At 40.2% G+C, this 72089-nt stretch overlaps 1 protein-coding gene across 1 annotated transcript; it reads right to left on the bottom strand.

The window, feature by feature from the left end:
* Window positions 1-51003: 51003 nt before the first annotated feature.
* Window positions 51004-56778, bottom strand: LOC138926923 (uncharacterized). Its single transcript, XM_070282538.1, has 8 exons — window positions 56560-56778; window positions 54788-55094; window positions 54369-54559; window positions 53655-54146; window positions 53387-53600; window positions 51452-52820; window positions 51271-51356; window positions 51004-51197 (listed from the first exon to the last, which is right to left on the bottom strand). Exons 1-8 carry the CDS (start codon window positions 56776-56778, stop codon window positions 51004-51006), a joined length of 3072 nt encoding a protein of 1023 aa, XP_070138639.1.
* Between the last annotated feature and the right edge of the window lie 15311 nt (window positions 56779-72089).

The raw sequence follows: 72089 nt of genomic DNA, 5'->3' as shown, positions 1-72089 counted from the left end.
ATTGAAATAAGAAGTCGGGGACGTCTTGTCGTAAATTCAAAAGTAACGCGTTCAGCTTTATTGGGCTGCTTACAGAGGATTAACTTAAGTAGTACAAAAAAAAGGACGATCGACGACAACCAACGAGCGAAAGAGAGTGCACAGAGGGGCGAGTGCGGATGCGCTTTTCAGCACGGATGCGCTCTTTAGCGCAAATGCGCTCTTCAGCGCGGATGCGCTCTTATCCACAGCTGAGGGGCACCACGGCCCCTCACCTAAATATTCCGCCCCCCTTGCAATCGCTAGGGTTGCAATAGCTCCCTCGTTGTTATGGCTGGTGACAGGCTCCGGACACGACCCATCCAAAAACTGTGGATGGTTCCGGGTCGAAGCTCCGGGTCCCGGTGTCTATGCGCACTAGTGCAGTCGGCAGCACGTTGACGCTGTTCCGCTGCAGCAGCGACGAGAGGGTGGGCGCAGCGACCGCGTCCTGCGGGGGCCCTCGACGAGAGGCGGAACATTGCCTAGGTGTGGATGACGCGGGCGGATGAGTGGTGGACGGCAACCGATGAGTGGCGGAAGAATGCCTAGGAGTTATCAACGAGTGCCGGGAAGTTGGTGGCCGTGGATCGGGTTGGGAATGACGGAAAGTGGCGGACGCAGGCCGACGAGCACCCGAACCGCGCCGGGAGTTGGCGGATGACGGCGAGGAGCACCCGAACCGCGCCGGGAGTTGGCGGATGACGGCCGGGCGCCAGACGAGACACCACGTCTTACAGCCGTCACCACGCCGACAGGATCCGTCGGAGTGCTCGTGGGCCAGGCAGCTCGAGCAATACCGGTTCAGCAATACCGCTCGGAGCCGCTTCTCGGCACTATGGCGTAGGAAGCGGCGACACTTCTTCAAGGCGTGGATTCCATTGCAGACTCGGCAACGGTACGATTGAATACCTCGAGTACATCTGCTCTCCAGCGATTGGGTGTTGCGTGGGCGTGGCGACATCGTGGTGACTATGGCTGGCGGAAATATGGTGAAGGAACAAATAACATTATCAGAATCGGTGTGAATGAAGGTTCGGAACTACGAGCAGAGCTACGAGACAGCACAATGGACAGGAACATTGGAGCGGAAGAAATGTTAATTATTGTGGGTAGGCGGACGCTTCCAACGGAAGAAGCACGACCTTAGCAACGGGCCGCTTAACGAGCCCTCGCGCGGTGCGGATGTCGATCACGCGGACATGGCCATCGGATCCTGGATACACCGCGTCAACCCTGCCTAAACGCCACTCATTGGACGGAAGGTTGTCCTCCTAGATGACGACCATATCCCCAACGCGGAGATCCCCCGTAGGGGCTCGCCACTTATTCCTCTTATGGAGCTCCTTGAGGTACTCTTCCTTCCATCGCAGCCGAAATTGCTGCTGAAGAGCCTTGAAGTGTTGCCAGCGATTAATGATGGAAGTGGTATCCCCATTTTTTTTTTTTGGGCTGGAGAAAATCGCGGGATAGTAGAGCAGCTGCCCCCACAAAGGTCTTCCCGTTGTCCGTGGCATCCTCTCTGGGACACGAAACGTGCGAAAGCCGCCAAAAATTTCTCGGTCGTAAGATCCGACGTAGGCTCTAAATGGATGGCTTTAGTGGAGAAGCACACAAACACCAACACATAACACTTTATGATGTGACAGGCCCTCCCCGTATAGTTTTTTATCTCGAAAGGACCGGCATAATCCACACCGGTGTACGTGAATGGGCGCGAGAAGGACGTCCGTTGCTTGGGTAGCTCTCCCATGAGTTGCGTCTGCAACTTCTTCTTGTGGATGACACATACCTTGCAAGAATAGACGACGGACTTGACCAAATTCTTCACCCTTGGAATCCAGATTTTGGCCCGGATAAGTCGGATCATCAGCTGATTGCCACCGTGCAGCGTGATGCGATGTGTAAATTGAACCAGGAGTCGAAACAGATGGCAGTTGTACGGAAGGAAGCTCAGAAGACGTGTCCCGGCCGCAGGCTCTCATAAGGCCTTGCGAATCCACGAAGAGGTTCAGATTTTGAATCGGACTGGATCGGGGGTTCCTTCGCGACATGGACCTTGACTGCTCGATTCTCGAGTTCAGTCGCGGGGGCATCATTGCCTTGAGTGAGCCAGTCGCTGCGAGGCCTTTGCAGCCAGTCAGGACCGTACCACCACAACTGGTTATCTGCAAGATCTTGGAGAGCTACGCCCGGCTAGCGAGATCCGCAGATCCGATGTCGTAGGCGGACTTGGAGCGGTGGCGAACGGATTGCCCCGGTGCAGGAGGGTGTGGTGTCGGCTGTGACATGTGAAGCAGGTATGGGCGCTCGTGCAGTCTCGCTGCTGGTGCCCTCGGGCAAAACAGTTTAGAAATAACTGCTTCCTCTTAATATAGTCAGAGCGCCCATTTCATCCATCTCGAGGAAAAGCGGACATAAGCGAATGGGGTGGTTCTCCCTTGAACAGAGATCGTAGCCTCTTTGGCCCGGAACCACTCGAGTCTCGTATGAATTGAGCCTCCGAGCAGGGGCAGTAGGAAGTCTCGACCCTGGCGGAAATTGCTTGGAGCCACTAGGCCTGACGTCGTCGATTGCCATAAATACCAGGAGGCAGTCCCAAGCCTCAACATTGATGGCGGACATTGCTAGGGCTGTCAGACAACTCTGAATGGTGGCTTGCAGCTCCTTCAGCGCGACCCCGGACTCTTGTAAAATAGCCTGGATTTTGAAAAGGATTTTCAACTGGCTATTGACCAATAGCCGCCGGTTCTCAAAGCGCTCTGTGAGGCTTTGCAAAGCGACGACATACCCCTCATGGGTAAGCGGAGCCTTAGAAACAATGGCGTGGGCGTCACCACTTGTTTTGGACAGTAAGTGGAACAACCTCTCTACCGGGGTGAGCCGCGAGTTTTGGATGTAAATGGCCGTAAACAAGTCTCTGATGGTGGGCCACAGAAGATAGGCACCCGCGAAGACCTCGGTATCCACCGGAGGTAAGCGACAGCCTGTAGGCGCAGGCGTGTGTAAATTGACGGAAGTCTGAGTGGATTGGGAAGCAATTTTCTCCCGAAACTGCGCAATGCATCTCGAATAGACGGAGTAACAGTAGCTGTACTTCGATTCCAGCACTGTCGAGGTGGCCGCATTGTCGTCTGACCCAGCTAGTAAATCGGAGCAGCTCTCATAGTGCCCGAATTTGGTCCCGATGGACTTCGCACATATATTGGGAGCCTACTTCCGTTTCTCTGGCGCGCGAAGTATTTATGTTAGCCTCAAATTGGCTAATTCGATCTGTTGTGGCTTTTCAGCGCCACGTCGATCGCACTTTGAGCCATTATTGACGGATTCTTTCTCTGTGCCCTTGGAATGGCACTGTGCGCCTTAGGCTTTAAAAGAGGCGTCCGCGGAGAAGCGGATTGAGATTTGTCCAAACGGATGGTTGGGATCGGACGTGGCTTTTGTTCGTCTCCTGTGGGCATTCTCAGAAACCAATTCGCTAGTCAGCGCTTGTCGACTAACTTGCGCAATAGTTGCCTCGTACGAAGGGGTGGCCGGTCACACTAATGTGATGAGACCGGTGAGATCGCGGATGAAATGCGATTACAAGGCACAAGTGGGAATTAGTAGCGCCGATGTCCAAAGGAACGTCGGATGAGCCACAATTCGAATGTGGAAGAAACTTCAGGAAGCCAAAAAAACCAGACGAGGTTTGTTGAGATTCTAGGCGGATGTTGCCTGATGCGGAGTAGAAGCAGCGTTGGGAAAATGACGGAACGGAAAATGGACAAGTACCGGAAAATTGGTGCTCGTTCGGAAAAAAATTAGATGACTGTCTATATATGTATATTTCGGCCAGTATGGCTCGAACGTAAATATTAAATTCCTAACTATTTTCGAATTTTCGGAGCCGGAAAGGTGGACTTGACCTTGGCTTGGATTTAACACAAAAAAAAAAAATAATTAATTTTTGGCTAATCGTCGGATTTAATTATTATGGAGCCAGAAGGGTGGAGTTGAAAAACTCAATTTTTAATAAATTGAGGTTAATTATTAATTGAGGTTTTTTAAATTTATTTGGAAATATATGGACATGCATGCAGGTACGGATATATGTAAGGGCATTTGGGCATATGTTAACACAGTGGAGCGTCGATAATATGTAACTGGGGGAACGAAAAAGTTTTGTGGTGTAACAAAATTGGGAAAGAAAAACAAATATTGCGACAGCGGCGGACTATTTGGTGAATTTGGAAATTACCGGAACCACTTCACACCGGCTGGCCAATATTAATTATGCCCTTTTTTTTCACCACACACTTTCTTTGTTCACTTGCGAATTTTTTTTGGTGCGCATTAATGGCACCAAAAACAATTTATGTGTGTATGCATGTATGCCTCGACCGTTGGCGAATGGATAATGGAGAGGCCAAAAACGGCGAGGAATATGGCGAGGCACACAAATTGGAGATGGATGGAAAATTTTTTAGGGGTTTTTTTTTTTGTGAACGAAATTTAATGTTCGAACCACTGCTGGAGACCGGCAGAGAGACGGAGACGGAAAAAATTTCGAAGACCATAGTCCAGTTTCAAGAGGAGCAACGTCACTATGGGAATTTGTATGCTCTGTGGTTGGTCTGTAGGGATGTCGGAAATATATCAAAATATCGATATATTTTCTCTTAAAAAAATATTATTATCGTGATATTTTTTGGGCAAAAATAGTCGATAATAATATTTTTGAGTTGGTGTTCTCCGATATTTGTTGCGAAAGAAAGGAAATGCAGGTTTACTTGAGTATGCCTTTTTGTAGTTGGGAGACAAATCCGTTGGAATTCTGGAACTCACAAATTTCAACGATGCCGATGCTAGCGAAGGTTGCTTTAAGTTTTCTTATCACGCCTGGAAGTTCGGTTCCATCTGAACGGTTGGCTTCTGCCATTAAATGTATTGTCTGTGACTCCCGTAGTCGAATGACAGACCAGCATATAACCGAAAGAGTTTTTTTTAAATCATTGAAGAAAGATTTATTTTGTAATTAAGAGCATTAAATAAGAGAATTAAGTAATTAGAATTATTAAGTACATATTCCATGAATTCCATGAAACTTTTTTTTTTGTATTAAGTTTTTTTTATAAATAAATTTGAATACAATGTCCTTAATAATTTTGTTATTTTTTATTTCAAAGAACTTAAATAAAAGTTGCTTGAGAGTGAGTATAAATATTTGTTGTTTTTTCAATTCACTTTTTAAATAAAAAAATATGTCTTATTTGCAGTTCATGGCGGATAAAAACACATATTAAAACCTTTTTTTAAATTTAAAAATAACCTTTTTTCAAATTTAGCTGTCTATAAAAAATATCGAAAATACTCGATACATCGATTTTTTTGGGTGATATTTCTGAATATTATCGATTGATATTTTTTTCACAGCAAATATCATCAATACGATATTTTTTCAAAAACCAACAACCCTATTGGTCTGCAAACTGACCACTAATCAAATTTTAACAAAAAGTGCTCCGGATTCAATTATTTATACAATTGGAGAGGCGCTTATTGAATGTATGGAAAGAAATTAACATCTAATGTTGGATTCGAAGCTTGTTTGTACTTAGTCATCGTCTACTAGCTCAATTGCTTCAGAGGACAGCAATAGAAAAAGTAATTTTTATATTTTGGATGACTTTTTAAGTGTAAGCGTTGTGCCAAATGAGTCAACCGATTTACATGCAAAGATTAAAACATTAAAATTACCGTATATGAAATCCAGTACAAAAGTTTTACATTTTTGGAAAGAGAGGATATCATGCGATGCAGAGCTCTACGAACCGCCAACCCAAGTAAGAACTATTATTTAATTCGAAACAAAATTTAAATTTCCAAACATTTATAGGTAACAATAGAGCGGGCATTTTCTTCATTAAAACTGATGCTGTCGGACAACAGAAATCGTTTAAGCCACGACACATTAGAAAATATACTCCTTGTTCGCCTAAACTCAACACACTTAGATAATGCGATCGACAACTTGAGTTTATTTGAAGACGACGATTAATTATTTACTAAATACATTTTTTAATAGAATAACAGAATTTTTAAATTTTGATTGAATTAGGAGTTATAAATAATTATTTTATTGTTTCTAAATGAAATAAATATTAAATATTATTACCTAAATATCCTTCTTACAAGGGTAAAGAAAGTGGGTAAGGAAGAAAGGAGGTAAAGAAAGTGGTCATACAGTGACGGTGCATAAAAATCAGATGAGAGAAAACAAAAACAAAACTTCGATAGAGCAGTAGCACATACAAAAATATTTTTTGCTCTGCTCTGCTCTCGCTCTCGCTCTTTTGGCTACCGCTACGGCTACGAGGAGCACAAAATATTTTTTTCTGCTATTGCTATAGCTCCAAGCTATAGCTTTGAACTTTTCGTAGCTCGGAGCAGAGCAGAGCAGCCAATTTTAATTTTTCTGCTACGGCTCTGCTCCCGCTCTGGAAAAAAGTGAGAGCTGTAGCAATTCCTTGTTCATAGCACCAATTACTACTTTTGAGTGAGGGTAATACTCAATATCAGGCTCATACTGGAATGCTAGACGCAGGAATGAATCAGATATAAATGCTCGATGTACCTGTTGTCGTTGTTGGTCATTGGTTCTGCGTCTATTGTCTGTGAAACGGCGTGATTGTCGTTGTTCTAATCTTTTGACTTCGTTTTTATTGTACAAAACACTCTTAAATACAATTCATGTATTTACTTAATGATAAAGGATCTTTGCCCCAGCTTAAATTGAGTTAAGGATGTAGTCTCATGTGTGAGGTTGAAAGAATCAATTTTTTTTTTTTAATATTTTGATAGTATTGTTTATTATGAATGTACTGTTAAAGTTTCAAATAAAAATATCAAATAATGACAGAGATACAGCCCATAATCTCGACAATATTCGAGATTATTGTGAATAATCGCCCATTTTTGTGTGCGGCGCAGGTGATTCACAAAATTCTATGGTACCGATCTAGCTGAAATTTGGATATGTTGTTCTAAAAAGTAACACCTCTGTCCCGTACTAGAATCATTTATTTTTAATGATTAGTTTTTTATCATTAATTTAAAATAAATTTTTTTAATTTTTTTTAATTTTTTGTTTTGTGAGTTCGCCATTTTGTTGTTTATTGATGAAAATATTTCATTCTAGTACGGGACAGAGCCATTAGCTTACAAAACAATAATCTATTCTAATTTTTTGTTTCGGATGACTCTAGCAGTCGAAATCACCTGCGCCAGGAACCTATCTTTTTTTTTTATATGCATACTTTGGCATGCTATAAAGTGTATTAAAGTACACAAGAATAAATTAAACAAAATATTTTCAAATAGTTTATGATGCTTATAAAAACATATTTGAAAATTGAAACCATCGCATTATTTTTTATTACAAAAAAATTTTTTGAAATAACCTCTAAAAAGTAGGCCGGCACATGAGACTACATCCTATGGTAGCGTGAGTTTGTCAGTGTGATGAGGTAGTAACTCACTTTATATGCGATTTTTCGTATGTCGAACAGGATTTAAGAGGATGAAAAATATATGGCGGATCCTCAGACCTGCTCAATACGCTCACAAAATTTCATGAGAATCGGTATAGCCATTACGGAGTAGTATGATAAAAAAAACTGTGACACGAAACTTTTATATATATAGAAAAAAAAGTCGTGTTATGTTAGACCACTTATAAATCAAGAACGGCAGAACATATTTGAGAAGAACGAATTTGAAAATTGGTAGGAAGGTAGCTTAGAGCTAAGAGACGGACATAGGATACTTTTTATCCCGTTCGACAGCGCGAATTATGCTCCACCGAAATGGCTGCACTTATAGTAATGGATAACAGTAAGCGTAACGTAACTGTGAGCGTAACGTATCATACATTTATGTACGATATTATGTGTTTATACATTTATCTACAGTCAGCAACGCCGCGAGCAAGACGATCGAATCTTTCCCGACAAAGCCTTAATGCAAGAAGAATACGAAGTACTCGCCTTCGTGCCACATGAGAAGAGAACGACAGAAATCAACAAATATATATTTTGCTACGCAGAACATGATATTTATCAAGTGCTGATTTGAATCGAGTACATGATATACGCAGAACATGATATTTATCAAGTGCTGATTTGAATCAAGTAGCGTTTCAAGACAGCAAGGATTACCGCTTGCATCCTAGCGTTTGCAGTGGGCAAATGGACGTTGTTTGTAAGTTTTGTGGTGCATGGTATGCTGCCTTAATGGTAAAGTAAAATTGCCGTTGTTGATTCCGCCACATGAGCCATTGTATTCATTGTTATGCGGTTCCTGACTAATTCAGATGTGCGTTCTACAGAAGCTCTTGGGCGTATGTATACAGTTCATCTAAAAAATTAAGAATTTGCGGTTATTGCTGGTAAATGTGCGTAGACCAACATTACAATTTTGAGACAATTTGAGACACTACAAACTGTTAATGGTGTACTATTCCCAACATAGCGTGGTGCTTGAAGAATTTAACTTATTAGAAAACGATACTGACGCCATTATCTTTGCATCTTCAAGTCAGATACGCACATTATTCGCTATCATAATTTCGACATGTTTTCCATCAAACACATGTAACTTGTGGCACAAATACAAGGATAATATGTCAGAGGATACTTTACATCAAATTCGGGTCAGTTCCAGAAATCACGATATTCAGAAGAATGAAGAAATAATCGTGCTTTACTCTAGATCGAAAATATGTGTTACATCACGAGCATCACGAGAATGAGCATTAGATTTTATTAGTTCAAACGAATTTCTATTGACTGCGTCACAAATGAAGATAAAGACCATCAAAAAATAACAAGGCATATCCTTAAAAGTTTGTGGTTTAAATCTAGAACATTCATGTTTTTCCCATTGTCAATTATACGTGGCATGTTCACATCTGCGTTGTTTGTTTTGCGCCTGATATTTAAAAAAAAAATGTTGTCTATCACAACGTACTTAGGTGAATAGCAATACATTCACCAATACATCACCAAAAATCACCAATACATTTACACCATTTTTTTCATGTCGATGCACTGAAAAATAAAATTATAGTAATTTTTACAAGGATTCAAATAAATATCATTATAATAAACAAATTTTTTTTTATTTGCATTTTTTTGTAGCAAATATGAATAGGCCTTATATTTTTTACAACAGCTAATTATTATACTATGCCACTTAAAGCCGAAACAAAAACAAATCTGATTTTTTTGCGGTGAAAAATTTTTGCCAATCCAACTAAAAAATGCATTCGGATAAGCAAGATTGAGGAGAATAAGGAAAACACGTAAAATTGTTTTGGTGTTTGGGCTTTGCCTATGCTGGGAGCAACACACGTATATGACATTTCATTTCCCATATGAAAGAGCAATTCCAACAACAAAGGAGCATCGAGAGCAATGGGCCTGGGGACCCCTGATGTAAATAAAAGGGATACAATTTGTATACAAGAAACTGACATTTTGCCATTTTGTTCGTGTTTTTCGGACTTTGACGCCTTGTTTTTTGTCGAACTGTGTAATGAATAAAGTAATAGAAAAAACAAGAAAGGAAAGCTAACTTCGGGCACCAAAGTTGTTATACCCTTGCAGTTAAAAACGGTAAAAAGCGGATGTAGTGGGCCGATCATTATGAGACTATCATAATATAACCTATTTGGATATAGTCAGCCGATCAGCAAAGGAAAGAATGGTGTGTGCAAAGTTTCAGGAGGTGATCCTGATCAAGAATATATCGACGCATTTCCGCGAAAGTATCGTATGTTGAAAAATCCAATTTTACAGGAGAAGCTTTTTTTTTATTTAATCTCTTAAAAACAATAAGAAAAATCATAAGATGTGTAAGCAATTATAAACATTTGTTATTGAATTTCTTTATTTTTGTGCGTTTGAAGTATTTCTATGCAAAAAATTTGTATGAACGTACGATAATTTCGCGCGCACATTGAAAAGCACTGTAACATTTATCGGAATTTTTATCGGAACTATAGGGTTTTTAGTTATAATATTTCACAGGGTAGTGAAACATTAGGTGCCTAACAATTTTGCATTCAAACTTCAATTTCGAAAAGAAGCGACTTACGATACTTTCGCGGAAATGCGTCGATATGTAGAGAAAGGCTTCCGTTGACTTCATTAAATTATTAAACACGTTTTATTCTTCGATGAATACAGTTTAGTTACTTAGTTAGTTTACAGTTTACTTAGTTTATCATTTTAAATATACTGGAGATACACACGACCTTCCTCTGCTGATGTTCCATCTGTACTCCTTCCCATTTTCCACGCTTCCACGACGACCACAACTTCATATATTCGGCGACAGTATATTACGGGTCACGGCGTACGGCCCTAAGTACTTTTCTTCAACTTCAACCCTGCACCAAACTGCGTTCTTTTAATAGCTACTAAATCTCCGAGTTGGTACTCAGACTCTGGCTTTCTTGATTTTTTGAATGACTTGCGATTCTCGTCCTGAATCTTTGCAATGTTCTCTTTAGCTTCCTCTCGAATCATCATCCTTCTCTTCCTGTAACTCATTTAGGAAATCTTCCTCTAACATCTTTTCTAACTTTTTATCGTACTTGGTCTTCATATTGATCCCAGTAAGAATCTTGAATGTAGCTATCTTGGTACTTCTAGGTGGGGAGGAATTAATAAACTGTTGAATCTTGCCTACATGTTTATACCAAGCTTTCGGATCTTCCGCACAAAGTTTTGTCAATATAGTGATGACAATCCTATTGATACGCTCTACTTGACCGTTGCCACGTGGCACTCCTGTGGCTACCAACAAATGCTGAATATTGTAATCCTTACAGTATTTCTGAAAAACATTGGCTGTGAATGCCATTCTATCCACTACTTCGTCAGCGCCAGTACTCTTAGTAGGGTAAAGCCACACAAATTTAGAGAAAGCGTCGACTACTACTAAAACATGATTGTATTGTTTTTTTGTCATGTCCATAGGGCCAATGTGGTCAATATGATAGGTCTGTAACGGCTCGTCTGCCTTGTTTATTGCGATTACGAATCCCTCTTTTTTCCCATACTTAGCCTCGCCAACTATGCACTCTACAAAGGACTTCACTATACTTTGAGCCTTCTTCTCTAAGTCTGGGATGTAATAATCGCGCTGCACCAAGTCAATTGTCTTTTTTTACGAAAAAGTGTCCTTGTCGGTGAGCTGTGTTGATTATTTCGTTCTCTATGACTGATGGGATCACTATGAGCTCTTTTATAGAATCCTTGTGGAGAACTTCGTGCTTCAGATAGAAGTCATCGTAGGTATTTGTTTTCAGAACCTTACAAATGGCTTTTATCTATTCATCCTGACGTTGAGCCTGCTGAATCCGATGTCTGACTGAATCTTGAAGCAACAAGGTATGTACTCGGTTTAAGGCGTCGGCATGTTTCATCCTTGTGCCTGAACGATGCTCTATTATGTATTCAAAGTTTTGTAAAAATATGGCCCAACGAGATACTTTTACTGGGACATCATTCTTCCGCATGGTCATAGCAAACGCATTTCAGTCAGTGACGATCTTAATTTTTCACCCCAGCAAGTAGATTCTCCACTTCTTTAGAGCTTGTACTATGGCGAGTACTTCTAGCTCATAAGAAGGATATTTCTCCTCGACATCTGTTGTCTTGCGGCTCATGTACTCTACCGGGTGGAATTATTGATCAGCTGAATCCTTTTGAAAAAGGACTGCTCCATATCCGTACATGCTTGCATCACAATGGACTTTTGTTGCACTTTTTTGATCGAATAACTTCAGTACAGGCGAACTTGTCAGGGATACTTTTAATTGCTTAAACGATGCTAACTCTTCCTCACCCATCTTAAAGGAAGTGCCCTTTCTAAGCAAGTTTGACAATGGTCTGGCAATAATAGCGAAGTCTTTCACAAACCTTCGGATGTTATAGAATGTTAATCCAAGATATCGTTGAACTCCTTTTTTGTCTCGCGGGACTGGGAATTTTTTGACTGCACCAGTCTTATCGGCCGATGGTTAGATAGTTGCGTTTTCGACTACATAGCCCAGGAATAGGACCCTCTTCTTTAAAACCTGACACTTTTTCCTCATTAATACGCAGACCTGAACGCATTGCGATATCTAAAACTGTCTTTAATTTCTCCAAACCTTCTTGTTCGTCTTTTGCTGGAATAATCAAATCATCCATGTACAGGATTAGGGTACCGTCTTCAATCAATGGCCTGAGCACTGCAAAAATGTATCGCATAAACACCGCATGGGAATTGGAAATTCCGAATGGTACGAAAAGAATTCGTATTGACCGCTTTGGGTGACGAATGCGGTGTATTTGCGAGAGATTTCCTGCACGGGAACATAGACAAATCTGTTTTATAAGTCTAACGTTGTAAATATATTTCCCTTCCCTTGATCGTCAATCAAGGCTATAGGGAAATTATCACGAATAATCTTCTGATTCAATTTGCGGTAGTCGCAACAGAGTATTTTGGTGCCATTCTTTTTTGCAACCAAACTATGGGTGAAGCGTGACAAATGATTTCTTCCTTCAGCCCATCGGTACGGTACGGTAAGCGCCTAGGTCTCTGATAGACTGGGATTTCATCTGTGAGGAGCAATTTCATTTCTACTGGGCTTGACTCTGGCTTTAATGGCTTGTAATTTTGAACTAATCCAACCACTGCTGATCTTATGTTGGTGCTCAAGTGAAGCAGATCTAAATCTGGAACAATGTCTTCAATGAAATTAGATTCCATTAATTGATAGAAAGTTTCTGTCAAGTCCGAAATTTTAGTGGAAGTCGGATCTACGGCCACATTTTGATTGAGACTATAATGAGTGAGATCTATGCCGTGGCTTGGACTATTTTTATCTCTACCTAAGGTGGGATCGTAGATATGGTCAAGATCTACTGAATGAACTGCGTGGAAAACGACTCCTTTTGCTCCAATTGTTGCGGTTACCATATTAATGACATCGCTACCGATCACACCTTCATAAAGGGTATCATTGTCACGCACTACATGAAAGCACATGTCGACGTCAGCGTCATCGTCGCAACTGTGAATGAGTCTAGAGTGTATATCTTCTTACCACGTATTCCCGTAAGCTCCTTAATATCAGGTTTGAGAATATGAGGATAAATGCGAGCTGTGTCGGAAATGGGACAAATATCGCTGGCAGAATCGAATAACGCCGTAATCTGGTCGTTGCCAATGCCAATATTTTTAAACGCTCTGTTAAAAGTTGACTGTGACAGCTGCTGAATGTTTGAGTTTTCATTTTTCACTTCCTTACGAGCTTCTTTGGTACCGCATAGATTTGCCTTGTGACCTATCTGATTGCATTTGAAACATATTATACCTTCCTTACAATCCTTTGCAATATGATTGCTGCCGCCACACTTAAAGCAACGTCTGCCATCTTGGTTAGTTTGACTAAAGAACTGTCAAATTTTTGCTTTGGTTTAAACCCCTGACTCGCGCAAATCTTCTCGTAAGCCTTAAGCTTCTCACGAAACTCCTTAAGATTGGACGCCTGGTAAAAACAACTTTTATTTTGCTTCGAATCTGGTATACCCTCCACTATGTATTCTATAATACTTTCTTCGTCCAACTTTGACTGATTTGCTAATGCGGTCATACTGTATAAGTATTCTACAAACTCTCTTTCTGCGTTTTTTTCCTATTTTCGAGGATCTTGTGCACCTGTTTTGCTGTAGGCTTCTCTCCAAATTAATGCATTCAAATCACTTATTTCTGGTTGGCTACCCAAGAATAATTTTGCAGCTCCCTTTACCAACTGTCTGCCGTAAATGCATTTTTGAAGATCAGTCCACCCAACTGTAATAGAATTAAGCTCGAAGTCTGAAGAGTGGCTTTCATCAATATCTGGAGAACCATTTTCAGTAAATGCTGAAAGGGAATCTTCAATATCTCTCAGTGTGAACGCCATGGCTGAGGGCTGAGAATTAGAAGAATCTGGCTCTAAGACGTTAATTCTTTTAGTTTGTCTTTCAGCTCAGCAACAGAAACAGAACAGATCTCTTCAACATTCATATCTTCTACATTTACATAACTTATTTTATAATACTTTTCTCTTAGATTAATACAAATGAACAATTTAAATGGGAATAAAATATTGTTTACGTTACAATAAATTGTTTTGTTTAACCTCAAATTTGTGGTATCAATTAAATAATGCTTGTATGGATTTATACTTGCGAACCGCCTGCTGCTTCTCGTCTTTTGTTGCTCATCTCTGATATTTGCCACTGCTTTGCAAATTCGTCTCTGGTAAATCGTTGAACTAAAAGCTGCCACCGTTGTCTTCTCTGATGACTGCTTCTCGAACTGCTTTTCAACGTCGTTTTCACTCGCGCCTTCAATATCGTCTTCAACTCCAGTGACGACACTTTGCCGCCTCGTCTTAATACCCCTCTCTTGATTTCTGCTCCGTCGTAATCTCCTCCAGATTTTCCTCCTCCAAGTTCTCTTCCTGGTCAACTTGTCGCTTTAGCCATTATTTTCGCTCTCTGAGACAACGGATCGTATAAACGCCTTTCGTCGTCTTCCGTTAGGAATTTACTTGTCGCCACAGAACAAATTTTGCTCTCACACTCGCAAACTGCTTAGTTTTGTAGCTTGTAGTTATGTAGTTGCAGAATTTCACAATACTTTGCAAAACTTGGTGGAATTGCGCAATATGAAAATTCTCAGTTCTTCTGGATGGTTTTTTGTATCGTAATTTCTTCAGTTTTATAAAATTTTATTTTCTCCGTTTAGTTTTAATTATTAAACTGCGATCGATGGATTTTTAGCACAAAAACTTGGTGGTTGTTTGGCCGCGTATCACACTCAAATTGGCATGTTTGTGGATTGTTTCCGGACGAGCCCCCAAAATTGTAGAGAAAGGCTTCCGTTGACTTCATTAAATTATTAGACACGATTTATTCTTCGATGAATACAGTTTAGTTTAGTTAACATACTGGAGCTACACACGACCTTCCTCTGCTGATGCTCAATCTCTACTCCTTCCCATTTTCCACGCTTTTTAACACTAAAGAAAAGTGTTATGGAACAGAACAACTTCTACATTCGGCTATTGTGACAATTCGTTCGACCCGAATGAGGACGACCACAACTTCATATATTCGGCGACTGTGTTTGTTTTATTTGGACCTTCATCATCTCCTACTTTTTCGACAAGGTATCGACCATGTCTCAACTTACGGGTCACGGCGTACGGCCTAAGTACTTTTCTTCAACTTCAATCCTGCACTAAACTGCGTTCTTTTAATAGCTACTAAATTTCCGAGTTTGTACTCAGACTCTGGCTTTCTTGATTTGTTGAATGACTTGCGATTCTCGTCCTGAATCTTTGCGATGTTCTCCTTATTTTCCTCTCGAATCCTTCTCTTCCTGTAACTCATTTAGGAAATCTTCCTCTAACAGCTTTTCTAACTCTTTATCGTACTTGGTCTTCATATTGATCCCAGTAAGAATCTTGAATCTAGCTATCTTGGTACTTCTAGGTGAAGAGGAATTAATAAAATGTTGAACCTTGCCTACATGCTTATACCAAGCTTTCGGGTCTTCCGCACAAAGTTTTGTCAATATAGTGATGAAAATCCTATTGATACGCTCTACTTGACCGTTGCACGTGGCACTCTTGCGGCTACCAACAAATGCTGAATATTGTGATCCTTACAGTATTTCTGAAAAACATTGGCTGTGAATGCCGTTCCACGATCCGTGATTATACGACTTGGGTTACCGAAAACTTCAGCCTGCCTTTCCATTCTACTACTTCGTCAGCGCCAGTACTCTTAGTAGGGTAAAGCCACACAAATTTAGAGAAAGCGTCGACTACTACTAAAACATGATTGTATTGTTTTTTTGTCATGTCCATAGGGCCAATGTGGTCAATATGATAGGTCTGTAACGGCTCGTCTGCCTTGTATATTGCGATTACGAATCCCTCTTTTTTCCCATACTTAGCCTCGCCAACTATGCACTCTACAAAGGACTTCACTATAGTTTGAGCCTTCTTCTCTAAGTCTGGGATGTAATAATCGCGCTGCACCAAGTCAATTGTCTTTTTTTACGAAAAATTTTCCTTGTCGGTGAGCTGTGTTGATTATTTCGTTCTCCATGACTGATGGGATCACTATGAGCTCTTTTATAGAATCCTTGTGGAGAACTTCGTGCTTCAGATAGAAGTCATCGTAGGTATTTGTTTCCAGAACCTTACAAATGGCTTTTATCTATTCATCCTGACGTTGAGCCTGCTGAATCCGATGTCTGACTGAATATTGAAGCAACAAGGTATGTACTCGGTTTAAGGCGTCGGCATGTTTCATCCTTGTGCCTGAACGATGCTCTATTATGTATTCAAAGTTTTGTAAAAATATGGCCCAACGAGATACTTTTACTGGGACATCATTCTTCCGCATGGTCATAGAAAACGCATTTCAGTCAGTGACGATCTTAATTTTTCACCCCAGCATGTAGATTCTCCACTTCTTTAGAGCTTGTACTATGGCGAGTACTTCTAGCTCATAAGAAGGATATTTCTCCTCGGCATCTGTTGTCTTGCGGCTCATGTACTCTACCGGGTGGAATTATTGATCAGCTAAATCCTTTTGAAGAAGGACTGCTCCATATCCATACATGCTTGCATCACAATGGACTTCTGTTGCACTTTTTTGATCGAATAACTTCAGTACAGGCGAACTTGTCAGGGATACTTTTAATTGCTTAATCGATGCTAACTCTTCCTCACCCATCTTAAAGAAAGTGCCCTTTCTAAGCAAGTTTGACAATGGTCTGGCAATAATAGCGAAGTCTTTCACAAACCTTCGGATGTTATAGAATGTTAATCCAAGATATCGTTGAACTCCTTTTTTGTCTCGCGGGACTGGGAATTTTTTGACTGCACCAGTCTTATCGGCCGATGGTTGGATAGTTGCGTTTTCGACTACATAGCCCTGGAATAGGACCCTCTTCTTTAAAACCTGACACTTTTTCCTCATTAATACGCAGACCTGAACGCATTGCGATATCTAAAACTGTCTTTAATTTCTCCAAACCTTCTTGTTCGTCTTTTGCTGGAATAATCAAATCATCCATGTACAGGATTAGGGTACCGTCTTCAATCAATGGCCTGAGCACTGCAAAAATGTATCGCATAAACACCGCATGGGAATTGGAAATTCCGAATGGTACGAAAAGAATTCGTATTGACCGCTTTGGGTGACGAATGCGGTGTATTTGCGAGAGATTTCCTGCACGGGAACATAGACAAATCTGTTTTATAAGTCTAACGTTGTAAATATATTTCCCTTCCCTTGATCGTCAATCAAGGCTATAGGGAAATTATCACGAATAATCTTCTGATTCAATTTGCAGTAGTCGCAACAGAGTATTTTGGTGCCATTCTTTTTTGCAACCAAACTATGGGTGAAGCGTGACAAATGATTTCTTCCTTCAGCCCATCGGTACGGTACGGTAAGCGCCTAGGTCTCTGATAGACTGGGATTTCATCTGTGAGGAGCAATTTCATTTCTACTGGGCTTGACTCTGGCTTTAATGGCTTGTAATTTTGAACTAATCCAACCACTGCTGATCTTATGTTGGTGCTCAAGTGAAGCAGATCTAAATCTGGAACAATGTCTTCAATGAAATTAGATGCCATTAATTGATAGAAAGTATCTGTCAAGTCCGAAATTTTAGTGGAAGTCGGATCTACGGCCACATTTTGATTGAGACTATAATGAGTGAGATCTATGCCGTGGCTTGGACTATTTTTATCTCTACCTAAGGTGGGATCGTAGATATGGTCAAGATCTACTGAATGAACTGCGTGGAAAACGACTCCTTTTGCTCCAATTGTTGCGGTTACCATATTAATGACATCGCTACCGATCACACCTTCATAAAGGGTATCATTGTCACGCACTACATGAAAGCACATGTCGACGTCAGCGTCATCGTCGCAACTGTGAATGAGTCTAGAGTGTATATCTTCTTACCACGTATTCCCGTAAGCTCCTTAATATCAGGTTTGAGAATATGAGGATAAATGCGAGCTGTGTCGGAAATGGGACAAATATCGCTGGCAGAATCGAATAACGCCGTAATCTGGTCGTTGCCAATGCCAATATTTTTAAACGCTCTGTTAAAAGTTGACTGTGACAGCTGCTGAATGTTTGAGTTTTCATTTTTCACTTCCTTACGAGCTTCTTTGGTACCGCATAGATTTGCCTTGTGACCTATCTGATTGCATTTGAAACATATTATACCTTCCTTACAATCCTTTGCAATATGATTGCTGCCGCCACACTTAAAGCAACGTCTGCCATCTTGGTTAGTTTGACTAAAGAACTGTCAAATTTTTGCTTTGGTTTAAACCCCTGACTCGCGCAAATCTTCTCGTAAGCCTTAAGCTTCTCACGAAACTCCTTAAGATTGGACGCCTGGTAAAAACAACTTTTATTTTGCTTCGAATCTGGTATACCCTCCACTATGTATTCTATAATACTTTCTTCGTCCAACTTTGACTGATTTGCTAATGCGGTCATACTGTATAAGTATTCTACAAACTCTCTTTCTGCGTTTTTTTCCTATTTTCGAGGATCTTGTGCACCTGTTTTGCTGTAGGCTTCTCTCCAAATTAATGCATTCAAATCACTTATTCCTGGTTGGCTACCCAAGAATAATTTTGCAGCTCCCTTTACCAACTGTCTGCCGTAAATGCATTTTTGAAGATCAGTCCACCCAACTGTAATAGAATTAAGCTCGAAGTCTGAAGAGTGGCTTTCATCAATATCTGGAGAACCATTTTCAGTAAATGCTGAAAGGGAATCTTCAATATCTCTCAGTGTGAACGCCATGGCTGAGGGTTGAGAATTAGAAGAATCTGGCTCTAAGACGTTAATTCTTTTAGTTTGTCTTTCAGCTCAGCAACAGAAACAGAACAGATCTCTTCAACATTCATATCTTCTACATTTACATAACTTATTTTATAATACTTTTCTCTTAGATTAATACAAATGAACAATTTAAATGGGAATAAAATATTGTTTACGTTACAATAAATTGTTTTGTTTAACCTCAAATTTGTGGTATCAATTAAATAATGCTTGTATGGATTTATACTTGCGAACCGCCTGCTGCTTCTCGTCTTTTGTTGCTCATCTCTGATATTTGCCACTGCTTTGCAAATTCGTCTCTGGTAAATCGTTGAACTAAAAGCTGCCACCGTTGTCTTCTCTGATGACTGCTTCTCGAACTGCTTTTCAACGTCGTTTTCACTCGCGCCTTCAATATCGTCTTCAACTCCAGTGACGACACTTTGCCACCTCGTCTTAATACCCCTCTCTTGATTTCTGCTCCGTCGTAATCTCCTCCAGATTTTCCTCCTCCAAGTTCTCTTCCTGGTCAACTTGTCGCTTTAGCCATTATTTTCGCTCTCTGAGACAACGGATCGTATAAACGCCTTTCGTCGTCTTCCGTTAGGAATTTACTTGTCGCCACAGAACAAATTTTGCTCTCACACTCGCAAACTGCTTAGTTTTGTAGCTTGTAGTTTTGTAGTTGCAGAATTTCACAATACTTTGCAAAACTTGGTGGAATTGCGCAATATGAAAATTCTCAGTTCTTCTGGATGGTTTTTTGTATCGTAATTTCTTCAGTTTTATAAAATTTTATTTTCTCCGTTTAGTTTTAATTATTAAACTGCGATCGATGGATTTTTAGCACAAAAACTTGGTGGTTGTTTGGCCGCGTATCACACTCAAATTGGCATGTTTGTGGATTGTTTCCGGACGAGCCCCCAAAATTGTAGAGAAAGGCTTCCGTTGACTTCATTAAATTATTAGACACGATTTATTCTTCGATGAATACAGTTTAGTTTAGTTAACATACTGGAGCTACACACGACCTTCCTCTGCTGATGCTCAATCTCTACTCCTTCCCATTTTCCACGCTTTTTAACACTAAAGAAAAGTGTTATGGAACAAAACAACTTCTAGATTCGGCTATTGTGACAATTCGTTCGACCCGAATGAGGACGACCAATTGTCTTTTTTTACGAAAAATTTTCCTTGTCGGTGAGCTGTGTTGATTATTTCGTTCTCCATGACTGATGGGATCACTATGAGCTCTTTTATAGAATCCTTGTGGAGAACTTCGTGCTTCAGATAGAAGTCATCGTAGGTATTTGTTTTCAGAACCTTACAAATGGCTTTTATCTATTCATCCTGACGTTGAGCCTGCTGAATCCGATGTCTGACTGAATCTTGAAGCAACAAGGTATGTACTCGGTTTAAGGCGTCGGCATGTTTCATCCTTGTGCCTGAACGATGCTCTATTATGTATTCAAAGTTTTGTAAAAATATGGCCCAACGAGATACTTTTACTGGGACATCATTCTTCCGCATGGTCATAGAAAACGCATTTCAGTCAGTGACGATCTTAATTTTTCACCCCAGCATGTAGATTCTCCACTTCTTTAGAGCTTGTACTATGGCGAGTACTTCTAGCTCATAAGAAGGATATTTCTCCTCGGCATCTGTTGTCTTGCGGCTCATGTACCCTACCGGGTGGAATTATTGATCAGCTGAATCCTTTTGAAGAAGGACTGCTCCATATCCATACATGCTTGCATCACAATGGACTTTTGTTGCACTTTTTTGATCGAATAACTTCAGTACAGGCGAACTTGTCAGGGATACTTTTAATTGCTTAAACGATGCTAACTCTTCCTCACCCATCTTAAAGGAAGTGCCCTTTCTAAGCAAGTTTGACAATGGTCTGGCAATAATAGCGAAGTCTTTCACAAACCTTCGGAAATAGAATGTTAATCCAAGATATCGTTGAACTCCTTTTTTGTCTCGCGGGACTGGGAATTTTTTGACTGCACCAGTCTTATCGGCCGATGGCTGGATAGTTGCGTTTTCGACTACATAGCCCAGGAATAGGACCCTCTTCTTTAAAACCTGACACTTTTTCCTCATTAATACGCAGACCTGAACGCATTGCGATATCTAAAACTGTCTTTAATTTCTCCAAACCTTCTTGTTCGTCTTTTGCTGGAATAATCAAATCATCCATGTACAGGATTAGGGATTACCGTCTTCAATCAATGGCCTGAGCACTGCAAAAATGTATCGCATAAACACCGCATGGGAATTGGAAATTCCGAATGGTACGAAAAGAATTCGTATTGACCGCTTTGGGTGACGAATGCGGTTTCGAGAGATTTCCTGCACGGGAACATAGAAAAATCCGTTTTATAAGTCTAACGTTGTAAATATATTTTCCTTCCCTTGATCGTCAATCAAGGCTATAGGGAAATTATCACGAATAATCTTCTGATTCAATTTGCGGTAGTCGCAACAGAGTATTTTGGTACCATTCTTTTTTGCAACCAAACTATGGGTGAAGCGTGACAAATGATTTCTTCCTTCAGCCCATCGGTACGGTACGGTAAGCGCCTAGGTCTCTGATAGACTGGGATTTCATCATCATCTGTTTCAGGAGCAATTTCATTTCTACTGGGCTTGACTCTGGCTTTAATGGCTTGTAATTTTAAACTAATCCAACCACTGCTGATCTTATGTTGGTGCTCAAGTGAAGCAGATCTAAATCTGGAACAATGTTTTCAATGAAATTAGATGCCATTAATTGATAGAAAGTTTCTGTCAAGTCCGAAATTTTAGTGGAAGTCGGATCTACGGCCACATTTTGATTGAGACTATAATGAGTGAGATCTATGCCGTGACTTGGACTATTTTTATCTCTACCTAAGGTGGAATCGGAGATATGGTCAAGATCTACTGAATGAACTGCGTGGAAAACGACTCCTTTTGCTCCAATTGTTGCGGTTGCCATATTAAGGCGTCACGCCACCCTGAAATTTGCAAAAAATCGATTTTTTTTTTACTTAATTTAAAAGACTATGTTCTTACGCTGTTGATATGTTGATAATTATGAAAGTTATGTTCATTTGAAGTCGGCACGGCAGGAGGGCACCTAAGACACTTCTTTTTCTTCTTTTGCGTTTTTCTCGAAACCACTTTTTTCAAGACGGTGGGCATGATAACTCAAAAACTGTTCAACCGATTGACTTGAAATTTGAAACACATCTTCTCACATAGATTTTCCACAGAGTGACGTAGGATTTTTTCGATCCAATGGATAGAAATTATTTATGCAATTTTTAGTACGAAATTTTTTGCCCAAAACATTGAGTCAAGTTTTGAAGTGCTCTCATTTGCGTAATTTTTTTTTTTTCTAAAACGGCTACGTCACTTTGTTCCGAATTTATCACTTTTAAAAAAAAAATTTTGTTTACTTGATTGAGATGAAAATTGACACGTGAATCATGCCCACCATCAAGGAGCACTCCGGAAAAACCCATGATCGCCGATGTTCATATCTCCGCCATTTTGAATTGAAAACAAGTTTTTTTTTAGAATTTATAAAGCTCATTAGTTGTATTAAATAAAAATAAAAGTGGAAAAATTCTATCTCAACTAGTTTAGTCACAAGAAATTCCTGAAAAACCGTCCCGTTTCCACGCGGTCAGGGTGGCGTAACCCCTTAAGGACATCGCTACCGATCACACTTTCATAAAGGGTATCATTGTCACGCACTACATGAAAGCACATGTCGACGTCAGCGTCATCGTCGCAACTGTGAATGAGTCTAGAGTGTATATCTTCTTACCACGTATTCCCGTAAGCTCCTTAATATCAGGTTTGAGAATATGAGGATAAATGCGAGCTGTGTCGGAAATGGGACAAATATCGCTGGCAGAATCGAATAACGCCGTAATCTGGTCGTTGCCAATGCCAATATTTTTAATCGCTCTGTTAAAAGTTGACTGTGACAGCTGCTGAATGTTTGAGTTTTCATTTTTCACTTCCTTACGAGCTTCTTTGGTACCGCATTGATTTGCCTTGTGACCTATCTGATTGCATTTGAAACATTTTATACCTTCCTTACAATCCTTTGCAATATGATTGCTGCCGCCACACTTAAAGCAACGTCTGCCATCTTGGTTAGTTTGACTAAAGAACTGCCAAATTTTTGCTTTGGTTTAAACCCCTGATTTTCGAGGATCTTGTGCACCTGTTTTGCTGTAGGCTTCTCTCCAAATTAATTTTTTAGAGCTTCTTAATGCACTCAAATCATTTATTCTTGGTTGGCTACCCAAGAATAATTTTGCAGCTCCCTTTACCAACTGTCTGCCGTAAATGCATTTTTGAAGATCAGTCCACCCATCTCTAATAGAATTAAGCTCGAAGTCTGAAGAGTGGCTTTCATCAATATCTGGAGAACCATTTTCAGTAAATGCTGAAAGGGAATCTTCAATATCTCTCAGTGTGAACGCCATGGCTGAGGGTTGAGAATTAGAAGAATCTGGCTCTAAGACGTTAATTCTTTTAGTTTGTCTTTCAGCTCAGCAACAGAAACAGAACAGATCTCTTCAACATTCATATCTTCTACATTTACATAACTTATTTTATAATACTTTTCTCTTAGATTAATACAAATGAACAATTTAAATGGGAATAAAATATTGTTTACGTTACAATAAATTGTTTTGTTTAACCTCAAATTTGTGGTATCAATTAAATAATGCTTGTATGGATTTATACTTGCGAACCGCCTGCTGCTTCTCGTCTTTTGTTGCTCATCTCTGATATTTGCCACTGCTTTGCAAATTCGTCTCTGGTAAATCGTTGAACTAAAAGCTGCCACCGTTGTCTTCTCTGATGACTGCTTCTCGAACTGCTTTTCAACGTCGTTTTCACTCGCGCCTTCAATATCGTCTTCAACTCCAGTGACGACACTTTGCCGCCTCGTCTTAATACCCCTCTCTTGATTTTTGCTCCGTCGTAATCTCCTCCAGATTTTCCTCCTCCAAGTTCTCTTCCTGGTCAACTTGTCGCTTTAGCCATTATTTTCGCTCTCTGAGACAACGGATCGTATAAACGCCTTTCGTCGTCTTCCGTTAGGAATTTACTGGTCGCCACAGAACAAATTTTGCTCTCACACTCGCAAACTGCTTAGTTTTGTAGCTTGTAGTTTTGTAGTTGCAGAATTTCACAATACTTTGCAAAACTTGGTGGAATTGCGCATTATGAAAATTCTCAGTTCTTCTGGATGGTTTTTTGTATCGTAATTTTTCAGTTTTATAAAATTTTATTTTCTCCGTTTAGTTTTAATTATTAAACTGCGATCGATGGATTTTTAGCACAAAAACTTGGTGGTTGTTTGGCCGCGTATCACACTCAAATTGGCATGTTTGTGGATTGTTCCCGGACGAGCCCCCAAAATTGTAGAGAAAGGCTTCCGTTGACTTCATTAAATTATTAGACACGATTTATTCTTCGATGAATACAGTTTAGTTTACTTAGTTAGTTTAAAGTTTACTTAACATTTTAAACATACTGGAGCTACACACGACCTTCCTCTGCTGATGCTCAATCTCTACTCCTTCCCATTTTCCACGCTTTTTAACACTAAAGAAAAGTGTTATGGAACAGAACAACTTATCGATTATATAATAGGACTGCCAATCCTACATTCGGCTATTGTGACAATTCATTCGACCCGAATGAAGACGACCACAACTTCATATATTCGGCGACTGTGTTTGTTTTATTTGGACCTTCATCATCTCCTACTTTTTCGACAAGGTATCGACCATGTCTCAACTTACGGGTCACGGCGTACGGCCCTAAGTACTTTTCTTCAACTTCAATCCTGCACCAAACTGCGTTCTTTTAATAGCTACTAAATCTCCGAGTTTGTACTCAGACTCTGGCTTTCTTGATTTGTTGAATGACTTGCGATTCTCGTCCTGAATCTTTGCGATGTTCTCCTTAGCTTCCTCTCGAATCATCTCCTTCTCTTCCTGTAACTCATTTAGGAAATCTTCCTCTAACAGCTTTTCTAACTCTTTATCGTACTTGGTCTTCATATTGATCCCAGTAAGAATCTTGAATCTAGCTATCTTGGTACTTCTAGGTGGGGAGGAATTAATAAAATGTTGAACCTTGCCTACATGCTTATACCAAGCTTTCGGGTCTTCCGCACAAAGTTTTGTCAATATAGTGATGACAATCCTATCCTGTGATCCTTACAGTATTTCTGAAAAACATTGGCTGTGAATGCCGTTCCACGATCCGTGATTATACGACTTGGGTTACCGAAAACTTCAGCTTGCCTTTCCATTCTATCGACTACTTCGTCAGCACCAGTACTCTTAGTAGGGTAAAGCCACACAAATTTAGAGAAAGCGTCGACTACTACTAAAACATGACTGTATTGTTTTTTTGTCATGTCCATAGGGCCAATGTGGTCAATATGATAGGTCTGTAACGGCTCGTCTGCCTTGTTTATTGCGTTTACGAATCCCTCTTTTTTCCCATACTTAGCCTCGCCAACTATGCACTCTACAAAGGACTTCACTATAGTTTGAGCCTCCTTCTCTAAGTCTGGGATGTAATAATCGCGCTGCACCAAGTCAATTGTCTTTTTTTACGAAAAATTGTCCTTGTCGGTGAGCTGTGTTGATTATTTCGTTCTCCATGACTGATGGGATCACTATGAGCTCTTTTATAGAATCCTTGTGGAGAACTTCGTGCTTCAGATAGAAGTCATCGTAGGTATTTGTTTCCAGAACCTTACAAATGGCTTTTATCTATTCATCCTGACGTTGAGCCTGCTGAATCCGATGTCTGACTGAATCTTGAAGCAACAAGGTATGTACTCGGTTTAAGGCGTCAGCATGTTTCATCCTTGTGCCTGAACGATGCTCTATTATGTATTCAAAGTTTTGTAAAAATATGGCCCAACGAGATACTTTTACTGGGACATCATTCTTCCGCATGGTCATAGAAAACGCATTTCAGTCAGTGACGATCTTAATTTTTCACCCCAGCATGTAGATTCTCCACTTCTTTAGAGCTTGTACTATGGCGAGTACTTCTAGCTCATAAGAAGGATATTTCTCCTCGGCATCTGTTGTCTTGCGGCTCATGTACTCTACCGGGTGGAATTATTGATCAGCTGAATCCTTTTGAAGAAGGACTGCTCCATATCCATACATGCTTGCATCACAATGGACTTTTGTTGCACTTTTTTGATCGAATAACTTCAGTACAGGCGAACTTGTCAGGGATACTTTTAATTGCTTAAACGATGCTAACTCTTCCTCACCCATCTTAAAGGAAGTGCCCTTTCTAAGCAAGTTTGACAATGGTCTGGCAATAATAGCGAAGTCTTTCACAAACCTTCGGAAATAGAATGTTAATCCAAGATATCGTTGAACTCATTTTTTTTCTCGCGGGACTGGGAATTTTTTGACTGCACCAGTCTTATCGGCCGATGGTTGGATAGTTGCGTTTTCGACTACATAGCCCAGGAATAGGACCCTCTTCTTTAAAACCTGACACTTTTTCCTCATTAATACGCAGACCTGAACGCATTGCGATATCTAAAACTGTCTTTAATTTCTCCAAACCTTCTTGTTCGTCTTTTGATGGAATAATCAAAGCATCCATGTACAGGATTAGGGTACCGTCTTCAATCAATGGCCTGAGCACTGCAAAAATGTATCGCATAAACACCGCATGGGAATTGGAAATTCCGAATGGTACGAAGCAGAATTCGTATTGACCGCTTTGGGTGACGAATGCGGTTTCGAGAGATTTCCTGCACGGGAACATAGAAAAATCCGTTTTATAAGTCTAACGTTGTAAATATATTTTCCTTCCCTTGATCGTCAATCAAGGCTATAGGGAAATTATCACGAATAATCTTCTGATTCAATTTGCGGTAGTCGCAACAGAGTATTTTGGTACCATTCTTTTTTGCAACCAAACTATGGGTGAAGCGTGACAAATGATTTCTTCCTTCAGCCCATCGGTACGGTACGGTAAGCGCCTAGGTCTCTGATAGACTGGGATTTCATCATCATCTGTTTCAGGAGCAATTTCATTTCTACTGGGCTTGACTCTGGCTTTAATGGCTTGTAATTTTGAACTAATCCAACCACTGCTGATCTTATGTTGGTGCTCAAGTGAAGCAGATCTAAATCTGGAACAATGTTTTCAATGAAATTAGATGCCATTAATTGATAGAAAGTTTCTGTCAAGTCCGAAATTTTAGTGGAAGTCGGATCTACGGCCACATTTTGATTGAGACTATAATGAGTGAGATCTATGCCGTGGCTTGGACTATTTTTATCTCTACCTAAGGTGGGATCGGAGATATGGTCAAGATCTACTGAATGAACTGCGTGGAAAACGACTCCTTTTGCTCCAATTGTTGCGGTTGCCATATTAGGGGGTCACGCCACCCTGAAATTTTCAAAAAATCGATTTTTTTTTTACTTAATTTAAAAGACTATGTTCTTACGCGTATTTTAAGACGTCCCCGAAGACAATATCTTGATAATTATGAAAGTTATGTTCATTTGAAGTCGGCACGGCAGGAGGGCACCTAAGACACTTCTTTTTCTTCTTTTGCGTTTTTCTCGAAACCACTTTTTTCAAGACGGTGGGCATGATAACTCAAAAACTGTTCAACCAATTGACTTGAAATTTGAAACACATCTTCTTACATAGATTTTCCACAGAGTGACGTAGGATTTTTTCGATCCAATGGATAGAAATTATTTATGCAATTTTTAGTACGAAATTTTTTGCCCAAAACATTGAGTCAAGTTTTGAAGTGCTCTCATTTGCGTAATTTTTTTTTTTTCTAAAACGGCTACGTCACTTTGTTCCGAATTTATCACTTTTAAAAAAAAAATTTTGTTTACTTGATTGAGATGAAAATTGACACGTGAATCATGCCCACCATCAAGGAGCACTCCGGAAAAACCCATGATCGCCGATGTTCATATCTCCGCCATTTTGAATTGAAAACAAGTTTTTTTTTTAGAATTTATAAAGCTCATTAGTTGTATTAAATAGAAATAAAAGTGGAAAAATTCTATCTCAACTAGTTTAGTCACAAGAAATTCCTGAAAAACCGTCCCGTTTCCACGCGGTCAGGGTGGCGTAACCCCTTAAGGACATCGCTACCGATCACACCTTCTTAAAGGGTATCATTGTCACGCACTACATGAAAGCACATGTCGACGTCAGCGTCATCGTCGCAACTGTGAATGAACCTAGAGTGTATATCTTCTTACCACCTATTCCCGTAAGCTCCTTAATATCAGGTTTGAGAATATGAGGATAAATGCGAGCTGTGTCGGAAATGGGACAAATATCGCTGGCAGAATCGAATAACGCCGTAATCTGGTCGTTGCCAATGCCAATATTTTTAATCGCTCTGTTAAAAGTTGACTGTGACAGCTGCTGAATGTTTGAGTTTTCATTTTTCACTTCCTTACGAGCTTCTTTGGTACCGCATTGATTTGCCTTGTGACCTATCTGATTGCATTTGAAACATTTTATACCTTCCTAACAATCCTTTGCAATATGATTGCTGCCGCCACACTTAAAGCAACGTCTGCCATCTTGGTTAGTTTGACTAAAGAACTGTCAAATTTTTGCTTTGGTTTAAACCCCTGACTCGCGCAAATCTTCTCGTAAACCTTAAGCTTCTCACGAAACTCCTTAAGATTGGACGCCTGGTAAAAACAACTTTTATTTTGCTTCGAATCTGGTATACCCTCCACTATGTATTCTATAATACTTTCTTCGTCCAACTTTGACTGATTTGCTAATGCGGTCATACTGTATAAGTATTCTAGCAAACTCTCTTTCTGCGTTTTTTTCCTATTTTCGAGGATCTTGTGCACCTGTTTTGCTGTAGGCTTCTCTCCAAATTCATTTTTTAGAGCTTCTTAATGCACTCAAATCATTTATTCCTGGTTGGCTACCCAAGAATAATTTTGCAGCTCCCTTTACCAACTGTCTGCCGTAAATGCATTTTTGAAGATCAGTCCACCCAACTGTAATAGAATTAAGCTCGAAGTCTGAAGAGTGGCTTTCATCAATATCTGGAGAACCATTTTCAGTAAATGCTGAAAGGGAATCTTCAATATCTCTCAGTGTGAACGCCATGGCTGAGGGTTGAGAATTAGAAGAATCTGGCTCTAAGACGTTAATTCTTTTAGTTTGTCTTTCAGCTCAGCAACAGAAACAGAACAGATCTCTTCAACATTCATATCTTCTACATTTACATAACTTATTTTATAATACTTTTCTCTTAGATTAATACAAATGAACAATTTAAATGGGAATAAAATATTGTTTACGTTACAATAAATTGTTTTTTTTCAACGTCGTTTTCACTCGCGCCTTCAATATCGTCTTCAACTCCAGTGACGTCACTTTGCCGCCTCGTCTCAATACCCCTCTCTGGATTTCTGCTCCGTCGTAATCTCCTCCAGATTTTACGTTTCCAAGTTCACCTCCTGGTCAACTTGTCGCTTTAGCCATTATTGTCGCTCTCTGCGACAACGGATCGTATAAACGCCTTTCGTCGTCTTCCGTTAGGAATTTACTGGTCGCCACAGAACAAATTTTGCTCTCACACTCGCAAACTGCTTAGTTTTGTAGCTTGTAGTTTTGTAGTTACAGAATTTCACAATACTTTGCAAAGCTTGGTGGAATTGCGCAATATGAAAATTCTCAGTTCTTCTGGATGGTTTTTTGTATCGTAATTTATCAGTTTTATAAAATTTTATTTTCTCCGTTTAGTTTTAATTATTAAACTGCGATCGATGGATTTTTAGCACAAGAACTTGGTGGTTGTTTGGCCGCGTATCACACTCAAATTGGCATGTTTGTGGATTGTTTCCGGACGAGCCCCCAAAATTGTAGAGAAAGGCTTCCGTTGACTTCATTAAATTATTAGACACGATTTATTCTTCGATGAATACAGTTTAGTTTACTTAGTTAGCTTAAAGTTTACTTAACATTTTAAACATACTGGAGCTAAACACGACCTTCCTCTGCTGATGCTCAATCTCTACTCCTTCCCATTTTCCACGCTTTTTAACACTAAAGAAAAGTGTTATGGAACAGAACAACTTATCGATTATATAATAGGACTGCCAATCCTACATTCGGCTATTGTGACAATTCATTCGACCCGAATGAGGACGACCACAACTTCATATATTCGGCGACTGTGTTTGTTTTATTTGGACCTTCATCATCTCCTACTTTTTCGACAAGGTATCGACCATGCCTCAACTTACGGGTCACGGCGTACGGCCCTAAGTACTTTTCTTTAACTTCAATCCTGCACCAAACTGCGTTCTTTTAATAGCTACTAAATCTCCGAGTTTGTACTTAGACTCTGGCTTTCTTGATTTGTTGAATGACTTGCGATTCTCGTCCTGAATCTTTGCGATTTTCTCCTTAGCTTCCTCTCGAATCATCTCCTTCTCTTCCTGTAACTCATTTAGAAAATCTTCCTCTAACAGCTTTTCTAACTCTTTATCGTACTTGGTCTTCATATTGATCCCAGTAAGAATCTTGAATCTAGCTATCTTGGTAATTCTAGGTGGGGAGGAATTAATAAAATGTTGAACCTTGCCTACATGCTTATACCAAGCTTTCGGGTCTTCCGCACAAAGTTTTGTCAATATAGTGATGACAATCCTATCCTGTGATCCTTACAGTATTTCTGAAAAACATTGGCTGTGAATGCCGTTCCACGATCCGTGATTATACGACTTGGGTTACCGAAAACTTCAGCCTGCCTTTCCATTCTATCGACTACTTCGTCAGCGCCAGTACTCTTAGTAGGGTAAAGCCACACAAATTTAGAGAAAGCGTCGACTTCTACTAAAACATGATTGTATTGTTTTTTTGTCATGTCCATAGGGCCAATGTGGTCAATATGATAGGTCTGTAACGGCTCGTCTGCCTTGTTTATTGCGTTTACGAATCCCTCTTTTTTCCCATACTTAGCCTCGCCAACTATGCACTCTACAAAGGACTTCACTATAGTTTGAGCCTTCTTCTCTAAGTCTGGGATGTAATAATCGCGCTGCACCAAGTCAATTGTCTTTTTTTACGAAAAATTTTCCTTGTCGGTGAGCTGTGTTGATTATTTCGTTCTCCATGACTGATGGGATCACTATGAGCTCTTTTATAGAATCCTTGTGGAGAACTTCGTGCTTCAGATAGAAGTCATCGTAGGTATTTGTTTCCAGAACCTTACAAATGGCTTTTATCTATTCATCCTGACGTTGAGCCTGCTGAATCCGATGTCTGACTGAATCTTGAAGCAACAAGGTATGTACTCGGTTTAAGGCGTCGGCATGTTTCATCCTTGTGCCTGAACGATGCTCTATTATGTATTCAAAGTTTTGTAAAAATATGGCCCAACGAGATACTTTTACTGGGACATCATTCTTCCGCATGGTCATAGAAAACGCATTTCAGTCAGTGACGATCCTAATTTTTCACCCCAGCATGTAGATTCTCCACTTCTTTAGAGCTTGTACTATGGCGAGTACTTCTAGCTCATAAGAAGGATATTTCTCCTCGGCATCTGTTGTCTTGCGGCTCATGTACTCTACCGGGTGGAATTATTGATCAGCTGAATCCTTTTGAAGAAGGACTGCTCCATATCCATACATGCTTGCATCACAATGGACTTTTGTTGCACCTTTTTGATCGAATAACTTCAGTACAGGCGAACTTGTCAGGGATACTTTTAATTGCTTAAACGATGCTAACTCTTCCTCACCCATCTTAAAGGAAGTGCCCTTTCTAAGCAAGTTTGACAATGGTCTGGCAATAATAGCGAAGTCTTTCACAAACCTTCGGAAATAGAATGTTAATCCAAGATATCGTTGAACTCATTTTTTTTCTCGCGGGACTGGGAATTTTTTGACTGCACCAGTCTTATCGGCCGATGGTTGGATAGTTGCGTTTTCGACTACATAGCCCAGGAATAGGACCCTCTTCTTTAAAACCTGACACATTTTCCTCATTAATACGCAGACCTGAACGCATTGCGATATCTAAAACTGTCTTTAATTTCTACAAACCTTCTTGTTCGTCTTTTGATGGAATAATCAAAGCATCCATGTACAGGATTAGGGTACCGTCTTCAATCAATGGCCTGAGCACTGCAAAAATGTATCGCATAAACACCGCATGGGAATTGGAAATTCCGAATGGTACGAAGCAGAATTCGTATTGACCGCTTTGGGTGACGAATGCGGTTTCGAGAGATTTCCTGCACGGGAACATAGAAAAATCCGTTTTATAAGTCTAACGTTGTAAATATATTTTCCTTCCCTTGATCGTCAATCAAGGCTATAGGGAAATTATCACGAATAATCTTCTGATTCAATTTGCGGTAGTCGCAACAGAGTATTTTGGTACCATTCTTTTTTGCAACCAAACTATGGGTGAAGCGTGACAAATGATTTCTTCCTTCAGCCCATCGGTACGGTACGGTAAGCGCCTAGGTCTCTGATAGACTGGGATTTCATCATCATCTGTTTCAGGAGCAATTTCATTTCTACTGGGCTTGACTCTGGCTTTAATGGCTTGTAATTTTGAACTAATCCAACCACTGCTGATCTTATGTTGGTGCTCAAGTGAAGCAGATCTAAATCTGGAACAATGTTTTCAATGAAATTAGATGCCATTAATTGATAGAAAGTTTCTGTCAAGTCCGAAATTTTAGTGGAAGTCGGATCTACGGCCACATTTTGATTGAGACTATAATGAGTGAGATCTATGCCGTGGCTTGGACTATTTTTATCTCTACCTAAGGTGGGATCGGAGATATGGTCAAGATCTACTGAATGAACTGCGTGGAAAACGACTCCTTTTGCTCCAATTGTTGCGGTTGCCATATTAGGGGGTCACGCCACCCTGAAATTTTCAAAAAATCGATTTTTTTTTACTTAATTTAAAAGACTATGTTCTTACGCGTATTTTAAGACGTCCCCGAAGACAATATCTTGATAATTATGAAAGTTATGTTCATTTGAAGTCGGCACGGCAGGAGGGCACCTAAGACACTTCTTTTTCTTCTTTTGCGTTTTTCTCGAAACCACTTTTTTCAAGACGGTGGGCATGATAACTCAAAAACTGTTCAACCGATTGACTTGAAATTTGAAACACATCTTCTTACATAGATTTTCCACAGAGTGACGTAGGATTTTTTCGATCCAATGGATAGAAATTTTTTTATGCAATTTTTAGTACGAAATTTTTTGCCCAAAACATTGAGTCAAGTTTTGAAGTGCTCTCATTTGCGTAATTTTTTTTTTTTTCTAAAATGGCTACGTCACTCTGTTCCAAATTTATCACTTTTAAAAAAAAAATTTTGTTTACTTGATTGAGATGAAAATTGACACGTGAATCATGCCCACCATCAAGGAGCACTCCGGAAAAACCCATGATCGCCGATGTTCATATCTCCGCCATTTTGAATTGAAAACAAGTTTTTTTTTAGAATTTATAAAGCTCATTAGTTGTATTAAATAGAAATAAAAGTGGAAAAATTCTATCTCAACTAGTTTAGTCACAAGAAATTCCTGAAAAACCGTCCCGTTTTTTGAAAAACCAATGCCAACATTTTTAAACGCTCTATTAAAAGTTGACTGTGACAGCTGCTGAATGTTTGAGTTTTCATTTTTCACTTCCTTACGAGCTTCTTTGGTACCGCATTGATTTGCCTTGTGACCTATCTGATTGCATTTGAAACATTTTATACCTTCCCTACAATCCTTTGCAATATGAGTGCTGCCGCCACACTTAAAGCAACGTCTGCCATCTTGGTTAGTTTGACTAAAGAACTGCAAAATTTTTGCTTTGGTTTAAACCCCTGATTTTCGAGGATCTTGTGCACCTGTTTTGCTGTAGGCTTCTCTCCAAATTAAGTTTGTCTTTCAGCTCAGCAACAGAAACAGAACAGATCTCTTCAACATTCATATCTTCTACATTTACATAACTTATTTTATAATACTTTTCTCTTAGATTAATACAAATGAACAATTTAAATGGGAATAAAATATTGTTTACGTTACAATAAATTGTTTTGTTTAACCTCAAATTTGTGGTATCAATTAAATAATGTTTGTATGGATTTATACTTGCGAACCGCCTGCTGCTTCTCGTCTTTTGTTGCTCATCTCTGATATTTGCCACTGCTTTGCAAATTCGTCTCTGGTAAATCGTTGAACTAAAAGCTGCCACCGTTGTCTTCTCTGATGACTGCTTCTCGAACTGCTTTTCGAACTGCTTTTCAACGTCGTTTTCACTCGCGCCTTCAATATCGTCTTCAACTCCAGTGACGTCACTTTGCCGCCTCGTCTCAATACCCCTCTCTGGATTTCTGCTCCGTCGTAATCTCCTCCAGATTTTACGTTTCCAAGTTCTCCTCCTGGTCAACTTGTCGCTTTAGCCATTATTGTCGCTCTCTGCGACAACGGATCGTATAAACGCCTTTCGTCGTCTTCCGTTAGAAATTTACTTGTCGCCACAGAACAAATTTTGCTCTCACACTCGCAAACTGCTTAGTTTTGTAGCTTGTAGTTTTGTAGTTGCAGAATTTCACAATACTTTGCAAAACTTGGTGGAATTGCGCAATATGAAAATTCTCAGTTCTTCTGGATGGTTTTTTGTATCGTAATTTCTTCAGTTTTATAAAATTTTATTTTCTCCGTTTAGTTTTAATTATTAAACTGCGATCGATGGATTTTTAGCACAAAAACTTGGTGGTTGTTTGGCCGCGTATCACACTCAAATTGGCATGTTTGTGGATTGTTCCCGGACGAGCCCCCAAAATTGTAGAGAAAGGCTTCCGTTGACTTCATTAAATTATTAGACACGATTTATTCTTCGATGAATACAGTTTAGTTTACTTAGTTAGTTTAAAGTTTATGCTGATGCTCAATCTCTACTCCTTCCCATTTTCCACGCTTTTTAACACTAAAGAAAAGTGTTATGGAACAGAACAACTTATCGATTATATAATAGGACTGCCAATCCTACATTCGACTATTGTGACAATTCATTCGACCCGAATGAAGACGACCACAACTTCATATATATTTGGACCTTCATCATCTCCTACTTTTTCGACAAGGTATCGACCATGTCTCAACTTACGGGTCACGGCGTACGGCCCTAAGTAGTTTTCTTCAACGTCAATCCTGCACCAAACTGCGTTCTTTTAATAGCTACTAAATCTCCGAGTTTGTACTCAGACTCTGGCTTTCTTGATTTGTTGAATGACTTGCGATTCTCGTCCTGAATCTTTGCGATGTTCTCCTTAGCTTCCTCTCGAATCATATCCTTCTCTTCCTGTAACTCATTTAGGAAATCTTCCTCTAACAGCTTTTCTAACTCTTTATCGTACTTGGTCTTCATATTGATCCCAGTAAGAATCTTGAATCTAGCTATCTTGGTACTTCTAGGTGGGGAGGAATTAATAAAATGTTGAACCTTGCCTACATGCTTATACCAAGCTTTCGGGTCTTCCGCACAAAGTTTTGTCAATATAGTGATGACAATCCTATCCTGTGATCCTTACAGTATTTCTGAAAAACATTGGCTGTGAATGCCGTTCCACGATCCGTGATTATACGACTTGGGTTACCGAAAACTTCAGCCTGCCTTTCCATTCTATCGACTACTTCGTCAGCACCAGTACTCTTAGTAGGGTAAAGCCACACAAATTTAGAGAAAGCGTCGACTACTACTAAAACATGACTGTATTGTTTTTTTGTCATGTCCATAGGGCCAATGTGGTCAATATGATAGGTCTGTAACGGCTCGTCTGCCTTGTTTATTGCGTTTACGAATCCCTCTTTTTTCCCATACTTAGCCTCGCCAACTATGCACTCTACAAAGGACTTCACTATAGTTTGAGCCTCCTTCTCTAAGTCTGGGATGTAATAATCGCGCTGCACCAAGTCAATTGTCTTTTTTTACGAAAAATTGTCCTTGTCGGTGAGCTGTGTTGATTATTTCGTTCTCCATGACTGATGGGATCACTATGAGCTCTTTTATAGAATCCTTGTGGAGAACTTCGTGCTTCAGATAGAAGTCATCGTAGGTATTTGTTTCCAGAACCTTACAAATGGCTTTTATCTATTCATCCTGACGTTGAGCCTGCTGAATCCGATGTCTGACTGAATCTTGAAGCAACAAGGTATGTACTCGGTTTAAGGCGTCGGCATGTTTCATCCTTGTGCCTGAACGATGCTCTATTATGTATTCAAAGTTTTGTAAAAATATGGCCCAACGAGATACTTTTACTGGGACATCATTCTTCCGCATGGTCATAGAAAACGCATTTCAGTCAGTGACGATCCTAATTTTTCACCCCAGCATGTAGATTCTCCACTTCTTTAGAGCTTGTACTATGGCGAGTACTTCTAGCTCATAAGAAGGATATTTCTCCTCGGCATCTGTTGTCTTGCGGCTCATGTACTCTACCGGGTGGAATTATTGATCAGCTGAATCCTTTTGAAGAAGGACTGCTCCATATCCATACATGCTTGCATCACAATGGACATTTGTTGCACTTTTTTGATCGAATAACTTCAGTACAGGCGAACTTGTCAGGGATACTTTTAATTGCTTTAACGATGCTAACTCTTCCTCACCCATCTTAAAGGAAGTGCCCTTTCTAAGCAAGTTTGACAATGGTCTGGCAATAATAGCGAAGTCTTTCACAAACCTTCGGAAATAGAATGTTAATCCAAGATATCGTTGAACTCATTTTTTTTCTCGCGGGACTGGGAATTTTTTGACTGCACCAGTCTTATCGGCCGATGGTTGGATAGTTGCGTTTTCGACTACATAGCCCAGGAATAGGACCCTCTTCTTTAAAACCTGACACTTTTTCCTCATTAATACGCAGACCTGAACGCATTGCGATATCTAAAACTGTCTTTAATTTCTCCAAACCTTCTTGTTCGTCTTTTGATGGAATAATCAAATCATCCATGTACAGGATTAGGGTACCGTCTTCAATCAATGGCCTGAGCACTGCAAAAATGTATCGCATAAACACTGCATGGGAATTGGAAATTCCGAATGGTACGAAGCAGAATTCGTATTGACCGCTTTGGGTGACGAATGCGGTGTATTTGCGAGAGATTTCCTGCACGGGAACATAGAAAAATCCGTTTTATAAGTCTAACGTTGTAAATATATTTTCCTTCCCTTGATCGTCAATCAAGGCTATAGGGAAATTATCACGAATAATCTTCTGATTCAATTTGCGGTAGTCGCAACAGAGTATTTTGGTGCCATTCTTTTTTGCAACCAAACTATGGGTGAAGCGTGACAAATGATTTCTTCCTTCAGCCCATCGGTACGGTACGGTAAGCGCCTAGGTCTCTGATAGACTGGGATTTCATCTGTGAGGAGCAATTTCATTTCTACTGGGCTTGACTCTGGCTTTAATAGCTTGTAATTTTGAACTAATCCAACCACTGTTGATCTTATGTTGGTGCTCAAGTGAAGCAGATCTAAATCTGGAACAATGTTTTCAATGAAATTAGATGCCATTAATTAATAGAAAGTTTTTGTCAAGTCCGAAATTTTAGTGGAAGTCGGATCTACGGCCACATTTTGATTGAGACTATAATGAGTGGGATCTATGCCGTGGCTTGGAATATTTTTATCTCTACCTAAGGTGGGATCGGAGATATGGTCAAGATCTACTGAATGAACTGCGTGGAAAACGACTCCTTTTGCTCCAATGGTTGCGGTTACCATATTAAGGACATCGCTATCGATCACACCTTCATAAAGGGTATCATTGTCACGCACTACATGAAAGCACATGTCGACGTCAGCGTCATCGTCGCAACTGTGAATGAGTCTAGAGTGTATATCTTCTTACCACGTATTCCCGTAAGCTCCTTAATATCAGGTTTGAGAATATGAGGATAAATGCGAGCTGTGTCGGAAATGGGACAAATATCGCTGGCAGAATCGAATAACGCCGTAATCTGGTCGTTGCCAATGCCAATATTTTTAATCGCTCTGTTAAAAGTTGACTGTGACAGCTGCTGAATGTTTGAGTTTTCATTTTTCACTTCCTTACGAGCTTCTTTGGTACCGCATTGATTTGCCATGTGACCTATCTGATTGCATTTGAAACATTTTATACCTTCCTAACAATCCTTTGCAATATGATTGCTGCCGCCACACTTAAAGCAACGTCTGCCATCTTGGTTAGTTTGACTAAAGAACTGTCAAATTTTTGATTTGGTTTAAACCCCTGACTCGCGCAAATCTTCTCGTAAACCTTAAGCTTCTCACGAAACTCCTTAAGATTGGACGCCTGGTAAAAACAACTTTTATTTTGCTTCGAATCTGGTATACCCTCCACTATGTATTCTATAATACTTTCTTCGTCCAACTTTGACTGATTTGCTAATGCGGTCATACTGTATAAGTATTCTAGCAAACTCTCTTTCTGCGTTTTTTTCCTATTTTCGAGGATCTTCTCTCCAAATTCATTTTTTAGAGCTTCTTAATGCACTCAAATCATTTATTCCTGGTTGGCTACCCAAGAATAATTTTGCAGCTCCCTTTACCAAATGTCTGCCGTAAATGCATTTTTGAAGATCAGTCCACCCAACTGTAATAGAATTAAGCTCGAAGTCTGAAGAGCGGCTTTCATCAATATCTGGAGAACCATTTTCAGTAAAGGCTGAAAGGGAATCTTCAATATCTCTCAGTGTGAACGCCATGGCTGAGGGCTGAGAATTAGAAGAATCTGGCTCTAAGACGTTAATTCTTTTAGTTTGTCTTTCAGCTCAGCAACAGAAACCGAACAGATCTCTTCAACATTCATATCTTCTACATTTACATAACTTATTTTATAACTTATTTTATCTTAGATTAATACAAATGAACAATTTAAATGGGAATAAAATATTTTTTACGTTACAATAAATTGTTTTGTTTAACCTCAAATTTGTGGTATCAATTAAATAATGCTTGTATGGATTTATACTTGCGAACCGCCTGCTGCTTCTCGTCTTTTGTTGCTCATCTCTGATATTTGCCACTGCTTTGCAAATTCGTCTCTGGTAAATCGTTGAACTAAAAGCTGCCACCGTTGTCTTCTCTGATGACTGCTTCTCGAACTGCTTTTCGAACTGCTTTTCAACGTCGTTTTCACTCGCGCCTTCAATATCGTCTTCAACTCCAGTGACGTCACTTTGCCGCCTCGTCTCAATACCCCTCTCTTGATTTCTGCTCCGTCGTAATCTCCTCCAGATTTTACGTTTCCAAGTTCTCCTCCTGGTCAACTTGTCGCTTTAGCCATTATTGTCGCTCTCTGCGACAACGGATCGTATAAACGCCTTTCGTCGTCTTCCGTTAGGAATTTACTTGTCGCCACAGAACAAATTTTGCTCTCACACTCGCAAACTGCTTAGTTTTGTAGTTTGTAGCTTTGTAGTTACAGAATTACACAATACATCGCAAAACTTGGTGGAATTGCGCAATATGAAAATTCTCAGTTCTTCTGGATGGTTTTTTGTATCGTAATTTCTTCAGTTTTATAAAATTTTATTTTCTCCGTTTAGTTTTAATTATTAAACTGCGATCGATGGATTTTTAGCACAAAAACTTGGTGGTTGTTTGGCCGCGTATCTCACTCAAATTGGCATGTTTGTGGATTGTTTCCGGTCGAGCCCCCAAAATTGTAGAGAAAGCCTTCCGTTGACTTCATTAAATTATTAGACACGATTTATTCTTCGATGAATACAGTTTAGTTTACTTAGTTAGTTTAAAGTTTACTTAACATTTTAAACATACTGGAGCTACACACGACCTTCCTCTGCTGATGCTCAATCTCTACTCCTTCCCATTTTCCACGCTTTTCAACACTAAAGAAAAGTGTTATGGAACAGAACAACTTATCGATTATATAATAGGACTGCCAATCCTACATTCGGCTATTGTGACAATTCATTCGACCCGAATGAGGACGACCACAACTTCATATATTCGGCGACAGTGTTTGTTTTATTTGAACCTTCATCATCTCCTACTTTTTCGACAAGGTATCGACCATGCCTCAACTTACGGGTCACGGCGTACGGCCCTAAGTACTTTTCTTCAACTTCAATTCTGCACCAAACTGCGTTCTTTTAATAGCTACTAAATCTCCGAGTTTGTACTCAGACTCTGGCTTTCTTGATTTGTTGAATGACTTGCGATTCTCGTCCTGAATCTTTGCGATGTTCTCCTTAGCTTCCTCTCGAATCATATCCTTCTCTTCCTGTAACTCATTTAGGAAATCTTCCTCTAACAGCTTTTCTAACTCTTTATCGTACTTGGTCTTCATATTGATCCCAGTAAGAATCTTGAATCTAGCTATCTTGGTACTTCTAGGTGGGGAGGAATTAATAAAATGTTGACCCTTGCCTACATGCTTATACCAAGCTTTCGGGTCTTCCGCACAAAGTTTTGTCAATATAGTGATGACAATCCTATTGATACGCTCTACTTGACCGTTGCACGTGGCACTCCTGCGGCTACCAACAAATGCTGAATATTGTGATCCTTACAGTATTTCTGAAAAACATTGGCTGTGAATGCCGTTCCACGATCCGTGATTATACGACTTGGGTTACCGAAAACTTCAGCCTGCCTTTCCATTCTATCCACTACTTTGTCAGCGCCAGTACTCTTAGTAGGGTAAAGCCACACAAATTCAGAGAAAGCGTCGACTACTACTAAAACATGATTTTATTGTTTTTTTGTCATGTCCATAGGGCCAATGTGGTCAATATGATAGGTCTGTAACGGCTCGTCTGCCTTGTTTATTGCGTTTACGAATCCCTCTTTTTTCCCATACTTAGCCTCGCCAACTATGCACTCTACAAAGGACTTCACTATAGTTTGAGCCTCCTTCTCTAAGTCTGGGATGTAATAATCGCGCTGCACCAAGTCAATTGTCTTTTTTTACGAAAAATTGTCCTTGTCGGTGAGCTGTGTTGATTATTTCGTTCTCCATGACTGATGGGATCACTATGAGCTCTTTTATAGAATCCTTGTGGAGAACTTCGTGCTTCAGATGAAGTCATCGTAGGTATTTGTTTCTAGAACCTTACAAATGGCTTTTATCTATTCATCCTGACGTTGAGCCTGCTGAATCCGATGTCTGACTGAATCTTGAATCAACAAGGTATGTACTCGGCTTAAGGCGTCGGCATGTTTCATCCTTATGCCTGAACGATGCTCTATTATGTACTCAAAGTCTTGTAAAAACATGGCCCAACGAGATACCTTCCGCAAGGTCATAGCAAACGCATTGCAGTCAGTGACGATCTTAGTTTTTCACCCCAGCAAGTAGATTCTCCACTTCTTTAGAGCTTGTAATATGGCGAGTACTTCTAGCTCATAAGAAGGATATTTCTCCTCGGCATCTGTTGTCTTGCGGCTCCTACACTCTACCGGGTGGATTTATCGATCAGCTGAAGGACTGCTCCATATCTGTACATGCTTGCATCACAATGGACTTCTGTTGCACTCTTTGGATCGAAGAACTTCAGTAGAGGCGAACTTGTCAGGGATACTTTTAATTGCTTAAACGATGCTAACTCTTCCTCACCCATCTTAAAGGAAGTGCCCTTTCTAAGCAAGTTCGGACTGTCAAATTGTGGCTTTGGTTTAAACCCCTGACTCGCGCAAATCTTCTCGTAAACCTTAAGCTTCTCACGAAACTCCTTAAGATTGGACGCCTGGTATAAACAACTTTTATTTTGCTTCGAATCTGGTATACCCTCAACGATGTTTTCTATAATACTTTCTTCGTCCAACTTTGACTGATTTGCTAATGCGGTCATACTGTAGAAGTATTCTAGCAAACTCTCTTTCTGCGTTTTCTTCCTATTTTCGAGGATCTTGTGCACCTGTTTTGCTGCAGGCTTCTCTCCAAATTCATTTTTTAGAGCTTTTAATGCATACAAATCAGCCTGGTTGGCTACCCAAGAATAATTTTGCAGCTCCCTTTACCAACTGTCTGCCGTAAATGAATTTTTGAAGATCAGTCAGTTTTCTAACATTTTATTTTCTCCGTTTAGTTTTAATTATTAAACTGCGATCGATGGATTTTTAGCCCAAAAACTTGATGGTGATTTGGCCGCGTATCACACTCAAATTGGCACGTTTGGGATTGTTCCCGGACGAGCCCCCAAAATTTTAGAGAAAGGCTTCCGTTGACTTCATTAAATTATTAGACACGATTTATTCTTCGATGAATACAGTTTAGTTTACTTAGTTAGTTTAAAGTTTACTTAACATTTTAAACATACTGGAGCTACACACGACCTTCCTCTGCTGATGCTCAATCTCTACTCCTTCCCATTTTCCACGCTTTTTAACACTAAAGAAAAGTGTTATGGAACAGAACAACTTATCGATTATATAATAGGACTGCCAATCCTACATTCGGCTATTGTGACAATTCATTCGACCCGAATGAGGACGACCACAACTTCATATATTCGGCGACAGTGTTTGTTTTATTTGAACCTTCATCATCTCCTACTTTTTCGACAAGGTATCGACCATGTCTCAACTTACTGGTCACGGCGTACGGCCCTAAGTACTTTTCTTCAACTTCAATTCTGCACCAAACTGCGTTTTTTTTATAGCTACTAAATCTCCGAGCTTGTACTCAGACTCTGGCTTTCTTGATTTGTTGAATGACTTGCGATTCTCGTCCTGAATCTTTGCGATGTTCTCCTTAGCTTCCTCTCGAATCATCTCCTTCTCTTCCTGTAACTCATTTAGGAAATCTTCCTCTAACAGCTTTTCTAACTCTTTATCGTACTTGGTCTTCATATTGATCCCAGTAAGAATCTTGAATCTAGCTATCTTGGTACTTCTAGGTGGGGAGGAATTAATAAACTGTTGAACCTTGCCTACATGCTTATACCAAGCTTTCGGGTCTTCCGCATAAAGTTTTGTCAATAAAGTGATGATAATCCTATTGATACGCTCTACTTGACCGTTGCACGTGGCACTCCTGTGGCTACCAACAAATGCTGAATATTGTGGTCCTTACAGTATTTCTGAAAAACATTGGCTGTGAATGCCGTTCCACGATCCGTCATTATACGACTTGGGTTACCGAAAACTTCAGCCTGCCTTTCCATTCTATCCACTACTTTGTCAGCGCCAGTACTCTTAGTAGGGTAAAGCCACACCAATTTAGAGAAAGCGTCGACTACTACTAAAACATGATTGTATTGTTTTTTTTGTCGTGTCCATAGGGCCAATGTGGTCAATATGATAGGTCTGTAACGGCTCGTCTGCCTTGTTTATTGCGATTACGAATCCATCTTTTTTCCTATACTTAGCCTCGCCAACTATGCACTCTACAAAGGACTTCACTATAGTTTGAGCCTCCTTCTCTAAGTCTGGGATGTAATAATCGCGCTGCACCAAGTCAATTGTCTTTTTTTACGAAATAGTGTCCTTGTCGGTGAGCTGTGTTGATTATTTCGTTCTCCATGACTGATGGGATCACTATGAGCTCTTTTATAGAATCCTTGTGGAGAACTTCGTGCTTCAGATGAAGTCATCGTAGGTATTTGTTTCTAGAACCTTACAAATGGCTTTTATCTATTCATCCTGACGTTGAGCCTGCTGAATCCGATGTCTGACTGAATCTTGAATCAACAAGGTATGTACTCGGCTTAAGGCGTCGGCATGTTTCTTCCTTATGCCTGAACGATGCTCTATTATGTACTCAAAGTCTTGTAAAAACATGGCCCAACGAGATACCTTCCGCAAGGTCATAGCAAACGCATTGCAGTCAGTGACGATCTTAGTTTTTCACCCCAGCAAGTAGATTCTCCACTTCTTTAGAGCTTGTAATATGGCGAGTACTTCTAGCTCATAAGAAGGATATTTCTCCTCGGCATCTGTTGTCTTGCGGCTCCTACACTCTACCGGGTGGATTTATCGATCAGCTGAAGGACTGCTCCATATCTGTACATGCTTGCATCACAATGGACTTCTGTTGCACTCTTTGGATCGAAGAACTTCAGTAGAGGCGAACTTGTCAGGGATACTTTTAATTGCTTAAACGATGCTAACTCTTCCTCACCCATCTTAAAGGAAGTGCCCTTTCTAAGCAAGTTCGGACTGTCAAATTGTGGCTTTGGTTTAAACCCCTGACTCGCGCAAATCTTCTCGTAAACCTTAAGCTTCTCACGAAACTCCTTAAGATTGGACGCCTGGTATAAACAACTTTTATTTTGCTTCGAATCTGGTATACCCTCAACGATGTTTTCTATAATACTTTCTTCGTCCAACTTTGACTGATTTGCTAATGCGGTCATACTGTAGAAGTATTCTAGCAAACTCTCTTTCTGCGTTTTCTTCCTATTTTCGAGGATCTTGTGCACCTGTTTTGCTGCAGGCTTCTCTCCAAATTCATTTTTTAGAGCTTTTAATGCATACAAATCAGCCTGGTTGGCTACCCAAGAATAATTTTGCAGCTCCCTTTACCAACTGTCTGCCGTAAATGAATTTTTGAAGATCAGTCAGTTTTCTAACATTTTATTTTCTCCGTTTAGTTTTAATTATTAAACTGCGATCGATGGATTTTTAGCCCAAAAACTTGATGGTGATTTGGCCGCGTATCACACTCAAATTGGCACGTTTGGGATTGTTCCCGGACGAGCCCCCAAAATTTTAGAGAAAGGCTTCCGTTGACTTCATTAAATTATTAGACACGATTTATTCTTCGATGAATACAGTTTAGTTTACTTAGTTAGTTTAAAGTTTACTTAACATTTTAAACATACTGGAGCTACACACGACCTTCCTCTGCTGATGCTCAATCTCTACTCCTTCCCATTTTCCACGCTTTTTAACACTAAAGAAAAGTGTTATGGAACAGAACAACTTATCGATTATATAATAGGACTGCCAATCCTACATTCGGCTATTGTGACAATTCATTCGACCCGAATGAGGACGACCACAACTTCATATATTCGGCGACAGTGTTTGTTTTATTTGAACCTTCATCATCTCCTACTTTTTCGACAAGGTATCGACCATGCCTCAACTTACGGGTCACGGCGTACGGCCCTAAGTACTTTTCTTCAACTTCAATTCTGCACCAAACTGCGTTCTTTTAATAGCTACTAAATCTCCGAGTTTGTACTCAGACTCTGGCTTTCTTGATTTGTTGAATGACTTGCGATTCTCGTCCTGAATCTTTGCGATGTTCTCCTTAGCTTCCTCTCGAATCATATCCTTCTCTTCCTGTAACTCATTTAGGAAATCTTCCTCTAACAGCTTTTCTAACTCTTTATCGTACTTGGTCTTCATATTGATCCCAGTAAGAATCTTGAATCTAGCTATCTTGGTACTTCTAGGTGGGGAGGAATTAATAAAATGTTGACCCTTGCCTACATGCTTATACCAAGCTTTCGGGTCTTCCGCACAAAGTTTTGTCAATATAGTGATGACAATCCTATCCTGTGATCCTTACAGTATTTCTGAAAAACATTGGCTGTGAATGCCGTTCCACGATCCGTGATTATACGACTTGGGTTACCGAAAACTTCAGCCTGCCTTTCCATTCTATCGACTACTTCGTCAGCGCCAGTACTCTTAGTAGGGTAAAGCCACACAAATTTAGAGAGAGCGTCGACTTCTACTAAAACATGATTGTATTGTTTTTTTGTCATGTCCATAGGGCCAATGTGGTCAATATGATAGGTCTGTAACGGCTCGTCTGCCTTGTTTATTGCGTTTACGAATCCCTCTTTTTTCCCATACTTAGCCTCGCCAACTATGCACTCTACAAAGGACTTCACTATAGTTTGAGCCTCCTTCTCTAAGTCTGGGATGTAATAATCGCGCTGCACCAAGTCAATTGTCTTTTTTTACGAAAAATTGTCCTTGTCGGTGAGCTGTGTTGATTATTTCGTTCTCCATGACTGATGGGATCACTATGAGCTCTTTTATAGAATCCTTGTGGAGAACTTCGTGCTTCAGATAGAAGTCATCGTAGGTATTTGTTTCCAGAACCTTACAAATGGCTTTTATCTATTCATCCTGACGTTGAGCCTGCTGAATCCGATGTCTGACAGAATCTTGAAGCAACAAGGTATGTACTCGGTTTAAGGCGTCGGCATGTTTCATCCTTGTGCCTGAACGATGCTCTATTATGTATTCAAAGTTTTGTAAAAATATGGCCCAACGAGATACTTTTACTGGGACATCATTCTTCCGCATGGTCATAGAAAACGCATTTCAGTCAGTGACGATCCTAATTTTTCACCCCAGCATGTAGATTCTCCACTTCTTTAGAGCTTGTACTATGGCGAGTACTTCTAGCTCATAAGAAGGATTTTTCTCCTTGGCATCTGTTGTCTTGCGGCTCATGTACTCTACCGGGTGGAATTATTGATCAGCTGAATCCTTTTGAAGAAGGACTGCTCCATATCCATACATGCTTGCATCACAATGGACATTTGTTGCACTTTTTTGATCGAATAACTTCAGTACAGGCGAACTTGTCAGGGATACTTTTAATTGCTTTAACGATGCTAACTCTTCCTCACCCATCTTAAAGGAAGTGCCCTTTCTAAGCAAGTTTGACAATGGTCTGGCAATAATAGCGAAGTCTTTCACAAACCTTCGGAAATAGAATGTTAATCCAAGATATCGTTGAACTCATTTTTTTTCTCGCGGGACTGGGAATTTTTTGACTGCACCAGTCTTATCGGCCGATGGTTGGATAGTTGCGTTTTCGACTACATAGCCCAGGAATAGGACCCTCTTCTTTAAAACCTGACACTTTTTCCTCATTAATACGCAGACCTGAACGCATTGCGATATCTAAAACTGTCTTTAATTTCTCCAAACCTTCTTGTTCGTCTTTTGATGGAATAATCAAAGCATCCATGTACAGGATTAGGGTACCGTCTTCAATCAATGGCCTGAGCACTGCAAAAATGTATCGCATAAACACCGCATGGGAATTGGAAATTCCGAATGGTACGAAGCAGAATTCGTATTGACCGCTTTGGGTGACGAATGCGGTTTCGAGAGATTTCCTGCACGGGAACATAGAAAAATCCGTTTTATAAGTCTAACGTTGTAAATATATTTTCCTTCCCTTGATCGTCAATCAAGGCTATAGGGAAATTATCACGAATAATCTTCTGATTCAATTTGCGGTAGTCGCAACAGAGTATTTTGGTACCATTCTTTTTTGCAACCAAACTATGGGTGAAGCGTGACAAATGATTTCTTCCTTCAGCCCATCGGTACGGTACGGTAAGCGCCTAGGTCTCTGATAGACTGGGATTTCATCATCATCTGTTTCAGGAGCAATTTCATTTCTACTGGGCTTGACTCTGGCTTTAATGGCTTGTAATTTTGAACTAATCCAACCACTGCTGATCTTATGTTGGTGCTCAAGTGAAGCAGATCTAAATCTGGAACAATGTTTTCAATGAAATTAGATGCCATTAATTGATAGAAAGTTTCTGTCAAGTCCGAAATTTTAGTGGAAGTCGGATCTACGGCCACATTTTGATTGAGACTATAATGAGTGAGATCTATGCCGTGGCTTGGACTATTTTTATCTCTACCTAAGGTGGAATCGGAGATATGGTCAAGAATGAACTGCGTGGAAAACGACTCTTTTTGCTCCAATTGTTGCGGTTGCCATATTAGGGGGTCACGCCACCCTTAAATTTTCAAAAAATCGATTTTTTTACTTAATTTAAAAGACTATGTTCTTACGCGTATTTTAAGACGTCCCCGAAGACAATATCTTGATAATTATGAAAGTTATGTTCATTTGAAGTCGGCACGGCAGGAGGGCACCTAAGACACTTCTTTTTCTTCTTTTGCGTTTTTCTCGAAACCACTTTTTTCAAGACGGTGGGCATGATAACTCAAAAACTGTTCAACCGATTGACTTGAAATTTGAAACACATCTTCTTACATAGATTTTCCACAGAGTGACGTAGGATTTTTTCGATCCAATGGATAGAAATTATTTATGCAATTTTTAGTACGAAATTTTTTGCCCAAAACATTGAGTCAAGTTTTGAAGTGCTCTCATTTGCGTAATTTTTTTTTTTTCTAAAACGGCTACGTCACTTTGTTCCGAATTTATCACTTTTAAAAAAAAAATTTTGTTTACTTGATTGAGATGAAAATTGACACGTGAATCATGCCCACCATCAAGGAGCACTCCGGAAAAACCCATGATCGCCGATGTTCATATCTCCGCCATTTTGAATTGAAAACAAGTTTTTTTTTAGAATTTATAAAGCTCATTAGTTGTATTAAATAGAAATAAAAGTGGAAAAATTCTATCTCAACTAGTTTAGTCACAAGAAATTCCTGAAAAACCGTCCCGTTTCCACGCGGTCAGGGTGGCGTAACCCCTTAAGGACATCGCTACCGATCACACCTTCATAAAGGGTATCATTGTCACGCACTACATGAAAGCACATGTCGACGTCAGCGTCATCGTCGCAACTGTGAATGAACCTAGAGTGTATATCTTCTTACCACCTATTCCCGTAAGCTCCTTAATATCAGGTTTGAGAATATGAGGATAAATGCGAGCTGTGTCGGAAATGGGACAAATATCGCTGGCAGAATCGAATAACGCCGTAATCTGGTCGTTGCCAATGCCAATATTTTTAATCGCTCTGTTAAAAGTTGACTGTGACAGCTGCTGAATGTTTGAGTTTTCATTTTTCACTTCCTTACGAGCTTCTTTGGTACCGCATTGATTTGCCTTGTGACCTATCTGATTGCATTTGAAACATTTTATACCTTCCTAACAATCCTTTGCAATATGATTGCTGCCGCCACACTTAAAGCAACGTCTGCCATCTTGGTTAGTTTGACTAAAGAACTGTCAAATTTTTGCTTTGGTTTAAACCCCTGACTCGCGCAAATCTTCTCGTAAACCTTAAGCTTCTCACGAAACTCCTTAAGATTGGACGCCTGGTAAAAACAACTTTTATTTTGCTTCGAATCTGGTATACCCTCCACTATGTATTCTATAATACTTTCTTCGTCCAACTTTGACTGATTTGCTAATGCGGTCATACTGTATAAGTATTCTAGCAAACTCTCTTTCTGCGTTTTTTTCCTATTTTCGAGGATCTTGTGCACCTGTTTTGCTGTAGGCTTCTCTCCAAATTCATTTTTTAGAGCTTCTTAATGCACTCAAATCATTTATTCCTGGTTGGCTACCCAAGAATAATTTTGCAGCTCCCTTTACCAACTGTCTGCCGTAAATGCATTTTTGAAGATCAGTCCATCCAACTGTAATAGAATTAAGCTCGAAGTCTAAAGAGTGGCTTTCATCAATATCTGGAGAACCATTTTCAGTAAATGCTGAAAGGGAATCTTCAATATCTCTCAGTGTGAACGCCATGGCTGAGGGTTGAGAATTAGAAGAATCTGGCTCTAAGACGTTAATTCTTTTAGTTTGTCTTTCAGCTCAGCAACAGAAACAGAACAGATCTCTTCAACATTCATATCTTCTACATTTACATAACTTATTTTATAATACTTTTCTCTTAGATTAATACAAATGAACAATTTAAATGGGAATAAAATATTGTTTACGTTACAATAAATTGTTTTGTTTCAACGTCGTTTTCACTCGCGCCTTCAATATCGTCTTCAACTCCAGTGACGTCACTTTGCCGCCTCGTCTCAATACCCCTCTCTGGATTTCTGCTCCGTCGTAATCTCCTCCAGATTTTACGTTTCCAAGTTCACCTCCTGGTCAACTTGTCGCTTTAGCCATTATTGTCGCTCTCTGCGACAACGGATCGTATAAACGCCTTTCGTCGTCTTCCGTTAGGAATTTACTGGTCGCCACAGAACAAATTTTGCTCTCACACTCGCAAACTGCTTAGTTTTGTAGCTTGTAGTTTTGTAGTTACAGAATTTCACAATACTTTGCAAAGCTTGGTGGAATTGCGCAATATGAAAATTCTCAGTTCTTCTGGATGGTTTTTTGTATCGTAATTTTTCAGTTTTATAAAATTTTATTTTCTCCGTTTAGTTTTAATTATTAAACTGCGATCGATGGATTTTTAGCACAAGAACTTGGTGGTTGTTTGGCCGCGTATCACACTCAAATTGGCATGTTTGTGGATTGTTTCCGGACGAGCCCCCAAAATTGTAGAGAAAGGCTTCCGTTGACTTCATTAAATTATTAGACACGATTTATTCTTCGATGAATACAGTTTAGTTTACTTAGTTAGCTTAAAGTTTACTTAACATTTTAAACATACTGGAGCTAAACACGATCTTCCTCTGCTGATGCTCAATCTCTACTCCTTCCCATTTTCCACGCTTTTTAACACTAAAGAAAAGTGTTATGGAACAGAACAACTTATCGATTATATAATAGGACTGCCAATCCTACATTCGGCTATTGTGACAATTCATTCGACCCGAATGAGGACGACCACAACTTCATATATTCGGCGACAGTGTTTGTTTTATTTGAACCTTTATCATCTCCTACTGTTTATGAAAAGTGGAATGTATTATGGTTTTTATTATAGTTTTATGCATTTATTTTCATTATTTAGCGGGTTTACAATGTTTTAAGCGGGGTTGCTATCAGCGAGCGGTTGCGGTTAATGTCAACAAGAGAATGCGGCCGGCTTGCAAAACGTGCAGAAAAAGAACTGAAAAACGATCGCGTGATGTTCTAATACTAACGCATTGCACTGCAATTTCGGCTATGCGTGTGAGCTTAAAGCTCCCAAACGGTAAACAAGACAATGATGTGCGCGAAAATAGGTGCGATAATAAGAAATTAATTAACAAGTAAAGAAGCAAATGTAAGACTACTTAAATGCAAAATAAAGACGAACTATTTCTCAACATACCGGCCCCCCTGAACGACGGTTCAGTTCAAAGGAAGCACAGCAATTTTCGTAATAGGGCGCTTGTAGATTCCCTTGGGGGTTTTAACGGTGACCACTCGGACCCTCTGATCCTGGCCAGGATGAACTTCGGTGACTCGTCCTAGAATCCACTTGCTTGACGGTTGATTGGGCTCCTTCAGCACAACCAGTGTGTCCACGTCAACATTTGGAGCATCTTGATGCCATTTCGTGCGAGGTTGAAGCGTGCTGAGATACTCGAGATTTCAACGTTTCCAGAAACCTTGAACCTTGGCCTGTAGTTGTCTCCAGCGCTGCAGTCTGTTGATGTTTACATTCAGGAAAGATGGTTCTGGTACCGAAGTGAGAGGCTGACCTGTTAGAAAATGAGAAGGAGTTAGCGGGTTAAGACTGTGATCGCTAGGTGCGTATAAAGGGCGAGAGTTCAGAAGCCCTTCAATCTGAATTAACAGGGTCGAATACTCCTCGAATGTCAAGGCACTGCTGCCAATGACTCGTTTTAAATGCAGCTTTATGGATCTCACACCAGTCTCCCAAATGCCTCCGAAATGGGGAGCAGATGGCGGAATGAAATGCCAATTAATCTCGTGGCTGGCCATGAAGCTTGAAATTTCTTCATCTTGACTTTGAGCTATTGCCATTCGTTGCATTTCAGCTAAATCTCTTTTGGCTCCATTGAAAATCGTTCCATTGTCCGAGTATAAATCCGATATAGGTCCACGTCGAGACCAAAAGCGTTTGAAAGCGGCTATAAAGGCGGATGTCGTCAAATCGCTGACCAATTCTATGTGAATCGCTTTTGTAGATAGGCAGACAAAGATCGCAAACCAAGCTTTGCCAAATCTTGGTGTCCGGCCTGTCGATGTTTTGATTGACACAGGTCCAGCATAATCCAATCCAGTGTGCAGGAAACAACGGGCGGGTTGAACTCGAAACTCCGGTAAATCAGCCATAAGTTGAGAACTCGTGTGTCTTCGCTGCAGAAAGCAAGTTCTGCAATTGAATACAGTTTTGCGGACGAGGTTCCGAGCTCCTAGAATCCAATACCTTTGGCGTAGACTATGAAACGTGTATTCGACTCCAGCGTGTAACAATGCAGCATGTTGATAGCGAACTAGCAGACCAGCTATTGGAGATTCCTTAGGAAGGAGAATGGGATGTTTTGCGTCATAAGTAGCTATAGAATTATCGATGCGATCACCAACACGCATTACTCTCTGCTCGTCTAAAAAGGGTGTGTAGCGAATCAACTTCGATTTCTTCGACAATGGCTGTCCGGTAGTTAACTGCTTGTACTCCACGTTGAAGAACTCCTCTTGAGCGTGCGTAAAGATCTTAGCTCGTGCATATTGTAGCTCCCACGCCGATAGGAATGGTGAAAGTCGATTCCTCTCACGAAGACGATGAACGAAGCGAAGGCAGTAGCTGACTATCCTTAATAAACGGGACCATGAGGAGGATTTGTTGATCATACAAGATAGCGAATTTCCGTCGTTGGAAATGTGTAGATTAACTTTCGTTTCAGCCTTCATCTCTAGGCAGGCCTCTTCTTCTGTCGACAGAACAAACTTAGCTTTAACAGGTGGCCAAGCTGAACGTAACTGAGATAGCCAAGGTGGTCCATTCCACCATATTTGATGATCCACGAGGTCCTTTGGCAGTACTCCTCGCGATGCGCAGTCTGCGGGATTATCACCACTTCGAATATGTTGCCAGCAGCTGCGTGGGCAAACCTCTAGAATTTCAGCAGTGCGGTTGAAAACATAGGTGTTCCAAGTCCTAGGCGGAGAAGTTAGCCAATGCAGGACTATTTCAGAGTCTGACCAACAATTGATTCTGGAAATAGGAACAGTTAATGATTGCTTGACCAGATAAATCAGTTTAGAGAGTAAATGAGCTGCGTTTAACTCTAGTCGCGGAATAGAGATAGGCTTAATAGGGGCTACGCGAGTTTTAGCCATAATCAGTTTGACAGCATATCCATTGACTTCGACGCGGCTATAGATGACGGCAGCAGTTCCATTTCTTGATGTGGTGCAGATATGTAGCGAGGAGCTCGACAAGTTTCCAATAAATGCATTTCCGATACAAACTGTTGCCACCGTGTACATAATTGCTGCGGTAGTACTTCATTCCAATCGACAGAACTTAGCCAACTATCTTGAAATAGGATCTTCAGAAAAACAACAGTTGGCGAAAGCAAACCCAGCGGGTCGTAGATCTTGGCTAGTTCTGAAAGCAATATGCGTTTAGTAAGAGCAGTCGTAAATGCGGGGGTTTCTAATTTGAAGAAAATATAGTCCGGTTTTGGTTCCCAACACAATCCCAGGACTTTAACAAATCGAAATGAGCGGTCTTCCTCTAAATCCTCTGGTGGATACTCACAAATCTCCTTAGGCAACGACTTTAAAAGGGCGTAACAGTTTGAGCTCCACTTTCGCAATTTGAATTGAGCTTCGCTAAGAAGCAGAATCAATTCATCTTTGAGTGCAATGAGATTCTTGATGTTGTCGCATCCAGTAGGACTATCATCTAGGTACGCGTCTCTGTTGAGCACGACAGCAGCGGTGGGATACAATTCGGCATAGTCATTCGAGAGCTATTTAAGAACTCGAACTGCAATAAACGGCGATGAAGCTAATCCATATGTTACTGTCAACAGTCGATAATGATCCAGCGTAGCGTTTTCATCCTTCCTCCAAACTATGCGTTGGTACTGTGTATGTTCGTCCGACACCAAAATGCCTCTGAACATCATCTCGATGTCTGCACAAAATACATAACGATGCTGACGAAATCGAAGGCATACTCCAATTAACTCCCTTTGAATAGGCGGTCCTATATGCAGTCGCGAATTAAGAGAATGACCCGTGGAATCCTTTCCAGAGCCGTCAAATACCACTCGGCAACGTGTGGTAGTACTATCTGGCTTAAAAACTGCATGGTGTGCCAAATAGTTGTAGCGTGCGGGATCCTCACCGCCTGCAGCAGCCGGAATCAATTCCATATGTCCTCGATTTAAATAATCATCCATGAAATCCACATATTGTTGTTTGAGTGCGGGGAATCTTCTAAATTTCCTTTCCAAAGCGGCGAAGCGGTTTAAAGCCTGTGGCAAAGTGGAGCCAATTGGCGTGCGGGGCTCCTTGAATGGTTATTGAACAATATAAACACCATCTTCTCTACGAGCATGTGTTTTCAGAAAATGTTGTTCGGCGGGATCACTGGCGTCTATCGTTGTTTTACTCGGATGCACTTGTTCCATGTCCATAAATGAGCGAACTAAGGAATCCAAATCTTCATAAGCGTGATGAAGTTGTGCGTGCGTAGATGCTTCGTTACAATCAGTATAGCTGCCTTTAATAACCCAACCAAAATTAGTATGCAGTGCGATGGGGTATTCGATAACAAACTCTCGGCGATGTCCAGTATATAAGTTCCACAGCTGATCAGCGCCTAAGATAACGTCGATTTTGCCCGGAGATCCAAACGTCGGGTCAGCTAGCGGTAGGCTGCGAATCTTGGTCCAAATAGTTGCATTTGATTTGACCTGCTGAGCTGGAATCGTAGAAGTTAGAGAACTCATAATTAGACAAGAGACTTCTAATGATGCAGTCGTGGTTCTTGAGAGTAAGGTGAAGCTAGCGCGACCTCGGCTAACACCAGCCGGGTTAGCACCTAAACCAACTACCGAAATGCGGGCATGCGTGCGAGGAATTCCGATCCTTTGGATAAAGGACTCAGATACCATGGTTATTGTTGATCCAGTATCGAGCAATAACCTACATGAGGTCTCGTTTCCCCATGTGTCAATTACATTGGCGACAACAGTTGGCAGTAGGGCTGGATTGTTGGCCCTCTCCAAAATATGATGGCTAACAGCGGCAGTATTCGTATCAGCGGCAGTCGAGTGCGCAGGTGCCACAGGAACCGATCTTGCTTCAATCGGGTGTACTAACGTGTGATGCTTAGCGTTGCACTGACGGCAAGTGTTCGATGAATTACAATCCCTGACTTGATGCGATCGACTCAAGCCGTTGAAGCATAATTTTGTATCCTTGGCGAAGGTGCGGCGGCTGACTACATCCAGTGCCTTGAATTCATTGCATGAATATATAGAACATATAGAATATATATATAGAATATGTCCTTGGCAATATATACATTCGCGAGACGACTGAGTGGATCCACTGGCATGAAAGGCGGCTTGGCGGCGTCTACTCTGGGCTGGTCTTGAGGGTTGCATTGCGGGTAAATCCTGACAAGACTCCAAAGTATCACAATGAGCGAAAAGAAAGGCGAACAGATCATCTATGGTGACGTCTTCAGTGGCCGATACACTGCAGCTGGCCCAAGCTTGTTTAATTTCTGAACCTAACTTTGACAGCAAAATATGAATGAGCCATACATCGCGGCTGTCACAGTTCAGCGCATGTAAGCCTCGAATGCATTCGTCGGCCGAGTCAATTACCTTGCGTAATTCTGCAATATTCGAATTGTTAGCGGTTGGCAACGATAAAAAATTCTGAACAAACGATCGAGCGATGAGCGTCCTTTTATTATAACGATTTAATTTTTCCCATGCGGCTTGGTAATTATCATTACAGACGGCAATATGTTTAATTAGGGTCAGTGCTTCTCTCTCCAGATATGATTTGAGATAATGAAACTTTTGGCACTTGGAGAGCTTTTCTCTTTATTTACTGAGCTTAAGAACAAATCACTAAACTGGCTCCAATCCTCATATTTACCAGAAAATGTGGGAATCCGAATTTTCTCAAAACTTAAATCAGCAGTTCCCGATGAAGTATGAATTTTCTCCAAAAGGTTGTTTTGTCCCTCAAATAGGCGTTCCACTGTACTTGAAAGTAGAATGTTCGACTGGTCCTGTCCATGATCTTGACCTCAAACGCTCCAGCTTGAATTGCAATGTTTCCACATTTTCACATCTTTGTGAAAACTCCACAGCACTGTTGAGGGTGCGCGTTATTTACCCCTTGCAGGCACCACGTTGTTGAATCGTTCTATGCATTATCGCGTTCATAACGAAAAAGCGGTAAATTTGTCTCTAATGTTCACAAAAGTAAATGCACAAATAAACGCGGGTATCCGGCTCGAACGGACCAAAATTTGTTATGTTTATGAATAGTGGACTGTATTATGGTTTTTATTATAGTTTTATGCATTTATTTTCACTATTTAGCGGGTTTACAATGTTTTAAGCGGGGTTGCTATCAGCGAGCGGTTGCGGTTAATGTCAACAAGAGAATGCGGCCGGCTTGCAAAACGTGCAGAAAAAGAACTGAAAAACGATCGCGTGATGTTCTAATACTAACGCATTGCACTGCAATTTCGGCTATGCGTGTGAGCTTAAAGCTCCCAAATGGTAAACAAGACAATGATGTGCGCGAAAATAGGTGCGATAATAAGAAATTAATTAACAAGTAAAGAAGCAAATGTAAGACTACTTAAACGCAAAATAAAGACGAACTATTTCTGAACACCTACTTTTTCGACAAGGTATCGACCATGTCTCAACTTACGGGTCACCAACTTACAACTGCACCAAACTGCGTTCTTTTAATAGCTACTAAATCTCCGAGTTTGTACTCAGACTCTGGCTTTCTTGATTTGTTGAGTGACTTGCGCTTCTCGTCCTGAATCTTGGCGATGTTCTCCTTAGCTTCCTCTCGAATCATCTCCTTCTCTTCCTGTAACTCATTTAGGAAATCTTCCTCTAACAGCTTTTCTAACTCTTTATCGTACTTGGCCTTCATATTGATCCCAGTAAGAATCTTGAATCTAGCTATCTTGGTACTTCTAGGTGGAGAGGAATTAATAAACTGTTGAACCTTGCCTACATGCTTATACCAAGCTTTCGGGTCTTCCGCACAAAGTTTTGTCTATATAGTGATGACAATTCTATTGATACGCTCTACTTGACCGTTGCCACGTGGCACTCCTGTGGCTACCAAAAAATGCTGAATATTGTGATCCTAACAGTATTTCTGAAAAACATTGGCTGTGAATGCCGTTCCACGATCCGTGATTATACGACTTGAGTTACCAAAAACTTCAGCCTGCCTTTCCATTTTATCGACTACTTCGTCAGCGCCAGTACTCTTAGTAGGGTAAAGCCACACAAATTCAGAGAAAGCGTCGACTACTACTAAAACATGATTGTATTGTTTTTTTGTCATGTCCATGGGGCCAATGTGGTCAATATGATAGGTCTGTAACGGCTCGTCTGCCTTGTTTATTGCGTTTACGAATCCCTCTTTTTTCCCATACTTAGCCTCGCCAACTATGCACTCTAAAAAGGACTTCACTATAGTTTGAGCCTCCTTCTCTAAGTCTGGGATGTAATAATCGCGCTGAACCAAGTCAATTGTCAATTGGCATGTTTCATCCTTATGCCTGAACGATGCTCTATTATGTACTCAAAGTCTTGTAAAAACATGGCCCAACGAGATACCTTCCGCAAGGTCATAGCAAACGCATTGCAGTCAGTGACGATCTTAGTTTTTCACCCCAGCAAGTAGATTCTCCACTTCTTTAGAGCTTGTAATATGGCGAGTACTTCTAGCTCATAAGAAGGATATTTCTCCTCGGCATCTGTTGTCTTGCGGCTCATGTACTCTACCGGGTGGAATTATTGATCAGCTGAATAGTTTTGAAGAAGGACTGCTCCATATCCGTACATGCTTGCATCACAAGGGACTTCTGTTGCACTCTATGGATCGAAGAACTTCAGTACAGGCGAACTTGTCAGGGATACTTTTAATTGCTTAAACGATGCTAACTCTTCCTCACCCATCTTAAAGGAAGTGCCCTTTCTAAGCAAGTTCGGACTGTCAAATTGTGGCTTTGGTTTAAAGCCCTGACTCGCGCAAATCTTCTCGTAAACCTTAAGCTTCTCACGAAACTCCTTAAGATTGGACGCCTGGTATAAACAACTTTTATTTTGCTTCGAATCTGGTATACCCTCCACGATGTTTTCTATAATACTTTCTTCGTCCAACTTTGACTGATTTGCTAATGCGGTCATACTGTAGAAGTATTCTAGCAAACTCTCTTTCTGCGTTTTCTTCCTATTTTCGAGGATCTTGTGCACCTGTTTTGCTGTAGGCTTCTCTCCAAACTCATTTTTAAGAGCTTTTTTTAATGCATCCAAATCATTTATTCCTGGTTGGCTACCCAAGAATAATTTTGCAGCTCCCTTTACCAACTGTCTGCCGTAAATGCATTTTTGAAGATCAGTCCACCCAACTGTAATAGAATTAAGCTCGAAGTCTGAAGAGTGGCTTTCATCAATATCTGGAGAACCATTTTCAGTAAATGCTGAAAGGGAATCTTCAATATCTCTCAGTGTGAACGCCATGGCTGAGGGTTGAGAATTAGAAGAATCTGGCTCTAAGACGTTAATTCTTTTAGTTTGTCTTTCAGCTCAGCAACAGAAACAGAACAGATCTCTTCAACATTCATATCTTCTACATTTACATAACTTATTTTATAATACTTTTCTCTTAGATTAATACAAATGAACAATTTAAATGGGAATAAAATATTTTTTACGTTACAATAAATTGTTTTGTTTAACCTCAAATTTGTGGTATCAATTAACAAATGCTTGTATGCCCTTATACTTGGAACCGTCTGCTGCCTCTCGTCTTTTGTTACTCATCTCTGATATTTGCCACTGCTTTGCAAATTCGTCTCTGGTAAATCGTTGAACTAAAAGCTGCCACCGTTGTCTTCTCTGATGACTGCTTCTCAAACTGCTTTTTGAACTGTTTTTGAACGTCGTTTTCATTCGCGCCTTCAATATCGTCTTCAACTCCAGTGACGTCACTTTGCCGCCTCGTCTCAATACCCCTCTCTTGATTTCTGCTCCGTCGTAATCTCCTCCAGATTTTACGTCTCCAAGTTCTCCTCCTGGTCAACTTGTCGTTTAGCCATTATTTACGCTCTCTGAGACAACGGATCGTATAAACGCCTTTCGTCGTCTTCCGTTAGGAATTTACTTTTCGCCACAGAACAAATTTTGCTCTCACACTCGCAAACTGCTTAGTTTTGTAGTTTGTAGCTTTGTAGTTACAGAATTACACAATACATCGCAAAACTTCGTGGAATTGCGCAATATTCAAATTCTTAGTTCTTCTGGATGGTTTTTTGTCTCGTAATTTTTTCAGTTTTATAACATTTTGTTTTCTCCGTGTATTTTTAATTATTAAACTGCGATCGATGGATTTTTAGCACAAAAACTCGATGGTGGTTTGGCCGCGTATCACACTCAAATTGGCACGTTTGGGATTGTTCCCGGACGAGCCCCCAAAATTGTAGAGAAAGGCTTCCGTTGACTTCATTAAGTTATTAGACACGATTTATTCTTTGATTAATACAGTTTAGTTTAGTTAGTTAGTTTACAGTTTACTTAACATTTTAAATATACTGGAGATACACATGACCTTCCTCTGCTGATGCTCAATCTCTACTTCTTCCCATTTTCCACGCTTTTTACCAATAAAGAAAAGTGTTATGGAAAAGAGGAACTTATCGGTAATATAATAGGACTGCCAATATACATATATATCCTACATATATATATTTTATAGGGTCGGAGATGTTTCCTTCACTGCGTTGCACACTTGATCAAAATTATAATACCCTCTGCAAGGGTATAAAAACAATCCGCTTATTTATTGTCATAATGCCGGTTAATTTTCGCCGGGTCAACTAGTTTGGGCCTTGCCACATTGTTCGCCTTTACCACTTAGGCTCCCATGTTCCCCGCAGTATTTTGCATGTGTGCCCGTGCTCGGGATGCTGCCGATCTGCACGGCCTGGTCTTGGGTCTAGACCTCCATCGAAGGGTCTGCTGCTCCTTCTCCACGGTTTCGATACCGGCTTTCTCGCATCTGAGGCACCCTGGCTTGGGCATGATGCCTGTCGCGTATGCTCCTTTGGAACACTTCTGACCACAATGGATATTCTTTAATCTGTTTATCAGGTATGGTTACATCGCGGGAATATGCCTCTTGTTCTTTTCCGTCACCCATGATAGCAGCTCGTTCACTATCGTGCCCAGCTGCGGCAGGCATTCTTCGCTTATTGCCGGCGGGCTGCCAGCCCTTATTTTCTTCGGGGGAGCCGCCCTCTGGTCCTTGTCCGGGCTAAGCATTTCCCGTGGCCTCTTTGGCGTATCCTTCTCTACCGCTGCTGGGCCGCCGGTGACTGCTAAACTTCCAGCCTGGGGCGCAAATAGCGGCGAGCGACGCATTTTATTGCTCTTTCTGAACGGGTCTCCGTTTTGGCACTCTTTGCATCTTCTGCACTTGTAATATTCGTTTCCAGGGCGGCCAAGTGAGGCACCGCCTTGTCAGGTTGCATTGGAATGCACTGCGTTGCATCGGTGCGCCTAGAATTTCCTCTTGGCGGGAGCGATGGGAGTTATACCGCTCCTGCTCGGTCGCCTGAGCCCCTTTTGTGAGCGTAACGTATCGCTTGTCGCAGTTACGTGAATCATAATCGAATGGGGCACGAGGTGAACGTAATTAACAAAGATATCTGCAACGAAGGAACCGATCAGTTTCATAGTTAGTTTTCATAGTTAAGAAATAAAATTTAGTTATTTTTAGTTAAAATTAGTTATAAAATTTTATATTTTTTATTTTTTTACTTTTTTTATTTGTTTTTGTTTTAAAGATGTAGTTTAAAAAAATGAACTAGTTTCAATTGTCCTAGTCTGAATCAAAATTATTTTCTGAGTCAGAATCTGAATTGAGGAAAAGCTTTTTATTAATGGATCTGACGATACTAACAATATGTGCAAAAGAAATTCCATTGTATTTTTGCAAGAGGATCTACGTATTTACGAGGCATACGCTCAAGCACAAATTTCTCAAATCTTTGTTTCGGGCTTTCAAGGCTTTTTCCGACATCATTCTGATCGAAAGAGGTACATTTTCAATAATATCTGCCCGTGAATCAAAATTGTGTACAATTGTGTATCCAATTTACTATCCTCATCCAGAAGAACCTAATATTTGGTTAACCAACCCGCATTCTTGTGGTCGAAACACTTCTTATACATACCTATATGATTTTTCCATTATTTTTTTAAAACGAATTTTACAAAAATGTTCGTTAGTGCTATGTCATGATGGACGAACCCTTTCCCGCCTACTCGTTGGATTAAAACATGAACAATATCGTACCAGACAAAAACCAATGTGGAGAATGGAACTCCCTAAAAAAGTCCGGAAATGGGGTCACTGAAGAAGCTCCCTAGAGAGGGATGGAGAAGATAGAGAAGCTCCCTATAGAGGGGCAACATCTGGAGGCGGGACGCACCGGTGCGGAGGAGGATGCCAAGGTATCTTCTTTCAAAGCAGGGCTAGCCATGAGGCCACCGAACGGCGTGGAGAGGAAGACTGCAAGGTCAACCTCTGAACCAACCAGAAAAGGCGGGAGTGAAGCTAGAGTCGAAAAAACTGGCTGGGTCAGATCATGCCAAGGAGACCGCGCAAATCGCTAAAACGCAGATTTCTACGAAGTGACGAAGGGAAGAACCCTCATTGGAGTCCTGGACAAGGGATCCAAAGATGGGCTCATCCCCAAGGACCTTTGGCGACGAGTGGTTAACGTGCTGCATGGGCGCTTCGTGGAGGAGATGCTACAGAGCGGAGGACCCCCCCCAGAATGCGAAAACGCAGGAAACCTACAAGCGAATGGTAGCATCGCATAGAGAGATCTACCACCTGGTCAAACCTGGTGGCGGTTGACTGGGAAGAGATCCCAAGTATGCTTATGCTGACGATGCTTAGAATGTGCAATCCGACGCTTCCCATTGCACATTGGGATGAAATGCCTTTATTTTCGCCAAAACCTAATAAGTTCGTATATAAATAATGTTGCAATTATTTTAAGCTAAGAAATGCCCCTAGTCATAGAAAATATTTAATTTGTATTTTATTGTGCAGCCCTCGTCTTCCACCAGCTGTTCAAAGTCAGCTGTTCTTGCCACGTGGTGCATGCAAGCTTGCTGATTAGTGAAGTTCCTAAATTCTCGTATATGAACGGAAAATATTTCGCATGGTATGTAGAAAATATTTGTATAAGTGTTTAATTATATGTGCTTTTGTATTGTCATGTTTTTAAGGTAATACGTGAACACTAGTTTTTTTGATTCTAACCTAAAAATATTTGTGTTGCGTGGAGTATATCTAGCAAAACACAACAGGATTCAAATAACAACTTATGTGGTAGTATGAGTTACTATGTGTATATTCAGATAGCACTTAAATAATTTGCGGCAATTTGCGGGGGTGTTAAATATTTCAACAGATTCAAGCAAGGTTGCTATTCGTCGAGGTGACCTACTAGAAGTTTGGCTGGATAAAAATCGCAATGTCAACGCTACTTTTGACTGGGTTTGCGTCGAAGTAAAGCCAAATGATTTTCCGGAAAACGATTTGGAGGTGATTAAAAACAAAATAAAAAACTATATTGTTCAAATTAAGAGACTACTGAACAAAGCGCACAGAAATATTCGTTGTTTCAAAGAAGAAAATACTAGCTGGCTTGCATCGGAGCTAATATTTTATTCAAAAGAGGATTGTAGTCATAATCTTGGTGAACGACCTCGGGTCTCTTATGACCAAGGAAGTTTACGGCATAAAAGTAGACTTGCTTCCGAACTTGCAAAGGAAAATTCAACACTTCTACTTGTTGAAGCAGCTGCTATGTCTGCTAAGAAGGCCAAAAATACGGATATATCTCACATATTAAAAACGACAATAAATAGTCCCGACAGTTCAAAATTAAGGCAACAACTTTCATTGAAAGAGCCTATACCATTATTACCTGATGAGGCCCTAGCATTTACTATAGAAAACTCGTTTTCCAAGCAGCAATAGTCAAAACTTAACAGCTTAACAGTCAAAAGTTCAAGCCTAAACCAAATTCTTATTAGTACGTAGTTAATCCTCTCCACGCATGGATTAGGTTTTTGGAATTCGTTCTCAACATCTCATATCGTGTTAGTATTCAAAAGTGGCGAATTAGTACGGACTCTGACAATAAAATAATGATGGTACGCAAGAAGGACATTGAGCGAAAGCTTTGGTCTGAAATGGGGTTACATATTAACAAACCAAGTCAGAATGCTTCTAGAAATCGCAACGATGGCAATACGGCACGAAGAGCATTTTCGGATGTTAAATTATTTGCCTCAATATTAGAACTGGATGAAGAGCTTTTAAACAAACTACATATCATTTTAATATTTTTATCATGCGAATATGACGTTTGTTTTAATAAGTTTAAGAAATTTTGTGAAGAAACGCTTCGTTTGCATTTAATTAAATATCCGTGGTATCCAATGACCGCTACGGTCCACAAAATTTTAGTTCATGGTCCAGAAATAATTAAATCATCTGTACTTCCTGTTGGTTGCTTAGGCGAAAACGCATCTGAGGCTCGCAACAAATATTACAAGCGCGATAGGATTTTGCAAGCCAGGAAAAATAGCCACAATGTAACAGACGTATTTCATCGAGCTTTGGATTCTTCTGATCCTTACTTATCAAGCATCGCTCAAAAAATGAGCTCAAAATCACACCCATTGCCAAGTGAAGTTATTGCACTTTTAGTTCCTCCAAAACCGGAAGATGCAGCCCAAGTATATAGTGTTGAAGACGAGTTTGAAAGTATACTATATTTTGATCTTGATTTAGAAGAAGAACGCTTAAATTAATACAAGTTTATATACATATTTTTAAGTTTTCGTTAATTAAGATATGTTATAATATGCAAAAATATTAAAATATAAAAATTTTCTAACAATTGTGGATAAAAAATAAGGAAGAGAAAAGTATAACTAATATGAAAGTGTAATTAATATGAATTTTATAAATACTGCAGTTCAATTATGTAGGAGGCAAGGTTGTAGTGTTAAAATCCGAAATTCAAAAATAATATAAGCAGCAAATTCTCCAAATTTCAACTTTCTAACTTTAATATTACGGTTATGGCCAAAATAAAGACATTTCATCCCAATGTGCACTGGCTGGAGAGTCGCCAAGGTCGAGAGGCGGTAGGACTACGGAGGCAAGTCATCCTTATGCTCAACGAGGAGACCTGGAAAGGTCGGAGCACCGGATTAAGAATGAATTCGAGCATGTGACGGTCCGTATTTATAAATCTGATGCGAAGAGCAAACCAGTTGGAATCGAGCTGGAAGCAGACGCACAAGAGCCAGACTTGGGGGAGCCGACCGAAGAGGGGCACCCGGAGGGAATGTCAGATGAGGAGAAGGACATCCTGGAAGGGTACACCTCAGGGAGAGCGACTTGGCAAGGGCACTTAATGGAGTCGGAATGGAGGAGGACTCTCTGTTGAGCTCCGAGACGGAGGCAGAAGTTACTGTGGAGGAGAATCGTAAGATGTCCCTAATAATCTTACAGATGAACTTCCACCACAGTAAAGCGGCGTCAGCTGCCCTCCTACTCCACCTCGCCGAGAGTGGAGCTGATGTGGCCATGATCCAGGAACCCTGGATCCTTGGAGACAGGATTCTTACGTCTTGCGTGGGTTGGGGGCGTCGGATTATAGGCTCTGCAAAGCCCTGTTGTATCGGCTTTGCAGAGCCTACTCCAAGCCTAAAAGGCGAGCCTGCATCCTCGCAAAAATGAACCTTAACGTCTTTTTGCTACCCATTTTCAGTAATGAAGGCCACGTAGCCGCAGCCATAGAGAGCCCAAAGAGTCCTCCATCAAAACCGTTTGATGTTTTGTTAATACATTCCCACTAATTTTATTTAAATCATAGAACTTTAAAAAAATTATTAAATGCCACATAAAGTGGTCAAAAACCCTATAGTGCAGTGGGGGGCAAAAGGCACATATGTTTAAATTTTGAGTGTGTGCGTAGCAGAGAAAAACAATCAAAGCATTTACTGAGCGAAAAAAAATTAGTATTTTTTTTCATTTTTCGTTAACTCAAATGGAATGGTCACTAAAATAGTGTATTTTATTTTAAAGAAAGCTTTTCTAGAAACAATTCTTAAACAAATGAAAAACTTCGCTTATATTTTCTATAGACAAAGCTTGTTTCAACCCAATTTCTGAGAACATTTTTCTCAGTGAAAACATTTTGGTTTTTAAGTTTGGGCTGTCAAATACAGGTGGCGCATAACGGAATGAGCTCGGTCTACATAAGGCATTCTAAAGACACCTTCCAACATGGCTTCTCAAAGCATTTGGAATGGAGGTTTTTTATGACTTCGGTTTCGGGTATGGTTCGCTATTCGGTTCCTTCAATTCTTTCCCGCTTTGTACTTTTTACAGTTAACTTTTTGTTCTACTTTTTGATGTCTTCGCACACAAGTGCATATGCGTAGACAGGATTTTTGTATACGTGTACCATTCGTTATTTTTTATTTTCTTTGGCATTTTTCGTATTTCTATTGCTCATAAATTTTTTGCGTGTAAACGTCATTTAATTAGAGGAGCAGAGCAGAGGTAAGTGAAGTGCGTTTAAAAAAAAAAAATTGTTTAATCAAGCTAAGTCAAGGAATTCAAAGCGCTGAACGAAGTGTTATTTAGTAAGTATAAATCATTCATTATTTACTCGTATATACAATCTAACTAACCTTTTTTTTATAGGTGCCACTAAAGAGGATAGTCAAAATGAGCGAACGTATACAGCAGCCATTAGAAAAGCATTTAAAATCCAAAAAGGGCGAATATACAAAAACCAAGAAAGGAAAGCTAACTTCGGGGGAACCGAAGTTGATACACCCAGTGGCGGATTTAAGGAAAAAGGCCCAGTGGGCAAAATTTTTTCTGGGCCCCTGTCACCCCCTGTCACCCCCTGTCACGTTTAATATCGACACCGTAATATGGGAAAAAATTACCCCCCCATTGCCGGAAATAACCGTAAATTACAAGGTAAGGAATGATCGCAATCGGATTTTTTGCGTCTACCTCGTTAGCACCCCTTTCGATCAACTCCAAATTTGACCGAAAATATCAAAAATTGCCGAAAATACGCTGGGGGGGCCCCTCTTCTAGAATTGCACCCAAAAGTTATTTGATTTTATATTTTTTTTGACCCAGTGGGTAAGCGCGCCTTTGCCCACCTGTTAAATCCGCTACTGGATATACCCTTGCACTTAAAACCGGATACATATCGCAAACATCGGATATAGTTGGCCGATCCTTATGAGAATAGGATAATGTAACCCAATTTATTATAATAAAACATCTAAAAAAAAGTTCCAAACTTCTATCTTCAAAAATATCAAAGTTGGTATTTCTACCAAAAACCATTTCCGATCGTTTAGTTATATGGCAGCTATAAGATATAGTTGGCCGATCGCTATGAAATTTGGTAGGTCGGATTAACTGACCAAAAATATAATCTGTACTAAGTTCCAGCTTTCTATTTTCAAAAACACGAAAGTTGGGTTATTTCCGATCGTTCAGTTATATGGCAGCCATAAGATATAGTCGGCCGATGAAATGAAATTTGGCATGTCATATTATTTGGCCAAGAAGAGGTCTAACTTTAAAAACACAAAAGTTATACCAAAAGTTATAAGATATAGTCGGCCGATGAAATGAAATTTAGCTTGTCATATTATATTGCCAAAAAGAGCTGTCACGTAAAATTTGAACTCTCTAACTCTAAAAACACAAAAGTTATACCATTTCCGATCAATCAGTTATATGGCAGCTATAGGATATAGTCGGCCGATCCGGCCGTTCCGACTTATATACTGCGTGAAAAGGAAAGAATGGTGTGTGCAAAGTTTCAAGACGATAGCTTTAAAACTGAGAGACTAGTTTGCGTAGAAACAGACAGACGGACAGACAGACGGACAGACGGACATGCTCATATCAAGTCAGGAGGTGATCCTGATCAAGAACATATATACTTTATAGGTTTGAAGATTTCTCATTCACTGCGTTGCACACTTTTGACCAAAATTATAATATAATTATATTAACATAGAAAATAAAGATGTAAATAATGTAAATAAGTAGTTTTAAGTATATAAAAGTTATTAAATAAGAAGACGAATCCATTATCAAAGTCCTCGACTGGACACTCGGCGCGTTTTCACCGAACATTTAAAAAATTTTATTCTTTTTCAAAATCGCATCCCTCACCGGCTTGATCTGTGGTATCTCGATCACCACCTTAATCTTTCAGCTCCATGGCTTTTTCATCATCACAATCATCATCCTATTCTGTGGTAATCCCCTTCTCAGGCATTGTGTCTTATAATAAAAGCATTAGCTTTATCAAATTTAGCTTTATTATAATAGGCATTTTTTCCATTTTTTGCTTACTTGGTCAATATCAACAACAGTTTCATTTTCGACAACAGGTACGAGACCAAATGGCCTTGCTTTTTTGCCAATAAGGATTTCTAAAGGGCTAACTTTAGTCACTCTTTTGGGCGTACAATTAAGAGCCAGTTGAATTTCACAAAGTGCATCCTGCCATGACGTCTCACCTGTCTCAACCGTCGTTAGCATAGATTCTAGAGTACTCATAACTCGCTTTACTTGGCCATTGGCTCGACTAGCGCCCGTGGCGCGGAATGCTGTTCTAGAAAAACTACGTCCCTGATCTGCAATCAAACGAGAAGGGACACCGAACAATGATATTAGCGACTTTAAAGCCTTAATACAACTCTCTGTATCCAGTCTCACTGTATGGTACCAAGAGATAAACTCCGTGAACGCGTCTATTGACACGATTATATATTCCTTCTGATCATTTTTACCACTTAGCTTTCCTGTAAGGTCCATGTGGACTGTATGCCAAATTTGCCAAGGGATGTATTACGGCCCACCTAAACGGCTTGGAGATAATGGGGAAACAACCAGTTTTCCTATTTGTTTGAATTTTTGTATATAGTGTTCCTGCCCTTAATTCATACGTTTTGGCCAAATCCTCAGCAAGATCATTGTTACGCAATTTAGAAACATTTCTTTTTCATTCTTTCACCTGGTCTACCCTGAATATCAAACTCAAAAGATTGCAATCAAAAGATTGTTAGTTCTGCTTTTATGCGAGAGGCTTAGAGCGAATTGCAGTCAGTAAACACGACGAAATGTCGACCCTGTAGGTATTGGCGAAAATGCTTAATAACATTGTAAGCTGCAAGTGTTTCCAGTTCGTATGAATGGTAACGCGATTCCGCTCTGTTACTAAAGTCCGTCCATTCGTCCGCTTAATAAAGTAGGTCCGTCCGTTCGTCCGATTACTAAAGTATTCGATAACTCGTGGCTTGGGTTCGATTCTATGCAATAAAATTGCACCATAGCCATCAGCCCTCGCATCTGTATGGAGTTCAATAGGGAATTGGGGATCGAAGATAGTCAGAACAGGTTCACTAGTCAGGATACGAATGTATTTTCCCAGGATTCGGTCGACTTTCACCGGCTCTAACTTCGAAACCTAAATATTCGACACAAGATTTTAGAATGGAACATTTCTTTCTGTTGAAAGAAAATCCTGGTTCGGCTAGTGTTTTGCAGGGTGATTTTTAATCTCTCAAAAGCTTCTTCATTTGTACGTGCGACTATCATTACATCGTCCATATAAACAATGGCATATTTATAAGCCAGATCACCTAAGGCACGAATAATAGCACTTTGGAATACGGAAGGCGCATTTTTAAGCCCAAAAGACATAGCCAAGTATTCGTATATTGTCCTCCTGGAGTTTCAAAAGCCGTCCGTTCAATAGAGTTTGCATGTATTGGGATCCTAGCCCAAAAACCTAGCCCCACTCAACCTAGCTATCTGGTCAGATATAAGTGGCAACGGGTATTTGTCGGAAACAGTATTGGCATTAAGCTCCCGATAGTCAACACAGAGACGGTCTGTACTATTTTTCTTTCGGACAAGTAACATCGGACTCGCAAAGGAAGAGGAACTGGGTCTTATTATGCTCGCATTTAACAACTCTTGAATAGAATCTCACGCGGCTCTGTGGAATACCGTTTATGAACGAATTTGAAAATTTGTGTGCAAATCGGTATCAACATCGGCCAGGTCTGGAGTGCATTCGGAGACTACGACAGGTAATACAGACTTTTCTACTAAACAAAGTAAGCGCGCTTGATGTAATTGTCATGCCGATGCCCTGGCTCAAAATTTCGCGACCAATCAAAGCTTCGTATTAAAATGATTATCGAGAACTACTTGAAATAAGATGGACCTAACAGAGCTCGCGGAGATCGCTCTACGCAGACTCGTTGCCTTCATCCGGAAAGCTGAATGGGACCGCAAGCCGCCGAGGGAAGGATAGTACCAGTGCTGCCAATGTTTTTTTGAAAAAACAAACTGTTTTTGGCTTGAAAGAAATATAACTAACAATATTCAAAAATAGACTAAACAAATCAAACAAAAATGTTTTTTGTTTTGCCTTTATTTTATTTACTTTTTAGTTAATTTTTGTTCTTTATTTTTAATGACTTTAATTTAATTATTTTGTATAATTTTTTAAAATTAAAGAAGCAGAAATAAAAAATTTAAATATCTTATTGTATTTCTAGAAGTTTATCAAACTCTTTTTGATAAATATTACTCTCGTACGTCGTGTTCGAATCAATCTTTTGAAGAACATTTTGAGGTAAATCATAATCAAAGCAGCTTTTCTCTTGCCTTCGCAAGCCCTATCTGTAAATTAAAATAATTAATATAAAAATGTGTTACATTATTTCCCACAAAATAAATTATTACCTTATGCTGAGAATGCTGTTGGTCGTCTTAACAAGCAACGCATTTCTAAGCTCGGATTTCACTAAATTAAGTTGAATTTGAAGTATGGATTTTGTAGCCAAACTTCACGGCATTTTCGCGGCCGATATTCTTTAGGCATTACGAACCAAACCGAACCACACTTTTACCGCACTTTTCGAGAATTTTTCCTTTTTCCTTTAGCAAATGCAATTATTTTGACAACACAAAAATTCCCGCTTCCCCCAATTCAGAATTTTTTCCGGCAGCTGGTCCTAAAAAAAACAGATTTAATGGGAAAAAAGCTTGGCAGCACTGATCCCGAGGCCCATAATAAGGAAGTAAACAAACAAATATCCGATATGCTAAAACAAGGAATAATAAGACATTCGAATATCCTGTACAACAGTCCCTTATGGGTTGTCCAAAAAACATTGGTCGAAGTGGTCCAAATCGACTTTGCCGACTACGGAAAGTTAAACTCGCAAACAATCGAATATCGTTATTATACCCTTGCAGAGGGTATTATTTTATAATAAAGGAGACATCTCCGACACTAAAAAGTATATACAATCGTGGACATAAGTATTTTGACACAGCGTATAGCTTTATTCCATCGCGTGTCTCTCTGTACACGTAAAAGTTACGGGATCCATTTCACTTTCCAGTAAGAGATTCTATTTATAGCTTTAAGAGTGCAAAAGACAGCACTGATAAGTAAATTTATTTCTTTGCTATGACACGTGATGTGAGAGACTATGCATTTTTCGGTTCAAAAATATTTTGACATTGCATTGAATCAGTTCTCATTTGTTTAGGGAGATACGTCGAGGAAAATAGCACTGCAGTATTCTCGCTGTTCACTTGTTCGATGGTTCCGTGGTTTCTTTGGAAGACAAATTGGTGTGCTGGGATTTGCAAGCTTCCAGATGTGTTATGCGAGTTCCAGATTATGCGAGTTAACAGGCATTTTTAAAACAATTTAGATTGGTATGTATGATGACGGAATTGTGTGGTCTTTTCCAGGCTTCGGTATCATTATAATGATAGATTTCTTCCACTTTTTTGGGAATTAGCCAAGATTAATGATTCCATTAAATAGTTTGCAGACGACCTCTATAGCGCATTTGGAAAGTTCGATCAGCATCTTTGGCGTCAATAGGTCACCACCGGGAGACTTTTTTGGTTTTAGCCCTCTTATGACTCGATTTCGTTCGGCCGGAATGAAGGTGCAGCTGGCTGGGGTGAGGACTCTGGCTGAATTACTGGCAGGAGGAATGAATTTGAGGCTGGGTTTAGCTGGAAGACACTTTGGAGATGTGTGGCGAATGTTTCAGCTCGGGTGCTGAAGATTTGGGTGGGCCCTCCACAGGGGGTACTTGTGCTTGTTGACGAGAGATTCTGGATGTATCTTAGCTGTGCCTTTTCTTCTTGTTGGTGAAGAGCCTGGTCGAGTGATCTGGTTGCTTCCTTAAGTCGTTGTTTTGAAGCTGGTGATCTGCTGTTTTGCCAATCACGACGCGTGCACCTCTTTTCTCGCACAAGCTGTTCGATTTTCTGATTAGATTTGAATTATTTGTTTCGGTCTACTTCTTTCCCATGAGGAGTAGAGAATTTAGCTGCCGCAACGAGTACTTCTTCCAGGGCGCTTGTAGTGTAGTTGATGTCCGATTCCATGTTAAACTCCGGGGCGAGTTCTATGTGGGCACTCACGTACTTTTTGTATCTTAGCCAGTTGGTTTTTGGCGTCGTCAGGCTGAAGGGGTGTTCGGTTATTTCTGGGCTTTGAAAAAGCGTTAGAAGCACAGGCGAGTGGTCTGATGATAAGTCAGAGACTGCCTTGGCACTTATTATGGTATGTTTTTTATCACCGCAAAATCAGTCTGCATCTAGCTTTCTTTGAGTTCGGTAGCTTTCTTTCTTTGTTTACTTTTTTGCTCAATTCGCCACTCGTTTGCACCGAGTGCAATGCAGAAGTTACTGCTGCCCAACTTCGTGGGTGTGAGGCCGTTCGGTGCGCGTCGATCTGCCGGCGTGCCTACCACACCGCTTGTGTGGATTTGCTCTCGGGGGCTAGAAAACTACTTATTTACATTCCGAACTGAATGTGGCAACGTGATAGCTGCGTCATTGGAAATGATAAGCATTTCATAATAGATGAGCTAAATCATAAAGTTCTGGATCTGGAATCCCTTTTCGAAAGCCTTTATGCCAAAGTGGACCATGCCCTGGTGAATGGAGCGTCTGGACCCGCTGGACGCGCCTCTTTTGCTGGGGTGCATGTGGTTGCTCCCCCTTTATGTCTACCAGCACTGGGAGCAAAAAGG

Source organism: Drosophila bipectinata, chromosome 4, assembly GCF_030179905.1.
Source record: "Drosophila bipectinata strain 14024-0381.07 chromosome 4, DbipHiC1v2, whole genome shotgun sequence".
In the NCBI taxonomy this organism is placed as follows: Eukaryota; Metazoa; Arthropoda; class Insecta; order Diptera; family Drosophilidae; genus Drosophila; species Drosophila bipectinata.
The sequence above is the reverse complement of the archived record's forward strand: the minus strand, read 5'-3'. Positions and strand labels throughout refer to the sequence as shown.

Bases quoted from the DNA above. Each gene is read 5' to 3' on its own strand.
- LOC138926923 (XM_070282538.1), bottom strand. From the start codon at position 56,778: ATGAAGGCCAAGTACGATAAAGAGTTAGAAAAGCTGTTAGAGGAAGAT. The intron at 55,095-56,559 runs GTAAGTTGGTGA...AATGAATTCAAG, and splicing joins GAACGCAGTTTGGTGCAGTT to GCACTGGATGTAGTCAGCCG. The intron at 54,560-54,787 runs GTAGGTTATTGC...CTACGATTCCAG, and splicing joins ATGGGGAAACGAGACCTCAT to CTCAGCAGGTCAAATCAAAT.